The following is a 72,089-nucleotide window of genomic DNA, read 5'->3' on the forward strand; positions in this document are numbered from 1 at the left end:
AATTAGCTAAGCATAAATATATATAAATCGTTAAATGATGTAATTAAATTCAAAATAGCAATTAAAAGAATTTTATCCAGCTTAATAAAATACGGGGTGTTACAATCACCCCATCTTTTAAAAAGTTTCGTCCTCGAAACTTGAAAGTAGAAATGGAAGGTTATGAAAATAAAACTGGAATTTTTGAAATTGGTAACCCACAATATTAAAAGGTTGCAAATAGTAAGAATTAAAATTCTTTCAAAGTTTCAAATAAAATTTTCTGTCAGAACCAGATTCTCATCAAAGGAACAGAAGTGTTCTCGTTGCGCATTCAAGAACATCACATTCCAAATCCAAGATAAGGTCAAAGGCAAATCATTTGTATAAATCGAAAATCAAAATACTTTCAGAAACATTAATGAAAAGTTTTCAAATGTATAAGTCTCATTCATGGAACGAAATTGCCCTTGTCGTGCACACAAGAGCGCTAACTTTCCATGTCAAAGACAGATTTAAAATAAAAATCATTCGTCGATAAGCGCAGGGCAAGTTATTAGACGCCTTTAATAACGAGTCCTAACATCCCATCAACGTTAAAATCAAAATAAGAGAAAGGTAATGTACTCAAATTTTCTTTTGCAAAAAGCCAAAATAGAAATAAAGGTTTCACCTTTAAACTAAAAGGGGAGTTAAATTCCTGAAATATAATATTAAACTTTAACAAAGGCATCATGATTAGATCAAAGTGAATAGAAATTGGATAAAATTTACAAAAATCTCAGGTTTAGCAACTCAAAACCATGATAAAGAAGTCTATACTCAAAGAACAATTAGAGAATTAAATCAAATTTTCATTTTCAAATCTTTAAAATAGGTTAGGTTTGCAGAAGTGACATAAACTTTTAAAAATGAATCGGAACTGGTAGCTTGAAAGTTTAGAAGTTGTACAAAAAGGAAAGTAACTTAGATAGCATAGAAACAAAGTATGTTAAGAGAGCTCAAACTTAAGCAACAAGAGAGCTATAATGACTTTCATAGGGTAAAAATTGAAGTCAAAATTACAAGGATGTCAAAGATAGAGTTTCACAAGATACAAGTGTCAAACTTAAAGGAGGAGAAATATGAAGCGAGGAAATGAGGTATGAACGGTAACGCTTATGATCAAGGAGAAAGGGAAATTAGCCGACAAGGGAACGCCAGACACTCTTATCTCAAACAACAACATCACTCAAAACGGTTTCGAAAACTTCCTAACAACAAAACTCATAACCACATCACTCCCAAGGGTTTCCTCAATCGCTTATGTTACCTCATCCTAATCTATTCCCTAAAACAAGGTACTCCACTATAAGTGTGATCTCATCGCTCCAAATCCTCAAACATCCAGAAACAACTTTCACAAGCCTAATGTCAAGGCTTCCGACAAAGTTATATTCGTATCCAACTAGTGTCAACTATGGGTTCCTTAAAAAAAAATAAACCTTCAATCAAGAATCCCAATACCAAGCTCTAAACTCCAAGAGAAGGTTCCTCAAATATTCCACAAGGTTCTCATTTCAAAACAAGGTAGTAACATACCAACCCCAAAATCTGAAAAATCAATAGGATCTCAAGTTTCTCTATCCTTTTACTTATCAAGGATTCCCAAAAGCGGAACTACACTCAGCTACACTCAGCTACGATATCATCCCATCATCTCAAGTACTCAATGCGACCTCAAGGTCTATACAACTATAGGGTTAACAAATTCTTCTCAATACTAAGTCTCTCTCAACTCAAGAACTCTCAAGAGCCAACTAATACCAAATCACATCACCAATCCATTATGGTCATCAACATCCCAAGGAGTATTCTTTCAAATTTGACATCCTAAAACTTACTTACCATCAAATTCCCAAGAAACAAGGTCTTAATTGTAACAACACTTTATAACCTCAAAGTTCATAAAACCATAAATTGAAACTATGTTCTTTAAGCTAACAATTGGTGTCAACCATACCCCTTTCTAGTTATTAAAACAAGTGCTAAAACTTCCCAATAATGTAGCTTACTCTCACTCTCATACCATACCTCAAGTAGTAATCAACATCACTCACTAAAACCAACTAATAATCCCACCATTAGCTTTTCTCATATGGTCATACACAGTATCAAACTCTCATGTCCAAAGTGATTATGGAAGCCAATCACAACTCGACTTACCTAGTCAATCCTATATCCTCAAACCCACCATTCAGTTTCATCCATTTTAAGTCAAGTACTAAGCACTAGTATCCCAAACATAAACAACAATGCCATGTTCCATAACCTTAGTAACCAATGCAACTCACACTTGACACACAAAATCCACCAATCCAACGTACTTACTTTATCAAGGATCTATAGGTATAAGAATCATCAAGTATGTCTCATCACACTACCTAAGTCTTTCCAACATCAAATCCTCTCAAAACCAGGAAAGGGTCAAGCACAAACAATCCCTTCAAAGGTCATAATTTCCAACCAAGGTCAACATTCCTCAAAAGAAAGAGTATTATCAAAAAGGCGTTAAGGGAGGATAAGCAAGGAACAAAAGACAAGTTAGGAGTACAAGCGTAGCTTTTAAAGTAAAACAGAAGGGAGTTTAGAAGGAGGATAAGCACCAAGAGATTAAGAATAAGGCGAGATACAAAAAGAACGAGAAACATCTTCAAGGAAGTAGAAGCATTCTTCAAAGGTTGAACAAATCTTAAATTCTCAGCAATAGGCACTAAATCTTGATCTTCGTAAAATATAAGTGTCCTTTCAATGGAACGGAGATACTCTTGGCGATCACTCAAGAACATCAATATTCCAATTTAAAGACATAAAAATACATTTTTACACCAACAAATGATAAAACTAATTATCAGACGTCTCCAATAACAAGCTTTAACACTAATTGACGTTAAAACCAGTGAAAAACATTAAAATATTTTCAAAACCTTTAGTTCAAAATTTTGTTTATAATAAGGGTAATAACTCCATTAGCTATAGATAAGCTCACGGTCATTGATCCAAGAACACAACAATTATTAAATGACAATCAACAAACAGGTTAGTACCTAACAAAGAGCAAACACAAAGAGACTACAACATAAGGTCCTAAGTCTACCCATCTTACCCATCTCTCAAGTTTATTATTTTAAGGTCAAGTTATTTATATTGGCGTGCACAAACGTGCGTCGGGAGCAAATATGCTCTGATACCAACTGTGACACCCTCATTTATTGCGGAAAAGTAAACACGTAATTCTAGAATAAAACTGCATGGATATGTTTGTAATAGGTTCATTATAGTGAAAACCTGTAATTTTAAAACCTCGAACTGTTGTAAAGATATCCAAAAGGGAAGGTGTCAAACATGCAAGGTCAAAAATAAATCTCATGAATGAAATATCGCTAAAGTCGCGAAACAAAGTTATACAAACCAAATATGAGAAAGGGAGACATATGTCCCTAAAATGTATGTGACATAAAAAGGGTTTAAGGGTCACAATAAAATAAAACCAGTCTAGGTCCCAAGGTTACTTTGCTCGCTAGCTCGTCCATGTACCCCATATATGCATCACCTACCTGTCATTCGCATTTTATACAAATACGAAAGCCACGATCGGTGGGGAGTAACTCCGAGTTCTCCCGCCACGAAATGTCATAATTAATATAACATGTAAACATAAGAATATGAATATGAATAACACATAGCCTTAGCATATAGATGCTAGACAATCGTGCTTATCATGTGAACAACAATATAACAACACATAGTCCTAGCATGTGAATACTAGACCGACTCATACTACATTATCATGTGAATCACATAACATCCAAGAATCCAAACTCTATCAACCATAGCCGACTTGCATCTCACCTTCTATGATTCATAGAATCATCAAACAAGAAAGGGCAATATATCAAAGACAGGCATAAGTTCTTAGTCCCGTCAATAGTCACACTCAGAACTCGAGTCTATACCACGAGGTAGGGAAGGTAATCGAACCGGTATCTTGCCTCAGAGGTTCTATCAAAACATGGCCAAGACACAACACAACCCTAGCCTAAAATCTGCGCAGACCTAGACATGCGGATACACACCACTGCACCCAAAACTCATGATAAAACCACATGAGTACCCTAAGGAGTCCACCAAAGGGTTGGCTAGTACTTAAGCTGACCACTTACTCTCAAAATAAGTAACGAGGTCATGCCCCAACTTGGATATAAACCCACCAAGTCAGGAACACAGAGGCTATTAAGCAGTGAACATACACTCGTCAAAGACTATAATGACCTATCTATGATGAAGGCCGAAATACTCGCCTAGGACCTAGTCCCAGCTAGTCCCAGCTTGAATACTTTAGCCCACACCACACAAGACAAGTAGGATACCCAATTCAGCTGACAATCCAACAATATCTCCGTTATCAATAATAATCCAAATTCCAGCTAACCGTTAATTTCATAATTCATGAGAACAAGCTAAAATGGCAAAGAGGCAACAAGACTAAGCATAAGGCATCCAAAGCATCCAACAACCAACATGTGAAATGATAATTACAAATATCAAGGCATAACATAAAACCTCCAATAACAACTAATCTCACCTCAAAGACAAACCCTCGACCCGAGTCCCGCGACGGGTCATCGGTCAAATCGAGGCTGACTGGTTTAAACCTAGTTTGACCAAACGCGTTGGTCAATCGGCCCACTCGTAGTCTTGGCTGCTTTGGCCCAAATTACAAATTTTATCGCAATATTATTCTCATGCTATTTCTAATTTCTATCATGTGAAAAACGAAAGTAACACATTATCAATCACCTAAACACTTAACAAACAACAGGCACACATTAACTACTAATGTGACATTAATTCGTCGAGTAACTCGGAATAGTTACCTTACGCTAGCAAAGAGACAAGCAATAACTTGAGAAAGCTTCTAAAACCCAAAATTACTCTTCATCTTCAACCACATATGAGTCACCTAAAATAATTATGTGAAGGGACGATATTAACGAATTATCGTTATATAAAATATGAGATGGAAATTAATTTAAATCAAAACATGTAAATCATATTCATTAGCTACTGTCTTATGTTCATAAACCATTATGACCCTCCCTTTTGACAGGCATACCAAGAAAATTGTCACAACTTTTACGCCCTAGAAACAGTCCCATAAAGCACCATTTTATCCGTCCCAAAATCGAGCCCAACTCAGCTGTCACGGCTCCTAAAACCGAGGCCAAAACAGCCCACACGGCCTCCATTTCGACTGTCCCAAAACAATCGGAAAGGTCGCACAAAAACGGTACCAAAACAGAGTTCAATCAATCCTAAACCAGTCTAAAGCGAGTCAAAACAGTCCCCAAAATGTCCCAAAGTACCTGCAAGCGGACTCAAAAAAAAGTCCTAATTTATGCACAATACCACAACTAAACAAGATCCCAAATAGCATCCCAAAACAACCCCTACATGTCAAGATACACCGTCTCAACTATCAAAGATACCAATTAGCACCCAAAACAATCCATACATGTCAGCATATACCGTCTTAAATATACCACTTACTAGCTAGCATCCCAAATGATCCCTAGAGGTCAGTATACACCGTCTCAATCATCTCCACATATCAGTATACACCGTCTCAACTATACAACTGACTAATTAACATCCATAAGGATCCCTATATATAATTATACACCGTCTCAACTATAAAGCAGACTAACCGGCATTCGAAATAAACATATTTTACAAGTAATATTGAGTAACCTATCATTATTACCTTTTTCCGATTGAACTAATCATTTATGACTAACAAATCTTCTACCAGCCCGTCTATCTTAGCATCTACAACCGTCTTACAATAAAGAAAGCTGAAAGTATAAATTGGGTTTGTAGAAATACATAACGAAAATGAATTTTACTTACAACGGATTCACGAGAACGACGAAAGGAGCGCTATGGAACAAAAATAGTTGAAAACGGATGACAAACGGAGCATCAGTATCAATTTTGAAGATCAAAATTAAAACGAAGGAAAAGAAGAACAAAGAAGGGAAGAAGAAGACGTGAAGGGATGAAGAAATGAGGCGGACACTGTGACTGCTATTTATTATACGTACGTTTCTTCGCCGTTAAGAAACTTCGATCGTTATTAAAACCGTTTCGAGTTAAATTTAACCGATTTAAGTAAAAGTTTCAGTAATAAAACGGAATCAATAATAAATAAATTTAATGAGTGAAAATAAAATAAACTCAGCTAGTTAACGTAAATAATACAATATCAGCTTGAATCGGAATTATTAGGGATTTTTTTACAAAACTAACGGATATTAATAAAAATTGCTAATTTAGTGAAATAAGCTCAAAATAGCTAATTGGACGGTTTTGTTCCCAAAATCCATCTCGGGTTTACTTAAAACAACTTTCATAAGGACTCGTAAAGAAACGGAAATTATTAAATAAATAAACTCGAACTAATTTCAATAAACTCGAACTAACTTTAAATAAACTTATTAATGATTAATAAAATTAACGTATCGAATTATGATGAAATTAATTAATTAGCTAAGCATAAATATATTTAAATCGTTAAATGATGTAATTAAATTCAAAATAGCAATTAAAAGAATTTTATCCAACTTAATAAAATACGGGGTGTTACAAACTAGTTCTCCTTACTAGTTTGTTCTTGAGCTAAAATGATGTGGATGATCCTCCTTTAAAAACCTTCAACTAGAAAGTGTCCTTCAAGTTGCACCCAAGAACAACCCAAAAATACTAACAAGTATGAACTAGTAACTTGTTAATATGAACCCTTGATAATAATATTAGTAATATCACTAACTTTTCTTAGTAATATTTATAACGTATACTAGAGAATTATTGTAGAGAGATGGAAGAAGATGTTCACATGCAAATAAGTGAAGTATGTGTAAGAGAGGTAGAGTGAACAAATGAACAAATATATGGAGTGTGTAAGGGGGAAATGTGGTGGGTGGGTGTATGCTCAAGTGGACAATTTTTGTCTTATAATTTTATCTTACATCACATGAAAAATGTAGTATAAGATATATATTATGGTAGTATACAAAATAAGGTAAAATGATTATGTGAGTAATCATCCATTACACTTATTTTACACGGTCCACATGACCATATACGGGTCCATGTTGGTTTTTATATTTGTCGCACAAATCCGTGTAATTTTTATTTTAAACATCATATCATGTTTAAATACTTCCATAATTAATTCGTCCAATACAATCCGTAAATATACGTGTACCACTACACATATTATTTACGTACTAATATTAATCACATTAATCAATTAGTACAATTTCAGTAAATTAACAGTTAATTAACTAAAACTCGTTTCCCAAAACTTATTATTTAATTATCGCATAATTAAATAATAACTGCCGCTCCTTGAGTTCGCAACTCGAAATCTCTCTAATAATAATCGACTAACCTCTTCGTCTATAAATCAAGGGACTAAATAAATTGTCTCTCATACAATTAATTAGTTATCAATTGGGGTTCGTTCCTTTAGGTGTGACCGTAAGGGGTCAGTTGATCACCGCCGTCTCACGACAATAACGTCAAACTCTAATCAGCCAACCGTTATCGATTTACGTTAATCAACTGACGAGGATCAAATAATTAAATATCTGATGATATACTATTAATGAGATTTATTATGTTAACGCACTATTGTGGAGGACACTAACTCCAACAAGTACAACTATAAACCCAAAACTAGATTGATTACGCAATGACTCTCTCTATCAATATTATGTGATGCTAGTCGTCATATTATAATCATCTTATGTATCAAACACAATGATGAAAACCTCCACTGGTTTATAATATTAACGAAGTAGTTCTAGCAAAATTTATGTCAATCAAATAAACATTTAAAGAAGAAGATCCCATTAGACGTCCCACAACTAACTTGTTGATTTTTCAATAATTTGGGGTAGTTTCCTTTCTTGTGTCCAACATTTAAGACAATGGAAACTTTATCGGTCGAGATTGATAGGTTTAGTATCGTTATTCTCAATAACTTTACTTTTATCATAACCTTGTATCAATTCCATTCTAATTTTACCTCTTTGAACCTCACCCTTTTCTTAACGGTTTAAGAGAATGCTCCCACTTATTTCAATGAATCTTTGCTTAGAGAAGCAAAAATTTAATTCTATGAAGACTACTCTTCAATTTGTCGTTTTAGTGTTAAAACTTTCATTGAAGTGGTTGCGTTATTTTGGTCAATTACGAATTCTGACAAATCTAATTACCAAAATAATTTATCGCTTCAAGGTACTTAATTCAATTAAGTATATGAAAAACAATCCATTGCAAGTAGATGTGTTAGTCAAGAATCAAAAACTTGTTTGATAATTAATAACTTTAATCTATACTCTTTACTAGAGATCCTTAGCAATGGTTCATTTGAGGTTTTAAAAGCAAATTCATATTTGTCTTTAGTTACGATGTTTTAATGGAGATTTGAATCAAAAACCGAAATGATATCGTATATGAATTGTGGTAAAGAAATAGAACAATATGACAACGGAATAGTGGAAAACTTAACATTCTTTGTTATAATAATACTTGTAAACAAGTATAGCATTTACATAGTTACCTCTACCCAACTATGATAAATGATTCCAACATCCAAATTCATATTACCTTGGGCACGGTGTGGCTGATGAAACCCTTATTAATATAACTCGGTGGATTAACTCTTTAATCGATTCTACTTTTAGAACTCTTAGTCGATAAAATTACATTAACATTTATCTTTAGCCCAAAACACATTCGACAAGGGCACGGTGTGGCCGATGAAACCCTTATCAAAAACCTTTTGTTGAGTTCAATCCAAATTTCGAATAAATGTGTCCATGATCCAAACCCACATTAACTTGGGCACGGTGTGGCCGATGAAACCCTCATCAACATGAATTCGGTGGATAGACATTTATCACCCACTTCCCCTACGTAACAAGGTTTGTACCCCGGTGTGCCCGAGTGCACTCCCTCACGAAATAGGTTTTCATGGTTTCTACTTTTTGGTAAGGCTAAGTCTCAATTGTTTATTTTTAGCGAGAGGTCATGTCAATTTATTATCTATCACGTTTTAAGTGAACTAAAGCGGTGAACTACGATAATTCTAATTAAAACGGTCGATAAACTCGATTAAAATGACAATGCATGTTTTAGTTATGGCGATTTAGCGATGCATGCAACATATAAATAAAATGCAAAGCATAAATTAAATCCTAGTATGGCCTTCCTAAAATAGAAAATCTAATTAACTATTACATATTCGGAAACCAACTCCATTGGTCCCTTGAACTTTGGTTGAGGCACGCATCTCGAGGTAACACCGTCTTTATGTATCGCCTTCTGGAGTGACACGTCTTCAAGGAACTCCGGAATAAATAAATTACATAACAAATTACATAATTTCCTATTATACATTTGTAATTAAAATAAAATAAATCTATTAAATTACAAAACGGTGATACGAGATCACAATAAATTACAACCGAATCGATATTCCCATACATTTCGGGTAATATCAATTAAAACTAAGGCCATACTAAGTAAAATTACATAATTCAAAAAAAATTACATAAAATAAAATTATGACAATCATAAATAAAATGGAGCATTATAATATGTATGAACATGCCCAATTTTATGCTAAATCGCCTTTAAGGAGCCAATATCGTATATTAAACGGTTTTTACGGATTTGCGTGATTCAACCTTTTAGAATCACAATAAATTGCATAAAATCATATTTATGCATAAGTTAATTACCCTAACCAACTTAGGACTCAAAATTAGTCTCCACTATTTGACTATAATTAACTCATATTTCTTAAAATTGTTCATTAATGGACCCAAAATTACATTAAAAATGCTATAAACTTCAAATAAATCACAAAAATTTTAAATAAATTCAAAATTTGAAATTTAAACTCATGAACATTCTGAAAAAATACCATGACACTCATAATGTTCAAAAACTTAGGTTAAAAGTTTCGAAAATTTATCGGGAAAAACATTGTTGCGGTTTATCGGAATTATCAAATATAATCATAAAAACATGAGAAAAATTATATTTATCAACTTTTCAATTTAAGATCTGAAATAGATAATAAAATGCAATATGTGACGTTTTTCCTTAGTCATGAAGTATGTTTTAGCAATTATTCACTAATTAAGTCACTATTTATGCCATTTTTCATCAAAAATCATAAATCATGAATGAACTCTTCATTATAGCCTATTATTTTACATACATCTTTTAAAATTGCATGTGACAATATACTAAATTTCTATGACCAGATTCGAAATATTTCTCATATTAACCTATTTTTCATCTAAATGCGATTTTTATCATGAAAAATTCATATTTCGAGCATAAAAACTCCAAAAATTCTGAAAATTTCCAGATCATCTAAATATAATATATGTGAAAACATATCCAAAAACCACTGAAACATTCGAAGTTTAGCTAATTTTCGTCCAAAAATGACATTTTTATCATAAAAATCACATTTTAATGCCAATATTATATAAAATGAACAATAAAAATCCATAAATTAACTAAAATATCCTAAATACATTTTAGGATCAGAAACTTTAACATGCAAATAAATTTCGTGATATATCATAATAAACACAAATTTATAAGTTTTATATGTTAATCGTATAACTCGGAAAAACTATAACCGATTTGCATGCAAACAACCAAAGGCTCATGATACCGCTTGTTAGAAATATATATCTCATTACTTGACATATTCATATATGTGACAAATTAATTTAGTCATAAAATTAATTTATAAATCTTATGCATGCAAACTTAAATTAAAAGAGAAGAAATCATTGTCCTTACTACATGATTTCGGTTTTATGGGCACCAACAAGATCTCCTTCTTGTTAGTTCTTGAGCTTTCCATATATAAGGATGATCCTCCAAAAATCCCAAAGTAGAGATTCTCCTCTTGATTGCACCCAAGACTATCCCTTATCCCCACTAAATAATATTAGCTAGATATTAGTTTAGTAGTTTACCTTAAAATTGATTACTAACACTCATATATTACATTAATAATTTTAGTAATCTTTTAGAACAATTTGAATCAAAAACTAATCTTTTTGATGAATAAGAGGATGAATATATGAGAGAGAGAGCTTTCCATGTGAATGAATGATAATAAAAGGAAAAACTCTCAATAATCATAATGGATGAGAGGGTGGACGGTTTGGGTAGTAGTATAGGGCATCTTACTTTTTCTTTTTGTCTTCACCAGAAAAATAGATGTGTAAGATGTGTAAGAGTAGTTGTAGGTAGACATCATTATGTCATTTTATCAAATAAAATAAAACAACCATAACCCACTAACTCACCCTCCATTTTCGGTCCATTTACATAAAATGGACTACCATTTTATTTTGTCAATTTGTCATTTGTCACACAATATGTCACATGTAGTATGATACATGTTATTAATTAATTTAATGCATATTTATCACATAAATATCGTTTCATGAATTAATTAAAATTACATACAATAAATTGACTAGTGATACTTGATCACATAAATAAAATGGGTCATATAATTATAATTCACAACATCTTGTAATTATAATTAACCATTCATTCTTATCTCTATTGTTTCTCAAACAATAAATAATTTTAGTAACAATGCATTTTATTACTAAAATAAATCTTATTTAATCCCATTATAATAAGATAATAATATTTTCTCTCACAATTGAATTGTTCAATTTTAAGGAATTGATCAACTTGTATCGTCATACAATTAATCAACTTTATAGATAAGGGCATCATCCTTTAGGTGTGACCTTAAGGGATTAACTGACCACCATCGTCCCACGACAGTAACGTCAAACTCTAGCAAGCCAATCGTTACCGATTAATGTTGATCAGTTGACTATATAATGGAATCATCCCTTACGTATTCTTTATATGAGATTTAATAATGATATTTAAATCATGTGATCGCACTATTGTTGAGGACACATTTCCCAACAAGAACGGGCCGGGTGAACCATTTTTTGGGGACGGGATTTTAAAAAGGGGCCCGGGTGTCCTAAAACGGGACGGGAAAGGGTTTAGGATTGGATTAGACGGACCCACGGTAGCGGTCCGCCTAATCCAACCCTCAACCCTTTCCCTTGCTATTGTCATTCGAACAGGAAAACCTAAAGACACCCTAGAAGGGGCCGAGTGAACCCTTTGTTGGGGACGGAATTTTAAAAAGGGGCCCGGGTGTTCTAAAACGAGACGGGAAAGGGTTTAGGGTTGGATTAGGCAGACCGCTACCACGGGTCCGCCTAATACAACCCTAAACCCTTTCCCTTGCAATTGTCATTCGAACAGGAAAACCTAAAGACACCCTAGAAGGGGCCGAGTGAAATTTTTTTTGGGGACGGGATTTTAAAAAGGGGCCTGGGTGTCCTAAAACGGGACGGGAAAGGTTTACCGCGGGTCCGCCTAATCCAACCCTAAACCTTTTCCCTTGCTATTGTCATTCGAATAGGAAAACCTAAAGACACCATAGAAGGGGCCGAGTGAACCCTTTTTTGGGGACGGGATTTTAAAAAGGGGCCCGGGTGTCCTAAAACGGGACGGGAAAGGGTTTAGGGTTGGATTAGGCGGACCCGCGTACCGCGGGTCCGTCTAATCCAACCCTAAACCCTTTCCCTTGCTATTGTCATTCGAACAGGAAAACCTAAAGACACCCTAGAAGGGGCAAAGTGAACCCTTTTTTTGGGGACGGGATTTTTAAAAGGGGCCCGGGTGTCCTAAAATAAGACGGGAAAGGGTTTAGGGTTGGATTAGGCGGACCGCTACCGTGGTTCCGCCTAATCCAACCCAAAACCCTTTCCCTTGCTATTGTCATTCGAACAAGAAAACCTAAAGACACCCTAAAAGGGGCCGAGTGAACCCTTTTTTGGGGACGTGATTTTAATAACAGGCCCGGGTGTCCTAAAACGGGACGGGAAAGGGTTTAGGGTTAGATTTGGCGGACCACTACCGCGGGTCCGCCTAATCCAACCCTAAACCCTTTCCCTTGCTATTGTCATTCGAACAGGAAAACCGAAAGACACCCTAGAAGGGGCCGAGCCCGAAACCCTTTCCCTTGCTATTGTCATTCGAACAAGAAAACCTAAAGACACCCTAGAAGGGGCCGAGTGAATCCTTTTTTGGGGATGGGATTTTAAAAAGGTACCCGGGTGTCCTAAAACAGGACGGGAAAGGGATTAGGGTTGGATTAACCGGACCGCTACCGCGGGTCTTCCTAATCCAACCCTAATCCCTTTCCCTTGCTATTGTCATTCGAACAGAAAAACCTAAAGACACCCTAGAAGGGGCCGAGTGAACCCTTTTTTGGGGACGGGATTTTAAAAAGGGGCCCGGGTGTTCTAAAACGGGACGGGAAAGGGTTTAGGGTTGGATTAAGCGGATCCGCGGTAGCGGGTCCGCCTAATCCAAACCTAAACCCTTTCCCTTTCAATTGTCATTCGAACAAGAAAACCTAAAGATACCCTAGATGGGGCCGAGTGAACCCTTTTTTGGGGACGGGATTTTAAAAAGGGGCCCGGGTGTCCTAAAATGGGACGGGAAAGGGTTACCGCGGGTCCGCCTAATCCAACCCTAAACCCTTTCCCTTACTATTGTCATTCGAACAGGAAAACCTAAAGACACCCTAGAAGGGGCCGAGTGAACCCTTTTTTGGGGACGGGATTTTAAAAAGGGGCACGGGTGTCCTAAAACGGGACGGGAAAGGGTTTAGGGTTGGATTAGGTGGACCCGCGTACCGCGGGTCCGTCTAATCCAACCCTAAACTCTTTCCCTTGCTATTGTCATTCGAACTGGAAAACCTAAAGATACCCTAGAAGGGGCCGAGTGAACCCTTTTTTGGGGACGGGATTTTAAAAAGGGGCTCGGGTGTCCTAAAACGGGACGGGAAAGGTTTACCGCGGGTCCGCCTAATCCAACCCTAAACCTTTTCCCTTGCTGTTGTCATTCGAACAGGAAAAGCTAAAGACACCCTGGAAGGGGCCGAGTGAAACCTTTTTTGGGGACGGGATTTTAAAAAGAGGCCCGGGTGTTATAAAACGGGACGGGAAAAGGTTTAGGGTTGGATTAGGCAGACCCGCGTACCGCGGGTCCGTCTAATCCAACCCTAAACCCTTTCCCTTGCTATTGTCAGTCGAACAGGAAAACCTAAAGACACCCTAGAAGGGGCAAGTGAACCCTTTTTAGGGGACGGGATTTTAAAAAGAGGCCCGAGTGTCCTAAAACGGGACGGGAAAGGGTTTAGTGTTGGATTAGGCGGACCGCTACCGCGGTTCCGCCTAATCCAACCCTAAACCCTTTCCCTTGCTATTGTCATTCGAACAGGAAAACCTAAAGACACCCTAGAAGAGGCCGAGTGAACCCTTTTTTTGGGGACGTGATTTTAAAAAGGGGCCCGGGTGTCCAAGAACGGGACGGGAAAGGGTTTAGGGTTAGATTAGGCGGACCGCTACTGCGGGTCCGCCTAATCCAACCCTAAACCCTTTCCCTTGCTATTGTCATTCGAACTGGAAAACTGAAAGACACCCTAGAAGGGGCCGAGCCCTAAACCCTTTCCCTTGCTATTGTCATTCGAACAGGAAAACCTAAAGACACCCCAGAAAAGGCCGAGTGAACCCTTTTTTGGGGACGGGATTTTAAAAAAGGACCCGGCTGTCCTAAAACGGGACAAGAAAGGGTTTAGGGTTGGATTAGGCGGACCGCTACCGCGGGTCCGCCTAATCCAACCCTAAACCCTTTCCTTTGCTATTGTCATTCGAACAGGAAAACCTAAAGACACCCTAGAAGGGGCCGAGTGATCCCTTTTTTGGGGACGTGATTTAAAAAAGAGGCCCGGGTGTCCTAAAACGGGACGGGAAAGAGTTTAGGGTACCGCGGGTCCGCCTAATCCAACCCTAAACCCTTTCCCTTGCTATTTTCATTCGAACAGGAAAACTGAAAGACACCCTAGAAGGGGCCGAGCCCTAAACCCTTTCCCTTTCTACTGTCATTCAAACAGGAAAACCTAAAGACACCCTAGAAGGGGCCGAGTGAACCCTTTTTTGGGGACGGGATTTTAAAAAAGGACCCGGCTGTCCTAAAACGGGACAGGAAAGGGTTTAGGGTTGGATTAGGCGGACCGCTAATCCAACCCTAAACCCTTTCCCTTGCTATTGTCATTCGAACAGGAAAACCTAAAGACGCCCTAGAACGGGCCGAGTGAACCCTTTTTTGGGGACGGAATTTTAAAAAGGGGCCCGGGTGTCTTAAAACGGGACGGGAAAGGGTTTAGAGTTGGATTAGGCGGACCCAAGTAGAAGTCCGCCTAATCCAATCCTTAACCCTTTCCCTTGCTATTGTCATTCGAACAGGAAAACCTAAAGAAACCCTAGAAGGGGCCGAATGAATACTTTTTTGGGGACGGGATTTTAAAAAGGGGCCCGGGTGTCCTAAAATGGGACGGGAAAGGGTTTAGGGTTGGATTAGGCGGACCCGCGGTAGCGGATCCGCCTAATCCAAACCTAAACCCTTTCCCTTGCAATTGTCATTCGAACAGGAAAACATAAAGACACTCTAGAAGGGCCGAGTGAACCCTTTTTTGGGGACGGGATTTTAAAAAGTGGCCCGGGTGTTCTAAAATGGGACGGGAAAGGGTTACCGCGGGTCCGCCTAATCCAACCCTAAACCTTTTCCATTGCTATTGTCATTCGAACAGGAAAAGCTAAAGACACCCTGGAAGGGGCCGAGTGAAACCTTTTTTGGGGACGGGATTTTAAAAAGGGGCCCGGGTGTTATAAAACGGGACGGGAAAAGGCTTAGGGTTGGATTAGGCGGACCCGCGTACCGCGGGTCCGTCTAATCCAACCCTAAACCCTTTCCCTTGCTATTGTCAGTCGAACAGGAAAACCTAAAGACACCCTAGAAGGGGCAAGTGAACCCTTTTTTGGGGACGGGATTTTAAAAAGAGGCCCGAGTGTCCTAAAACGGGACGGGAAAGGGTTTAGTGTTGGATTAGCCGGACCGCTACCGCGGTTCCGCCTAATCCAACCCTAAACCCTTTCCCTTGCTATTGTCATTCGAACAAGAAAACCTAAAGACACCCTAGAAGAGGCCGAGTGAACCCTTTTTTGGGGACGTGATTTTAAAAAGGGGCCCGGGTGTCCAAAAACGGGACGGGAAAGGGTTTAGGGTTGGATTAGGCGGACCGCTACCGCGGGTCCGCCTAATCCAACCCTAAACCCTTTCCCTTGCTATTGTCATTCGAACAGGAAAAGTGAAAGACACCCTAGAAGGGGCCGAGCCCTAAACCTTTTCCCTTGCTATTGTCATTCGAATAGGAAAACCTAAAGACACCCCAGAAGGGGCCGAGTGAACCCTTTATTTGGGACGGGATTTTAAAAAAGGACCCGGCTGTCCTAAAACGGGACAGGAAAGGGTTTAAGGTTGGATTAGGGGGACCGCTACCGCGGGTCCGCCTAATCCAACCCTAAACCCTTTCCTTTGCTATTGTCATTCGAACAGGAAAACCTAAAGACACCCTAGAAGGGGCCGACTGAACCCTTTTTTGGGGACGTGATTTTAAAAAGAGGCCCGGGTGTCCTAAAACGGGACGGGAAAGGGTTTAGGGTACCGCGAGTCCGCCTAATCCAACCCTAAACCCTTTCCCTTGCTATTTTCATTCGAACAGGAAAACTGAAAGACACCCTAGAAGGGGCCGAGCCCTAAACCCTTTTCCTTGCTATTGTCATTCGAACAGGAAAATCTAAAGACACCCTAGAAGGGGCCGAGTGAACCCTTTTTTGGGGACGGGATTTTAAAAAAGGACCCGGTTGTCCTAAACGGACGGGGAAAGGGTTTAGGGTTGGATTAGGCGGACCGCACCGCGGGTCCGCCTAATCCAACCCTAAACTCTTTCCCTTGCTATTGTCATTCGAACGGGAGGAAACCTAAAGACACCCTAGAACGGGCCGAGTGAACCCTTTTTTGGAGACGGAATTTTAAAAAGGGGCCCGGGTGTCTTAAAACGGGACGGGAAAGGGTTTAGAGTTGGATTAGGCGGACCCAAGTAGAAGTCTGCCTAATCCAATCCTTAACCCTTTCCCTTGCTATTGTCATTCGAACAGGAAAACCTAAAGAAACCCTAGAAGGGGCCGAGTGAACCCTTTTTTGGGGACCGGATTTTAAAAAGGGGCCCGGGTGTCCTAAATTGGGACGGGAAAGGGTTTAGGGTTATATTAGGCGGACCCGCGTTAGCGGGTCCGCCTAATCCAAACCTAAACCCTTTCCCTTGCAATTGTCATTCGAACAGGAAAACATAAAGACACCCTAGAAGGGGCCGAGTGAACCCTTTTTTGGGGACGGGATTTTAAAAAGTGGCCCGGGTGTCCTAAAACGGGACGGGAAAGGGTTTAGGATTGGATTAGACGGACCCACGGTAGCGGTCCGCCTAATCCAACCCTCAACCCTTTCCCTTGCTATTGTCATTCGAACAGGAAAACCTAAAGACACCCTAGAAGGGGCCGAGTGAACCCTTTGTTGGGGACGGAATTTTAAAAAGGGGCCCGGGTGTTCTAAAACGAGACGGGAAAGGGTTTAGGGTTGGATTAGGCAGACCGCTACCACGGGTCCGCCTAATACAACCCTAAACCCTTTCCCTTGCAATTGTCATTCGAACAGGAAAACCTAAAGACACCCTAGATGGGGCCGAGTGAAATTTTTTTTGGGGACGGGATTTTAAAAAGGGGCCTGGGTGTCCTAAAACGGACGGGAAAGGTTTACGCGGGTCCGCCTAATCCAACCCTAAACCTTTTCCCTTGCTATTGTCATTCGAATAGGAAAACCTAAAGACACCCTAGAAGGGGCCGAGTGAACCCTTTTTTGGGGACGGGGTTTTAAAAAGGGGCCCGGGTGTCCTAAAACGGGACGGGAAAGGGTTTAGGGTTGGATTAGGCGGACCCGCGCATCGCGGGTCCGTCTAATCCAACCCTAAACCCTTTCCCTTGCTATTGTCATTCGAACAGGAAAACCTAAAGACACCCTAGAAGGGGCAAAGTGAACCCTTTTTTTGGGGACGGGATTTTTAAAAGGGGCCCGGGTGTCCTAAAATAAGACGGGAAAGGGTTTAGGGTTGGATTAGGCGGACCGCTACCGTGGTTCCGCCTAATCCAACCCAAAACCCTTTCCCTTGCTATTGTCATTCGAACAAGAAAACCTAAAGACACCCTAAAAGGGGCCGAGTGAACCCTTTTTTGGGGACGGGATTTTAAAAAGTGGCCCGGGTGTTCTAAATTGGGACGGGAAAGGGTTACCGCGGGTCCGCCTAATCCAACCCTAAACCTTTTCCATTGCTATTGTCATTCGAACAGGAAAAGCTAAAGACACCCTGGAAGGGGCCGAGTGAAACCTTTTTTGGGGACGGGATTTTAAAAAGGGGCCCGGGTGTTATAAAACGGGACGGGAAAAGGTTTAGGGTTGGATTAGGCGGGCCCGCGTACCGCGGGTCCGTCTAATCCAACCCTAAACCCTTTCCCTTGCTATTGTCAGTCGAACAGGAAAACCTAAAGACACCCTAGAAGGGGCAAGTGAACCCTTTTTTGCGGACGGGATTTTAAAAAGAGGCCCGAGTGTCCTAAAACGGGACGGGAAAGGGTTTAGTGTTGGATTAGGCGGACCGCTACCGCGGTTCCGCCTAATCCAACCCTAAACCCTTTCCCTTGCTATTGTCATTCGAACAAGAAAACCTAAAGACACCCTAGAAGAGGCCGAGTGAACCCTTTTTTGGGGACGTGATTTTAAAAAGGGGCCCGGGTGTCCAAAAACGGGACGGGAAAGGATTTAGGGTTGGATTAGGCGGACCGCTACCGCGGGTCCGCCTAATCCAACCCTAAACCCTTTCCCTTGCTATTGTCATTCGAACAGGAAAACTGAAAGACACCCTAGAAGGGGCCGAGCCCTAAACCCTTTCCCTTGCTATTGTCATTCGAATAGGAAAACCTAAAGACACCCCAGAAGGGGCCGAGTGAACCCTTTTTTTGGGACGGGATTTTAAAAAAGGACCCGGCTGTCCTAAAACGGGACAGGAAAGGGTTTAGGGTTGGATTAGGCGGACCGCTACCGCGGGTCCGCCTAATCCAACCCTAAACCCTTTCCTTTGCTATTGTCATTCGAACAGGAAAACCTAAAGACACCCTAGAAGGGGCCGACTGAACCCTTTTTTGGGGACGTGATTTTAAAAAGAGGCCCGGGTGTCCTAAAACGGGACGGGAAAGGGTTTAGGGTACCGCGAGTCTGCCTAATCCAACCCTAAACCCTTTCCCTTGCTATTTTCATTCGAACAGGAAAACTGAAAGACACCCTAGAAGGGGCCGAGCCCTAAACCCTTTCCCTTGCTATTGTCATTCGAACAGGAAAATCTAAAGACACCCTAGAAGGGGCCGAGTGAACCCTTTTTTGGGGACGGGATTTTAAAAAAGGACCCGGTTGTCCTAAAACGGGACAGGAAAGGGTTTAGGGTTGGATTAGGCGGACCGCTACCGCGGGTCCGCCTAATCCAACCCTAAACTCTTTCCCTTGCTATTGTCATTCGAACAGGAAAACCTAAAGACACCCTAGAACGGGCCGAGTGAACCCTTTTTTGGGGACGGAATTTTAAAAAGGGGCCCGGGTGTCTTAAAACGGGACGGGAAAGGGTTTAGAGTTGGATTAGGCGGACCCAAGTAGAAGTCTGCCTAATCCAATCCTTAACCCTTTCCCTTGCTATTGTCATTCGAACAGGAAAACCTAAAGAAACCCTAGAAGGGGCCGAGTGAACCCTTTTTTGGGGACCGGATTTTAAAAAGGGGCCCGGGTGTCCTAAATTGGGACGGGAAAGGGTTTAGGGTTATATTAGGCGGACCCGCGTTAGCGGGTCCGCCTAATCCAAACCTAAACCCTTTCCCTTGCAATTGTCATTCGAACAGGAAAACATAAAGACACCCTAGAAGGGGCCGAGTGAACCCTTTTTTGGGGACGGGATTTTAAAAAGTGGCCCGGGTGTTCTAAAATGGGACGGGAAAGGGTTACCGCGGGTCCGCCTTATCTAACCCTAAACCCTTTCCCTTGCTATTGTCATTCGAACAGGAAAACATAAAGACACCCTAGAAGGGGCCGAGTGAACCCTTTTTTGGGGACGAGATTTAAAAAAGGGGCCCGGGTGTCCTAAAACAGGACAGGAAAGGGTTTAGGGTTGGATTAGGCGGACCCGCGTACCGCGGGTCCGTCTAATCCAACCCTAAACTCTTTCCCTTGCTATTGTCATTCGAACAGGAAAACCTAAAGACACCCTAGAAGGGGCTTAGTGAACCCTTTTTTTGAGACGGGATTTTAAAAAGGGGCCCGGGTGTCCTAAAACGGGACGGGAAAGGGTTTAGGGTTGGATTAGGCGGACCGCTACCGCGGTTCCGCCTAATCCAACCCTAAACCCTTTCCCTTGCTATTGTCATTCGAACGGGAAAACCTAAAGACACCCTAGAAAATTTGAGTGAACCCTTTTTTGGGGACGGGATTTTAAAAAGGGGCCCGGGTGTCCTAAAACGGGATGGGAAAGGGTTTATGGTTGGATTAGGCGGACCGCTACCACGGGTCCGCCTAATCCAACCCTAAACCCTTTCCCTTGCTATTGTCATTCGAACAGGAAAACCGAAAGACACCCTAGAAGGGGCCGAGTGAACCCTTTTTTGGGGACGGGATTTTAAAAAGGGGTCCGGGTGTCCTAAAACGGGACGGGAAAGAGTTTAGGGTTGGATTAGGCGGACCGCTACCGCGGGTCCGCCTAATCCAACCCTAAACCCTTTCCCTTGCTATTGTCATTCGAACAGGAAAACCGAAAGACACCCTAGAAGGGGCCGAGTGAACCCTTTTTTGGGGACGGGATTTTAAAAAGGGGTCCGGGTGTCCTAAAACGTTACGGGAAAGGGTTTAGGGTTGGATTAGGCGGACCCTACCGCAGGTCTGCCTAATCCAACCCTAAACCCTTTCCCTTGCTATTGTCATTCGAACAGAAAAACCTAAAGACACCCTAGAAGGGGCCGAGTGAACCCTTTTATGGGGACTGGATTTTAAAAAGGGGCCCGGGTGTCCTAAAATGGGACGGGAAAGGGTTTAGGGTTGGATTTGGCGGACCGCTACCGCGGGTACGTCTAATCCAACCCTAAACCCTTTCCCTTGCTAGTGTCATTCGAACAAGAAGAAAACCACAAGACATGGTTGGTTAATGCATATGGATTGCTTTTTGATGCATCTACAAGGCTATTTGATGCATTCATAAGGGTATTGCACCTTAAACCATCACCATTAATATTGGAACAAACGACATGTACTAAAAATCTTTAAAAGGGACAAGAAAAGGTAAACCCTCACCATTGTTGTTACCAGAAAGCATATCTGGTGTTACTTGCTGAGTAACTTTTGGTTGGATACGTGGACTCTGTCGACGTGGAGGAGGAGGAGGAATTTGTTCTGGCTTTGCAGCTGTAGTACTTGGGTTGGGAGGATTATCTGTCAAAGTAAGTAGGTTAAGAAGGGAGCTTATTTCATGCATATACAGGGGTATTTTAATGCACTTAGATTGTTTTTTGATGCATCTCCAAGGCTGTTCCATAGATCTAGAAACTTCATGTAATTATGAAACAATGAAAGCTCGATGATTAAGAAAATAAGGAAAAGAAACTTCATTAATAAAACATATCATCCATACATGACAAAGATTTACAACATCCAAAATGAAAAAACTCGACTACATAATTATACAAAGGTGGCATAATACATGGAATTATACAAGAGTACCACAAAAGACTGAAAATAGGGCAACTTTAACACCTGAACCGTTAAAGGCCTAAATACACAGACATAAAAATGCCAAAAACTGGTACAAACTTGAGTCGTTGAGTTATATATTGAGGAAAAAACCGAAAAAAGGTAAAGTTTCCCGAGTTGTTAACTCAGTTGAAATGGCAATTGCTATGTCACGTGCAGGAGATGGCGTGGCTAAAGCATGAAGCAACTCATTCACATGTGCGCGTTCAGCATCATCAAGAGCGTTAAGATGTTATCTTTGAAAAGTATTTTTCTCTTGTTGATGATGCAGGAGCAATTTAGCTGCCAAATCTTCAGTCATAAAGCATTTGCATCTTTTATAAATTATTTTAGGACCCCTACGAATAATTCTTACACCATTGATATCATTGGTCCGTAGAGAAATGCCATATGCATGTTCAATGCGAGGTGCACTTGGGTGTATGAGGAAAAGCTGAGACCAATTCCTACAGACCAACGCCATATTTAACTTATCTTCGTAACAATCTAGTTGGTTAAATATGTTAGTCACTAGATCTTGATTATTGAAAACATCATCAAGTTGGGCTTGATAACAGCTGTCGGTAAGCTGAACTTTGACTAAGGGAGCAAATGACAAACTTATAGCCTCTTTTTTTTTCTCTTACGTAATTCACGGCAAAAAGTGCTTTATCTTCTTCAACAATATTGACTACCCACCCCTTGCACCAATTGACCATACTTGTCTATGTATAAGTAATTGACCAGTAAGAGAATGACCTACAAGCATCACAAATTCAACTCTCGAATGAAAAAACTAGAAATAGAAACTGGTAAGGAAAAGAGTACAAGCAGTCCGTCATTTGAAATATCACATTAAGCATGCAGAAAAACACTAAGATAAATTCAGGAAATATCACATTAAGTAAACAGTACATGTATTGCATCCAAGTTTAGAGAGAGCATTAAAATGTAGTCTATCATTATTTTGGGGCAAGGAAGGGATGAAACATAAAAAAAGACAAAGCTCTGCAGATTTTCTTACAACATACTTTGGTCAACAGCATCATTTATACTTGAATTTGTTGGGTTTGGTGGGAAATAATCTTTCACTGATCTACCTCCTTTTATTTGTGTATTTTTTACTGGTGTGTTTTTCTTCCTTGCAACAGTCTTTCGCCTCATATCTGTGAATGTTGATACCCGTCGTTGTGAGTACCAAAGATAAAATTTATAATCTCCTATTAAGACTAACCTAGGCTAGTGGTAACAGGGTCGATCCGCAAGGAGGCAGTTGTAAACTTTAGTTGAGTTATGTTCAGTCTGAGGTAACTAATATGGGGGTTGATTTGAATTGATCTATAGCTAATGGCAATAAAAGGAAAATAAACTAAAAATACGAATTAAACAGATAAAAGAAGGGTACTAGGATGGTCGGGTCATTATAGCTTCGGCGGCAGCAAACTAAGTCGGTCCGAATCAAACACAGGTAAGGCGGGAAATAAGAGGTCCTCTCGGTCCACTCCTAACAAATAGCATCTCTCGATCTCGCTATAGGTCCCTAATGTCACTAATACTAACTTTCGTCCTGAAAAGCGACTAACGGTCTAAACTATACCTATCTTTCGATCTTAGCACAGTTTAGTCGAATTAATTGACGGTCAAATGACCTTCCCTACTTTCGGTCTAATGGGTCGGTCACAAAATAGGTATCTAACTGGTCGCATGCATTCGACTTGTTAAATACGAGATTAAAACCAATTAAAACGAAGGATAACCTTACAAGGTCAGTCGATCGACCAAGTATGTCAGTCGATCGACTGACACGCGGGTTCAGTCCGTGTTCAATCTAATGCCGCCTAGCCATAAATCGCCTACATCCTAGCACTAGCTATTTAGCTACTCATGGTGAAGGTAAAAACAACAATAAAACTCATGACAATTACGGAATTCATACTTAAAATAAATAACAACGATGATGAAGCGATAATTGGCTTTAGGGACACTAACTATCAATTCTATACTAACAATGGAAGTAAAACAATAAAACTGAAATTAGGGCAGAATGAATACCGAGATTAAAGAGGAAAGATTAAGAGCAAAGGCAGAAATCAAATGTTAAAGTCGATAACCCAAAACCCTAACTCGAAATAGGCTAGAACTAAAAGTACTGTATTGTGATAGAAACTTAGATGAAAACTTGATATCTCTGAAAGGTTTTATGTTACGTTATATAGCAACCAACGCAACAATTATTTCCTAAACCTAAACTTCACGGGCTTCAAGATTGACGATCTCTAAATTCACGTCTGGAATAGAAAGCTAGTCGATCGACTGATGGAGCTGGTCGATCGACTGGATGTCAGCAAACAGTAGCTTCTGGATCCCGAGCATTGGTCGATCGACTGATGGAGCTAGTCGATTGACTGGCTGAGCTGCTAATAGACTTCTCTAAACTTGTGGACTCGTCTTTTGGGCCTTGGATCGCGCACCAAGCTCGTTCCTTAAGCAATTCCTTGACGTCATTTGCAATGCAGATTACTCGGGGGCGGATTTGGCTTGATTTCCCGTCGAATTCTTCACATTTCTGCAATAAAGTACAAAATACGGAAGTAGACGGAAATATGGAGAAAAGCAGCAAATATTACACAAATGAGCTCTGAAATGCGTGTAAAAAGAGATGTAAAACATCATATAAATGACACGCATCAAATCTCCCCAAACCAAACCTTGCTTGTCCCCAAGCAAGAACTAGACTCGATCTAATGACCTAATGGAACGAGTTAAATCTCAGGGCGAATTGACAACTGTAAAGCCTAAACCAATTTAATGCACAACCAACAATCAATTAGTAATGTGAATCATGCAAACGAGTTATAAAATGGTTAAAACTGCTGAACCGTTGACTGTAAAGACTTATCAAACTGGACTCTCACGGGTCACTCAAATCACTCAATAAGCGCAGGTGATATATTTGTAAGATAGAAAGAATAAATTTGTAGCGACTCTCACCTAACTGCGACCTATGAAAACATGCCAGCAATAAATTATGAAGATGACCTCTATGACCGTACATATGCATTCCAACCAAACAGATGACCATTGACACATGTCGAGGTATAATTATGGAAATGTGAGGTATGGGTAAGAAGAGGCAAAACATTTTATGGTAAAGTGGAGGTACAGGTGATCAAGCTAGTACCAAAACGGAACCATATGGCAACATCCAACTTCTTTCTCATAAACAAACGAAACGGTGCTATAGCAAGCACAAATCTCACAAACTCCAAAATAGAAGTAATCAACTAACTCCCCATAAGATATAAATGAAATATGGGAGCAAAAATCGCCAAAAGATTAGGTATAAGGTATGCGAATTGATTTCTTCCTCGAATCTCAGTCGATCGACCATGTGTGGCAGTCGATCGACTGCTTTGAACAGTACAAAACTCTTTTTTTTTTTTCTTTTTCGAATCATTTTTCTTTTTCATTTTTTCTTTTTTTTTCTATTTCATTTTCAATCTTTCTTTCCCTTCTTTTCATTTTCCCAACAATATCTCAAACATGAGCAAATGCTACCAAAAACGAGTAACAATCCCAAAAACTAGGCTACTAGCTTGACAAAGGCAGGCTATGTGTAGTATGTAGTAGATAGGACAAAAAGGATATTTTTGGCAGTGTGGAGTTTATGGGCAAAATGAATAAAAGGAAACCTCTACCACATGTGTCAACAAACCACAAACCGAATGCATACAGGTATTAAAAAGATCAAATTCATAATTATGCAAATTAAGGAAACATGTTTCATAAGGAGTACTACTCACATTCCTAGATGAACTGGTCATGAATGTCACCAGTTATAGGCTCTAATTCTCAGAAATATGATGTAGGTTGCCAATTATTAAAGTCAAGTCTCAAGTCCAGCAAATAATTAACAAAAACTCGTAGTTATGCACTTACGATTCTACTAATAACATGTTAATCAAGCAAGGCTCAGGCGAAACAGATGCAAATGCAAAATCATCATAGAAATACTACCGTTCCGACTCGACCTATATGCTAAAATAAACGTGCATTTTATGGAAATTTTTGAAATTTTTCAATGTTTTTTTTTTTTTTTGAATTTTTGAATATATATAAGGGAAATGAAATAAACAAATTGCAAGCTGAAATGTAAACGTGAATGCAAGCAAATGAAATGCAACGCAAAACCCTTCCCCAAACCAAATCGCACAATGTCCCCATTGTGCAAAATCATGTAATGAAATAAAAATGGAAAACGGGAATTTGCGAGAATATAATATAAAACATAATGACAAAAAGCAAAGACTTGGGAACTCACAAGACTTTGAGCGCAGCAAAGGAAACCTCCCCAAACCAGCGTGAGCTAGGGGGTTTCAGTAGCTAGCAGTGCTACCAATAAGAGTGCCTGAAAGACAGAAAGTACCACGCATAAGACCGAAGAAAGCAATTTTGAAACGTAAGAATTGTGCATAAATGAGACAATAGAAGAAATAGATAATTCGACGGAAAATAGAGTGGAGTAGAAGACTCCCTTAGGCCCGCATATCGACCAAACACAGCAGGGGAGAGGTCGTAAACGAATATAGCAGCAGCAGTGGTCGATCGACGACTAAGGTCAGTCGATCGACCAGGTGGTCGTGAACAGTAGCTCATGTAGACCTGCAGTTCAGTCGATCGACCAATGGTGCCAGTCGATCGACTGAAAACACTGCTGCAGTGTCTTATTTCTTCGTAATTGCTCAATGATTTGAGCTAACAAGCTCTAAATACCTGCAAAAGCACAATAATACGTGCCAAAAATTGCGCAAAACCCAGAACGAAGTCTAAAGTACTTAAAAATCCTAAGTAAAAACAATAAAAGCGAAGTTTTCGCGCACACAAAAGCAAATAAAAAAAAATGTCTTAACCAAATTAAAATGAAGTTTATAACGCATTTGATCAACTTAATAGTTGATCAAGAAGGACCAAGGTATGGCCCACTTCATCGGCTTTTGGCTACTAGAGGTAGCCTCAATGGTGCTCATGTTATCAGTTGCACCCTTCTCAGTATTGACAGTCGGAGAATTCAGCTGATCAGCTTCGTCATCTCCCCAATTAAGGACTTCCTTTGGATCATCGGAATCCAAATCAGACCATCTCACCTTGACTGGCTCATCTTCCACTTCCTCATCAGTCCCATAGCTTAGGCATCCAAGACCTCCTCTTTGAATGATAGGCTTCGTCGCAGCTGGAGCATCCAGCTGCTCTTCCTTCCCCAAACCAGCTCCTGCATTATCTAAAACAACAAGTTCTTCCTCCTTCTTGCTCCCAATCCGGGGCGGAGGGGTTAACACAGCAGTAGTAATAGGGATAGGCGATTCAGGAAGCACAAAGTACGATTTCTTTTCAGAAACCGTATTACAAGTGACAGGCCACATGGCATCCTTTTTCTTAGCCGGCTGGGCAAAAACGATAGAGTGCTTTCCCACTTTGAAAGTTAAGGTACCTAGACCGACATCGATGATCGCACCAAAGAAGTGCGAGAAATGGCCTACCCAAAATGATGGGAATATGGTCATCCTCAGGCATGTCAAGGACAACAAAGTCAACAGGGAAGAAAAACTTCCCTATCTGGACGGGTATGTCCTCTAGGACTCCTATGGGCTCGACCGCAGATCGGTCAGCCATCTGGACTGTCATTTCAGTAATAGCAAACCTGGTCAGTTTAAGCTTCCTAGCTAGACTCAAGGGCATGACACTTATGCTAGCTCCTAAATCACATAAAGCCTTTTCGATAGAAAAGGTACCTATCTTTGCCGCAAGGGTCGGAAAAACGCCCGGTCTTCTAACTTATGGGGCGCAGTGTGAGACAAGTAGGAGCAAGACTCTTTAGTTAACGCAACAGTATGAACATGTTCAAGTGATTTTTTCTTTGACAACAACTGTTTCATAAACTTAGTATATGCTGGCACTTGGTTAACTAACTCAAGAAAGGGTACCTGAACATTTAAGCTACGAATAACTTTCTCAAATTTGCTAAAAGATACCTGTTCCTTGGTTGGCACGAGTCTCTCCGGATATGGGGCTGTAAGGAGCACCTTAGCCCTCTCCTCTAATTCGCGCGCGCCGGCGTCCTTGGACTTTGGCTGGAAGTCCGTCACCTTTTCTTTATTGAAGCTAGACCCCTCCTCAGACCGTCTCAAATGAGACCCATTAACCATCATCGGATCGAACTTCGGAGCCGGGACTGACCCATCAGCACTCGGGTCTGCCTCCAAAATTTTCGGGACGGTGGTTCCCCGAACCAAGTGGTCTCGTAGATTATTTGGCATTAAAGGACGAAATTCTTCAACATCAGCAGTGATATGGGTCGATCGACCACCCTCCTCGATCGATCGATCAGGTTGCATGATTAAGCTCCAGAACCGTGTGTTTCAGTCGATCGACTAGGTACGTCAGTCGATCGACTGAGATACCTGGCAGACGGCTGTTTTTTTTTATTTATTCGTTACAGCTTTGTTTGGACTCGGATCTGCCTCATTCTTCTCAACAGCTTTCTCGACCATAGCAGGACCCTCAAGGGTGGACCCGCTCCTCAAGGTGATGGCATGTAGGGTCTCCTTTTGCTCGGGTTGAGTGGGTAAGTGTCCGGGAGCTCGAGTGTTACTTTTACTAGCCAACTGAGCTATTTGGCTCTCTAGTAACTTCATCCCGGCCTCTCTTGCTTGGGACTCCTTCAAAGAACAGATTCTTCACTCGGAAAATTCAGAATTTTGCGTTTGTTCTTCTTTGCGGCACATAAGGAGGCTTTTGGTATTCTTTGTTTCTTTTGATGCGGAGGTACATATGGCGCGTCATGCTGGCGGAGGTTGAGTTGGATTCAAAACATTCTCGGCTTCTCCAACTCAAGTTTGGATGTTGTGGCTCGTTGTAGGTGTTGTTTCGCCTATAGTGTTGAAAGGCAAGACAAGATTCAAAGGGACTAGGCAGTTCTTCGAGACATGGCCCTCAACTCCACATCTTTCACAAAGGAAGGGACCGTCGACACGGCGTTGATTTGGTATATCCCACCCTTAGAGGCTCCTCCTAGCTCATACTTGTCAAATCTCGCGGTGAGAGCCTCAAGTGCAAAGAACAGAGGAAGATTCAGCAGCTCTCCTCTAGTTCCCTCTCGAATTCCCATACTCGGCCTTGTGGGTAGCTAGATCGTCAATGATCTTCCACCCCTTGGTTGCTCCCAAATTTTCAAAGAAATCTTCCATTAGCCGCAAAGATCCAAAATGGCCCTCCGATCGTCGTACAACCCATTGTAAAAATGATTGCACAAACTCCACTTTTCAAATCCATGGTGCGGTATGGTTCGCACTAACTTCTTGAATCGGACCCATGCCTCATGGAAATTCTCATCCGGCCCTTGTTTAAAACCCGTGATTTGGGCTCTAATAGCGATCGTCCTCGGCGAAAAGTACTTCTTGTAGAACGCCAATGCCAATGTATTCCAATCAGTGATCTCCAGAGCGGCTCGGTCCAGATCTCTATACCACTCCCTTGCAGCATCACGAAGGGAGAAGATGAACATGGTCTCTTTGATTTGATCCGGGTCACGCCACCTGGTGGGGAATGGAGCAGCAGAGTCAATAAAGGTCTCCATATGTCTAGCCGCATCTTCATTTGCAGCTCCCCCAAACTGATTTCTCTCGACCATAGTGATGTAAGCGAGGCTTTGGTTCGAATTTCCGGCATCTCCCGTAACTCGAACCCTTTGTATAAATTGTCGGCTGTCGGCTCGGAAAAACTAGCTATACTCGCTTCCTCGGCCATGACTGAAATTTATGGAGAAGTAACTGTCTCAAGGTGAAGATGTAGAAACGGGTGAAGATGGTGGATTTCCCTCAATGCTCGTTCTCGTAAAAGCTAGAATGAGAACTAGGCTCTTCCAGCTGTCGTTCTTGAAATAATCTCCTCTTTACGTGCAAAGATCTTTCAATCTCTGGATCAAATGGCAATAATGGACCACCCCGAGACTCGCGCATAAGAGGAAACTACAACAAAATATAAGAACAGTTTAAGGAACGGATGTTCCTTAAACTAAGAAAGACTGAAAATTAAAACAACTAAAATTAGGACTATTGCCTCCCCGGCAACGGCGCCAAAATTTGATACCCGTCGTTGTGAGTACCAAAGATAAAATTTATAATCTCCTATTAAGACTAACCTAGGCTAGTGGTAACAGGGTCGATCCGCAAGGAGGCAGTTGTAAACTTTAGTTGAGTTATGTTCAGTCTGAGGTAACTAATATGGGGGTTGATTTGAATTGATCTATAGCTAATGGCAATAAAAGGAAAATAAACTAAAAATACGAATTAAACAGATAAAAGAAGGGTACTAGGATGGTCGGGTCATTATAGCTTCGGCGGCAGCAAACTAAGTCGGTCCGAATCAAACACAGGTAAGGCGGGAAATAAGAGGTCCTCTCGGTCCACTCCTAACAAATAACATCTCTCGATCTCGCTATAGGTCCCTAATGTCACTAATACTAACTTTCGTCCTGAAAAGCGACTAATGGTCTAAACTATACCTATCTTTCGATCTTAGCACAGTTTAGTCGAATTAATTGACGGTCAAATGACCTTCCCTACTTTCGGTCTAATGGGTCGGTCACAAAATAGGTATCTAACTGGTCGCATGCATTCGACTTGTTAAATACGAGATTAAAACCAATTAAAACGAAGGATAACCTTACAAGGTCAGTCGATCGACCAAGTATATCAGTCGATCGACTGACACGCGGGTTCAGTCCGTGTTCAATCTAATGCCGCCTAGCCATAAATCGCCTACATCCTAGCACTAGCTATTTAGCTACTCATGGTGAAGGTAAAAACAACAATAAAACTCATGACAATTACGGAATTCATACTTAAAATAAATAACAACGATGATGAAGCGATAATTGGCTTTAGGGACACTAACTATCAATTCTATACTAACAATGGAAGTAAAACAATAAAACTGAAATTAGGGCAGAATGAATACCGAGATTAAAGAGGAAAGATTAAGAGCAAAGGCAGAAATCCAATGTTAAAGTCGATAACCCAAAACCCTAACTCGAAATAGGCTAGAACTAAAAGTACTGTATTGTGATAGAAACTTAGATGAAAACTTGATATCTCTGAAAGGTTTTATGTTACGTTATATAGCAACCAACGCAACAATTATTTCCTAAACCTAAACTTCACGGGCTTCAAGATTGACGATCTCTAAATTCACGTCTGGAATAGAAAGCTAGTCGATCGACTGATGGAGCTGGTCGATCGACTGGATGTCAGCAAACAGTAGCTTCTGGATCCCAAGCATTGGTCGATCGACTGATGGAGCTAGTCGATCGACTGGCTGAGCTGCTAATAGACTTCTCTAAACTTGTGGACTCGTCTTTTGGGCCTTGGATCGCGCACCAAGCTCGTTCCTTAAGCAATTCCTTGACGTCATTTGCAATGCAGATTACTCGGGGGCGGATTTGGCTTGATTTCCCGTCGAATTCTTCACATTTCTGCAATAAAGTACAAAATACGGAAGTAGACGGAAATAGGGAGAAAAGCAGCAAATATTACACAAATGAGCTCTGAAATGCGTGTAAAAAGAGATGTAAAACATCATATAAATGACACGCATCAAATGTATTGATTGATGTTAACACGGGTGAAAATAGAAATTTCAGCCAATGCACAACCGAGAGCATTTAGATTTTGAAAAATATGCAGATTTTCCGAGTCAAGGGCCCTCTACTAATTAAGCATTGGCACCTTATCGACAAAGAACCAACTGCTAATTTTAAAGTGACGCCTTGTTTGATGCGGAAAGAACCTTATTTGATGCACATTGAACCCTATTTTATGAACCCTCGACCTTATTTCATGCACGTACAGAGGACGGTTATCCTAAAACCTAAGCTTACTTGGCTAAAAAATACTGAAAACAACAAGCAAGTACCAGCTCGACTATTCTTTCAGATCCGAATAATATTGATCATTTAAAACCAAAAGACCCTCACAAATCCCGAAATTCAATTATTAAAAAGTACTTGAACATGAAATCAGAATAAAAACTCACAAATCCGCAAATTCAGTTATTAAAAATTACTTGAACATGCAATCAGAACAAAAATGCTGAACTCGCTAAACTATAAGCAACGTATAAACTCTAATTTTCTATGCAACTAGATTTTGTGCCCGTGCGTTGCACGGGTAACTAATAATGTTTTGTTTTTAATAAGCTTATGAAAAATGTTAGTTCTTACATGTGAAAAATATATGTTTGTCATCGTTTATTCGTTAGTAACTTATGAGTTTAATATTTAATCTAATTACTTTGTAAGAAATTTAATTTCAATTAGTGTTTAAGTTTTGTTAGTCTTTTCTAGAGTTTATGTTATAGCCCATTTTGACAATTAGTAGAATTAGATTTTAGATAGTAGATAACATTAGCAATGAATAACATGTTTCTAATGATCTTATTGTCGGTTATTTGTTAGAGTCCTACCCAAATTCAAACAACTTAATTTACATCTTATTTCGTAATCATCAAATAATAAAAATATTTTTATTAATAACCAATTTTTTTTTGTTTCTAATGATCTTATTGTCGGTTATCTTATCATTTATTATTCATTAATTTTTATCTATTGATAGTTTAGGCTTACGTAACAAATTTTCTATCTTATCAACTTCACACTTTAATGTTTATTTTTTTTTTTTTTTTAAATTTTAAATTTTCTAGCGTTTTTAAAAAGTTGGAATCTCCCATGATTCCTGAAAAAAGCCTTGAATTATTTAGAAGATTGTAGTATCCTTGAATTTCTGAGCTGCCATAAACATATATTTGGGGGCCGACTCTATTGATACATACAATAGAATACCCACAATGTAATATAATATGTTAGGATCATATATTTTGATTCATTGTAATATTTTTCTGTAACACACATTTAAGACGTACATGTTAGTTTATGGGCAGTTGCGAAAATAAGGGACGGTTGTGTTCGTAGTGCCTCTCTTCAAATTATTTGCTAATTTTTTTTAAGAGGATTTTAACTAAGTTAAACCAATAATCAAGACAAATGAAGTATATGATCAAAATTCCTATAACCCAATCCAACTCATATCTCGGAATCGTTACCCCTCGGTTGTCCCAATCTCCCCGTACAGCTTTGAAAGCTTTGAAAACTAACTGGTGCTTGCTAAAAAAACTTGTAAAATTGGATGCATCAAGTTGTTTGTTCGTGCCCTAATATTCAACTTTAATCCTGAGATGTAGCGGTTAGCTTCAACGACGACTTGCAAATATGAATATTGCCATTCAGATGGCCTCGGACCTTGAGCATTGTGTACCGATCCTGCATTAGTAAATTACTAATTGGGTGTAAGAGCTAATTTTGATGAATCAGATGGTCAATCTCTTTGACAATGAAAGAGCTACCGACAACAAATACTTCGAGCACTTATCTATTTGACAATAGAATCCATACTCCCATTGTACACGCTAAATATACACACTAACACACAATAAATCTGATAAAAAAGCATGCAGCCTCTGAATGTATGTATGTCGACCAAACTAAAACAACAAAAATAAACTCATTAACCAACACATGAGACCTAAAATAATGGAGAGGAATAAAAGATTTTAGATGCAAATATTAAAAGAATTATACATAGTGGATAAATATAAGTACGTAACATAAAAACATGGATGGAGTTGTTGGGTCTTTACTCTGAGATATATCACTCATGGGCGCATGGCAACAAAGATCACATAGTGAATGGTACTTCTTCAATCTCAATCATTTATTTATTTTTGTTTGTTTTTGATTAAAATATTCTTCACAAAGAATAAAAAAAGCAAACAAATAATTAAAATAAATAGAGTAATTCTTATTTAAGACGAATATATTTGCGATCCAAACCCTAAACGAACCTCTGCGCTCTAGTATTTAGAAAATCTCACTAAACGGCGGTGCTTTTACATGTCAAACCTCAAAGCATCCAAAAGTTTACTGATTAAAAAATTATTCCTTACATATGTACACCCAAAAGTTTACTTATAAAAAAATTATTGCCTTAAATATGTGTATTACCTTAGTCCATATTTTGATTTCCATAGTTCTATGTTTGGTCAAAATAATTGTCTGTCCGATTGAAACGCTTCATAATGATATACGAAACGAAGATGTTCAACCCGTTTCTACGTTGAGATGGTTCTTTAATTAATGAGGTTGAAATCAAATCCTGAAACGATGAAAGATGTTATCATTAGTTATCACTTATCATACCAAGGCGGCCAAAAGTAACGGTAATGATAGTAAACAAAGTTATAATAAATCTTAATGCTACAAAGTTAATTGCAATATAAGAAAAAGCTTATGGTAAAATAATATTATGGAAACTATTAGTAACTATTACGTAATATAAGAGTTTACGGATTCCTTGAATCAAAGACACAGGTTTGTTGGTCTATTTATATGGAGGGAAGGGGAGGGGAAAGTATGTGAACTGAACTCTCTGTTTTACCTCTCGTAAAACTCTCTTTATTCCACCTTTTGTAAAACTCTTTCTTAATTTCCAATTAATTAATTGGCTAATTAAATAAATAGCTGCTCAACTTCAATATTTTACTATTTTACTATTTTAATTATCAGTTTTGATACAATTATATTATAATGATATTATTTTGCATCTATCTTTTTTAATGTTTTAGATTTAATTTTGCATTATCTTCTATTAAAAAACGATTTTAATATAGTTTAGTCTTTTGTAAAAACTGGAGACTACCACGTGTTTTGAAAAAAGCTTCTTTTATATATATACTAGATTTAATGCCCGTGCGATGCACGGGCCGCTTGGTAGAGTTTTTTTTTGTCAACCCTCTGAATACTTTATTTAAGCCATGTTCTCTTCGCCTGAAAAGAGCTGAACTAAACTTAACTTAACTTAAAGGAGCTTAACTAAACTGAACCGAACTGAATTGAGCTGAACTGAACTGTACTGAAGTAAGACTGTAAGTGTCAAGGCCTGATTTTTTTCGGTTGAAAAGATTTGAATAAAACTGAATTGAACTTAAATAAGCTGAATTGAACTAAATTGAATGAAACTGAACTGAAGTAAGGCCCTGGTCTTTTTGGTTGAAAAGAGTTGAACTGAACTGAATGGAGGTGGAAACTAAACTAAATTGAATGGGGGTGAATTGGACTGAATTGAAGTAAGAGTTAATTTGTGAAGATATTTAATGCCTGTACAACAGGCATGTTCGGCGCTTGGGCTTGTTTATAGTGTTTTATCGTATATAATGTAGTCATTGCTTGTAAAGTGTTATTCAACTATAAAACATGGAGTTTAATCTATTAAAGAGGAAGTAATAATCAATTTTGTATAAGAATATTAGTGTATAGTATTAAGTCGTTTAATTCTTTCACCAATAAATATTATAGGTCTTTGTAGCTTTGGTTTCGATATAAACGTGTAAAAGTCAAATAATAAAGCCATATGAATTTTAGTACTTTTTTGGGTTATAAGGAGGGTTTAAGCCTCCAAAAGATAAGTACATGCCATATGTATTACGGAGTATTCATATATGCACACTACTATCTTGCTTAGTTGCTCTTTACAGCCTTGCAGGCTCAACTTCCGGTTGATCAATTGAAAATGTAATTCTATATTTTGTAAGATCAACTGTATGTTTTTAACAATAATGATAATGTTCTGAAATTCGAACAGATTAGATAGGAATTATGTTAGCTAAAGGACTTCATTAGTAATTCACTTGGTACAGGAATCGCCTTAATTAATTATTTGTCCAATCGAAAACGATAGTAACAGAGTATTAGGATTAAGATTGGTTTTTGGTCTCCTATTTCCAAAATTCATTGCTCTGTAAATTCATCCATGCAAGGCTGTGGGCTTCTTTTTTAATTAATTTTTAATAGGGTAAGACTTTATGTTGTAAAATTGATGCAAATACTCGTAGGGAATAATTCAAACTGTGAAGCCCATAACCAAATAAGCAACACAAAGCTCTCAACATTCAAGTTCATGTGGTTGAATTTCAAGTGGTATTTGTTTTTGAAATATCACTTACAATTATACTCCCTTACATCAGTTGATTATGTTATTAATCTTTGGTGATAAGTATTTTTTTAAAACGTAAATAACTATGATGTATTCCGTAACTAAATGCGAGAGAGTAATAATCTACCATTATTAAATGCCCATAATATATCCAAGAAAATGGAAACAAACTCAATAAACTCAAAAGTGAAAGTAATTTCTGGTCTATGTGCATGCAATCGCAGTAGTTCGTAGGCTCATTCGTGGTAGCCTTGTTCCTCCTTTCAAATTCATTGTCATTTATTATTATGGCTAATTTTAATCTTCCTGATTAACTGGGTTTATTTGGGGTTGAAATTTCTTTGAACCAGATTACTTAAAAAGAGTTTTGTGTACCATTCCTGAACCGACTCAATTAAACAAATAAATTGGTTTAGTGCTTATGTTTGACAACCTTTTAATTAAAGGAAAAATGTCAATTTGGTAAATAAAATAGTTATACAGTTATGATAAATATTTTCAATGAAATTGTTAGTTTGATAAAAGACTCATTACTCAATATTATTTTAGTGAATTTTATTATTTCAAACACGAAAATAAAATAGTACTACCCGATAATAATCAAATTCCTCATCTCGGGTACGCCCTGTCAATTTCTTGCCATAGAGTATAAAAAGGAGTAAATCAGTATTTATATATAATTTTGACTCATTATGTATACATGCATGCTTATTGTATTTGTTGAATTTGTATGATTCAAAATTAAAGAAAAGCTATTATGGTTGAGTAAAGAAAACTTGTCAAAAATATACATCTCTACCATACCTTTAAGAATAAATTATCTGAGCTTTCATCCATAAATTCAACCATCTCACGCGCTTAATTTACGTCGTACCTGAAATTTTAACCCAAATTATTAGTACAAAAGATGATAATTTTATAATACTCCGTATCAATGATTAACAAAACTTCTTGTTACTTGTTTTAGAGCATAAAAAGAAATAAACATATACACAAATACACAATCAACATATATAATATGAAAAAAAAGGAGCCATCTAAGCTTGGATTCAATCAAGCCTCATGAATGAAGAAGAAATATTTGACTTTTGCGTACGGTGCATATATATAGTCTTTTCTATTCTTCTACAAAGTTTGAGATCGACTTGAACTCTTATAGATATTTAGACAAATTAGAATTCCGTAAGGATCATCAGTGTCCATTATCAAGTCTATTTGCTCATAAACCCGATCTCATTGTTTTATTTGAGTTTTTTTTTTAATTTTATTTCTATAAGGAAAATTGTATATATTATCTTTTTCTTCTAGGTAGTTCGCAAAAGCTTGAGACTATGTAAATTGTATATATTATCTTTTTCTTCTAGGTAGTTCGCAAAAGCTGGAGACTATGTAATCGCTCGAAAAAAGCTTCCTTTAATAATATAGATAGATATTGATTGTGTTCAATACATAAAAACTCTGAATTTCTATCCCGAATCTAAGAATTCATTATAGAATAACAATAAAAAGACCTTAATTAGGGAAATTGCTGCAAATTAGGGTTAATAGTTGAATATGAATTGATGAATGTCGGGGGAATTGATGAATGTCGAAGGAAAAAATACATGCATGATAAAATTACAGTACAATCGCCATTATCCGAAGCATAGTACCTGAATTTGTAGTAATGAGATTGATAAATCTCGCGAAGATGAATGGATTTGTAATACTCCGTATTTATGAGTCTTGGGGTACTCTATCGAGTAGGCCTTACTCTGTCGAGTAAGGGTAAGTTGCGAAATAAAATAGTTTCTGATCTGTTGGGTACTCGATCGAGTAGCTGGGGTACTCGATCGAGTAAGGGGGTACTCGATCGAGTACCTTGGGTACTCGATCGAGTGTCCGGTTTTACGGGGAGTTTTCTCGGGTTTTGTTAATTATGCGATTAAGGTATTTAAACATAATCGTCATTGTTTTAAATCACTTTTACAAAACCTAAAACCCTGTTTAAGAGAGAAAGCGACGATTCACCTTCCTAATCGCATTCTTAGCAATTCCGGAGTTCGACGGTCAGTTCTTGTCGTAATTCGTATCGTTGAGTTCCTTGCGTCGAGGGTAAGCTTTTAACATAATTTTTATAATGCTTTGCTAAGATTGGTTAAACCCTAATTTAGAGATTGGGGGTTTTGTGTGTAGTATGTGATGTGTAGTCTCTATGTATTATGTGATAGGAGGAGGATTCGTAGAAGAGGCGTTTTGATACAGCTGTAGATACCGTCTGCTTGTTGTGCTTTCAGTGCAGGATTTCCTACTCGTATTAGTCCCATATTGGGATATTGGTGATGTCTTTGTATTTGGTTGTTTGATATAATGATTGTCTTTGTGTTTGTGGTTGTGATTGTTGTTGATTGGTTCTCGAGATGCGTTCTCGGCTGAGTGGGGTCACTTGCGGGAGTGGCTTCACGCCCTAGTTTCGCCCTTCGTGGAACCCGCCACGGAAGGGGATGTGCACATTAATGGGACAGGGTTATCGCTCGGTATGATGAGCGGGGCTTAGGTGGGAACGGTGCGGTCCCCCCATCGGGTGGTGGGTCCAGTGGGATCGGTGATTGAGATGATTGGAGTTGGGTTGGTTGTGTATGTGTGACGATTCTGTCCGCTTATCTTATTGTGACATGTATGTTAATTGTGTGATTAGTACTGACCCCGTTTAAATGTTTTAAAAACTGTGGTGATCCATTCGGGGGTGGTGAGCAGTTGCTTGGCAGGTATATCTTGGATACGCGTGGGATCTAGCTGGGGATGGAGTCATCACATATCAGAGTCTTTAGTCTTCCATTTGTGTTTGTTAGGACAGTTCCTTTCAGTTGGTTTATAGTTTGAGAACAGTTGTATTTTGCTTACAGTTGGTTTTGTAATGTAATCACTTAAACTTATTTAATAAAGTATGTTTCTTCATTGTCTTATGATTATCATGCCTCGGGTAACCGAGATGGTGGCATCCTTATACCTGAGTGGTCCTGGTAAGGCACTTGGAGTATGGGGGTGTTACAAATGGTATCAGAGCGATGATCCTGAAACCTGTAACCAATGAATCTAATGAACCTAGGGAGTCTAATTAAAATGAACCCGGGGTAGAAGTTGTAGGAGCTAATGCAAAGACTTGGGAGACGTCCTAAAGTCGCGAACTCGCCCTACAATTTTGAACCGGTCACATGGGATATGAGTCGGGATCGCTATGTGCCTACTTTGTGTGTTGTGTATCTATATAGTAAGGTGTTGTATGAATCAATGGATGTATACATGTGGAGGATGTGAGATGTGTAGTGAAGGATAATGATGATATGATTATAATTGTCATTGATTGAATACATGAATTGCAAGACGGTTGGTTTATAATGTTGTTTTGAATTGGTTGAAAAGATGAGTTAAGGAATTGCATGAGAATATGGAATTCATGTGGAGGACATGTTTATGTGATGGAAGTGGATTTTCTACTTTTGCTATGTTAGTAACATGTGAATAGGGGATTTCATGTCGTATATTATGTTATTGTGTACGTGAAGTTATAAAATAAGAGCATGTGGGTAAATCGTGATTGACAAGTTAAATAATCTATGTGCATAATGAATGTTGTTGCTTGGCTTTGAACATAGTAACATATGATTAGCAATACTGGCTTTATGAGTTTTGAACTGGTTTTGTTTGCTTGGTTGTTGTTTAAGTTGTTTGGAAGTAAAATCAAGTAGTTGTGTTTTTCGATTATAAAGAGGTTGTCTTTAAACTGTTATAACTTGAGATGCATAAATGATTTTGATGTGATTCCAATTGGAGGTGATAGCTTGTTCTTTTACGATTCTAACGATAGGACACACGCCCAAAACGACCAAGAAATGAGTGAGTTATGACTGTTTTACGAAAACTGTACAGTGCTGAGAATTGGGGTACTCGATCGAGTATCCTTGGTACTCGATCGAGTAAGGGGTCACTCGATCGAGTACGTTAGTTACTCGATCGAGTAGCCCTGGTGATTTGTTTTACGTGCTTCTGATCTTGACCTACTCGATCGAGTAAGTCCCTTACTCGATCGAGTGGCCTGTACTCGATCTAGTGACCCCGGTTTTGGGTCATATGCTTATCTTTTGAATTCGTTGCATATTATGTTTAATTCAAAGTTGTTATTTTGCTTCTTTATGCATTGTTTTACATGTATGTTGGTCTTGACGCGTAAGTTACCCAATCTTGTGGTGTAGTGAGTGGCACCTGTGGTGAGTATGAGTTCGGTGAGAGGACATGAGTTATACGTGGTTGTAACAGATAGTGGAAAAAGAAAAGGAAGATTGGTATGGCTCAATTGAGACATAGAGCATGTTTTCTGAGATGAAATGAGATGAGTGATATGAGTGTGTGTTGAGTAACGTAAAAGTAAGTGAATGTGGGCAATGGATGATGTGAGTCTAAGGAACGTGAGAATGAAAGGATTGAGAGTAAGGATATGGATAGTGACAACTTGAGATGTGTAAAGAATTACGGAGGGAGGTAGTTAAGAGCCGTGTGGGTTAAGAATATACATAATGAAAGTTCGTTTTAAAGGGGTTGAGAAGAGTGGTATATAGTGAACTTTGTGGAGACATGTCGCGGGGTGGAGATTTGGCTTTTTAAGAGATGAAACTACTGTGTGATTTCCTTGGGCAATTAGCGGTATGAAAGGAATTTTGATTTCTAGAGATGTAAGAAGGGAGATGCAATTGTTGAACAGTAAACGTTGATTCTATGGATGGATTAGAGGCAAGGGTGATTGATGACATAATAAGAGAATATTTGTGGTAAGAAGGAGTGAGATGATATCGATATAAAATAATTAGATGTGAGTTTTGGAGCAGTGAGAAAGTAACCGGAACACTAAAGAGTTAGGTAGAAGTGATAAGGAGTTGAATGGTTAATTGATTTTGTAGAGTGTAAAAGAAAAGAATGAGGGGAATAAAACTAGGAAAATGTTGACCGGAGTTATGTGACATAAAAGTAAGGAATCGTCGAGATGTATGATACTATAAAGAGTAAGTAAGTTAACGATTGTACGGAAATTTCAGGACAACATGATTAATCATGAGTTTTGAGGAATTAAAGGAGTAAGAAGTTGGTGGAGAATTTGCACGATAATAGATAATTGGTGGAGAGTTAGATGAAAATACGAGTAAGATAGTATTGGGAATGATGTTGATGTAATTTTGTTGGCGAATTTGATGATACTTATTTGGAATGTTAACCAAAGATAGGAAAAAAATCGTGCTGTTTAGAGATGAGTGTAAGAGGTTTGATGCCCCGAAAGCGGTAGTGTTATGGTTTGTGACTAGTGGTTAAGGGTGATGGTATATTAGAAAGGTAACAATTCCAACCAGATTGATTTTGTAGAAGCCGGATTGATAAGTATGGTTATGAAATAGTATAAGATGTGGTTATATGAGGCGGTTGTTAGTAGTGGAGTATTAATGGTGTGGCTACATTTGGCAGAGGGTGATGGATAAGCGAATGGGAAAATATGTTATGAGGTGTATACGAGTTAAGCTCGGGTGACAGGTAACCTTTGTTGAGTGGTAACTTACGTGATCAGGATTGACTAGTTGGATGTAATTATGGGTCTAAGATGTATATAAATGTTGGTGTGAGGTTGTGACCTCACGAGAAGCGGCATGGTGTGATAGTTATAATGTTGTTACCTGAATGTTCTGTAATACATGTTGGACACGATAATTTAATTGAATGATATTCAAAAAGGTAATAATTTTATTGATCTGGCATGACTGGTTATACTTGTATGTATTCATGATATATGTTGATTCCGTGATGTGATAAGGGGATGATATTCATGAGGTTATTATCTGTTTAATTCATATAATATGTTGCTTTGTGATTTAGTAAAGTGGGTTTGAGTAAGTTTTCTTGTTCGAGAAGTTATGTTGAGTCAGTGCTTATGGGATTGTGTAAGTTGTGATGACTATCGATGTGGTTGTGGTGCCTCGGGTGGTGATCCGGGCACGGTATTTAGTGTTGTGATGCGGGTATTTTCGCACTGCGGTGTGGTTGTTGGTGGTGGTGTTGTGATGCCGTCACCGGTTGTGGTGGAGTAGGCGGGATGATTATGATTCGAGTTTCGAAAGTGCATACCAGTTATTCATAGTTTGTTGTTTTGTTTAATGTTGCTCCCTGCGAGTTTCAGTTTCTGCAGATAGACAGTTGTCTTGTTTATTGATGTTTTCTTTACCAGGTTAAGTTGGGAATGAGGGTATAGTATGATATGAAATAGAGTCGTATATGTTTTCGTTGTTGTCATGGTATAGTGATGTTCTATTGATGGGACACGGTTGTGAGAGGTTGTTACAGTAATTTTGATCTTGTTCTAGATAAGGCTTTAGTAGACATGGTAATGACAAGTGGTCCGTAGAACATGTGTGGTAATGATCCGAAAGTCTGCGGGTGGTTCATAATCTTCATTGGGACGAGTGTAGGGTGTTGGGGAATTAGTGTCATATTAGGTTATGTATGAGTTTTGCGGTAATGAAGGAAAGAACTGGAGGATCTAGTGTGAGTGTACGTAACGAGTGTGGATCGTGAGTTATGCGTTTGGGAGATAGGTGCTTTATATAGAGAGGTATGTCATGTTGCGGTAATGTGGAAAAGTTGAAGTTTTGGGTTAAGATAAAGATTTTGAGGTATAGGTTAGGTGGTGTGACGAATGAGTTGAGGTATGAGGAATGTTTAAGTAAGAGAGCCTTGGATATATGCATGGCGAGTGTTTAGATTATAAGTGGTTATCTTTGACATGCGGTGGTGATGAGGATAATGACACGATATAGCTAGGATTTAGTATTAGTGAGTTACGAGGACGTAACATTTGTCTTAAGAGGAGTAGGATGCGATAAAAGAGAGTTTCATGGTGGTGCATGTTGTAATATAATTGGAAGTAGAGTGTTAGCGTAGCGTAAAGGAGGGATTTGTTTGGTGGATGATACTTATAAAAGGCCATGGCCGTGCTTGTAGTAGTGTGATGCTTCAGAGTGTGAGAATATTTTATATAGTGTTGACAGTTGGAGGATGGTGTTATGAGTCTGAGTAAACTTCGAGGACGAAGTTCCTTTTAAGGGTGATAGAATGTAACATTCCGTTTGATGTTATGAGTATTTTGGTAGTGTATGGAGTTAGTGTTGAGAGAGATATAATGGAGTGGATACGATATCGTGAGCCATGTTGTGGAGGTAGGAATAGTTAGTGGAGTTGGTGTTACGAGTTCATGTTTGGGTTGGAGTTTTGTTTTGAGTTCTTAGTCACGTTGTTGTGTCTTGATCGAGTTAGTATGTTTGTTTTTATGTATGGGTTGAACTTCGGGGACGAAGTTCTTTTTAAGGAGGGAAGACTGTAATACTCCGTATTTATGAGTCTTGGGGTACTCTATCGAGTAGGCCTTACTCTGTCGAGTAAGGGTAAGTTGCGAAATAAAATAGTTTCTGATCTGTTGGGTACTCGATCGAGTAGCTGGGGTACTCGATCGAGTAAGGGGGTACTCGATCGAGTACCTTGGGTACTCGATCGAGTGTCCGGTTTTACGGGGAGTTTTCTCGGGTTTTGTTAATTATGCGATTAAGGTATTTAAACATAATCGTCATTGTTTTAAATCACTTTTACAAAACCTAAAACCCTGTTTAAGAGAGAAAGCAGCCAGTTCACCTTCCTAATCGCATTCTTAGCAATTCCCGGAGTTCAGACGGTCAGTTCTTGTCGTAATTCGTATCGTTGAGTTCCTTGCGTCGAGGGTAAGCTTTTAACATAATTTTTATAATGCTTTGCTAAGATTGGTTAAACCCTAATTTAGAGATTGGGGGTTTTGTGTGTAGTATGTGATGTGTAGTCTCTATGTATTATGTGATAGGAGGAGGATTCGTAGAAGAGGCGTTTTGATACAGCTGTAGATACCGTCTGCTTGTTGTGCTTTCCGTGCAGGATTTCCTAAAAGATTAGTCCCATATTGGGATATTGGTGATGTGCTGTATTTGGTTGTTTGATATAATGATTGTACTGTGTTTGTGGTTGTGATTGTTGTTGATTGGTTCTCGAGATGCGTTCTCGACTGAGTGGGGTCACTTGCGGGAGTGGCTTCACGCCCTAGTTTCGCCCTTCGTGGAACCCGCCACGGAAGGGGATGTGCACATTAATGGGACAGGGTTATCGCTCGGTATGATGAGCGGGGCTTAGGTGGGAACGGCTGCGGTCCCCCATCGGCGTGGTGGCTGGTCCAAAGTGGGATCGGTGATTGAGATGATTGGAGTTGGGTTGGTTGTGTATGTGTGTGATTACGCTGTCTCGCTTATCTTATTGTGACATGTATGTTAATTGTGTGATTAGTACCGACCCCGTTTAAATGTTTTAAAAACTGTGGTGATCCATTCGGGGTGGTGAGCATTGCTTAAGGGTATATCTTGGATACGCGTGGGATCTAGCTGGGGATGGAGTCATCACATATCAGAGTCTTTAGTCTTCCGCTATGTTTGTTAGGACAGTTCCTTTCAGTTGGTTTATAGTTTGAGAACAGTTGTATTTTGCTTACAGTTGGTTTTGTAATGTAATCACTTAAACTTATTTAATAAAGTATGTTTCTTCATTGTCTTATGATTATCATGCCTCGGGTAACCGAGATGGTGGCATCCTTATACCTGAGAGGTCCTGGTAAGGCACTTGGAGTATGGGGGTGTTACAGGATTGAACAGTAATATAAGAAGCATATGATCGGATACGATGAAGGTAGGACAGAGATGAGCAGCAATGATGATCGGAGAAGACGATCGGAAATGGCGACGATCGGAAACGGGGATGATGAGGGTCGAAGAGAGAGAAGAAGATGAGTGAGAAAGTGAAAATTGGGAAATGATTGAAGTTGAAGAGTTTGGGGAGTTGAGCGCGTAAAATTGTAATATTATTAGTATTATTAATTAGTAATGTTAATATTAGTAGTATTATTAGTGGTTCTCATGGTTCTCATCATCCTAGTGGTTCTCATATGATCCCGAATCTATATTATATATATATATCCTATATCTATCTATATGAAGAAGAAATCATGTAACGAAGGGGATTCTTCTTTGTACAAATGGTACTTCGAACTTGGAACGAGCATGAAGAAATTAACGATACTTCTTTATCTTTTGAGTTGTTCTGCCGGATCGGTCGCTCAAGATCTTTGGTCTCTACCCGGACCCGATGGAAAAAAGGGGATCACTTCTTATGGACTCGTTGAGAATGATTCTAATCTAGTTCATGGTCTATTAAAAGTAGAAGGCGCTCTGGTGGGATCCTCACGGACAGAAAAAGATTGCAGTCAGTTTGATAATGATCGAGTGACATTGTTTCTTCGGCCCGAACTAAGGAATCCCTTAGATATGATGCAAAATGGATCTTGTTCTATCCTTGATCATAGATTTCTCTATGAAAAAGACAAATCGGAATTGGAAAAAGGGGAGGGAGCCCTCGATCCGCAACAGATAGAGGAGGATTTATTCAATCCCATAGTTTGGGCTCCTAAACTGGACCCCCGGAGCTTTCTATTTTATCATCGAAAGGCCCAATTCATTGGGATTTCCTTATTGGGCCGGGTCATTGCGGGGCAAGCGTATCATTTATGATGAAGAGGATGAGCTTCAAGAGAATGATTTGGAGTTCTTGCAGAGTGGAACCATGCGAGCACTGGACACGAGATAGATCTTCCAAAGAGCAGGGCTTTTTTTCGAATAAGCCAATTCATTTGGGACCCTGCAGATCCACTCTTTTTCCTATCCAAAGATCAGCCCTTTGTATCTGTGTTTTCACATCGAGAATTCTTTGCAGATGAAGAGATGCCAAAGGGGCTTCTTAATTCCCAAAAGTCTACTCCTACATCTATATATAAACGCTGGTTTATCAAGAATACGCAAGAAAAGCACTTTGAATTGTTGATTAATCGCCAGAGATGGCTTAGAACCAATAGTTCATTATCAAATAGATCTTTCCGTTCTAATACTCTATCCGAGAGTTATCAGTATTTATCAAATCTGTTCCTATCTAATGGAACACTATTGGATCAAATGACAAAGACATTGTTGAGAAAAAGATGGCTTTTCCCGGATGAAATGAAAATTGGATTCATGTAAGAGGAGAAATCTTTATCATTCCTTAGCCGGAAAGATATGTGGCCATGAAAGGGGGATTAAGTGGAACAGAATTGACTGGGTGGTAGAGGCGTGGAAACACTTGTTTTTCCATATTTCGTACCTTAGCTCCATGGAATAATATGCTACACTTTGAAACATGGAAGAATTGAAATCTTAGATCAAAACACTATGTATGGGTGGTATGAACTGCCTAAACAAGAATTCGTGAACAACGAACAACCAGAGCCTATTACCCACTACATCAATAAATTTCCATTAATGAAAGATGTAAATCCATTGGAAAATAAAAAAGACGCATGTCCGTTGAAATGGTTGTTGCTATCTGCTCCAATAACGAATCGTTGGTTTGACTGAATAACTAAATAAAATCGAAATAAAATACCCTATATGGATAATACACATTCTAGTTGACCGAGCCTAATTTTAATTGTTTTGTGCCGTAGCAAAGATATCCACGGGGCAGTTCGTCCTATTCATTCAGATATTCACGACCAAGAAGTACTGGATTCTCTTTTGGATAGGCCCTGAAAGTAGAAGGAAGGCTGGAATGTCTATTATGGAATTCATCCGACCCGATAGTGCTTATTTTGAAAACGTACAGTGCCAAAGTCACTGAATGGGTAAGTCGCCAATCCCTAAAACGGACTATGTAATTTATCTGCTGACTTACGTTACGGGCAGGCATTTTTTCAGAGGTTTCTATTCTATCAATCTTCCCTTGTCCAATTTCTGTTGAAGCATATACTCGGGGGGTGGGTGCGGGCGGATTATTTTATATATATATATATATATATATATATATATATATATATATATATATATATATATATATATATATATATATATGCAAATAATAATGGCATGTGTGTATATTTATGAATTAGTGTTTTTGAAGGAAAAAAAAAAAAAAGATTATGTCCACATGGGAAATATGAAAGCAACATTGATCCGAATTTTATCACGCCAATAGTAAGTGTATTCTTAATAAATACTCGTATCATTTAATTAATGTTTGTCACTTCATGTGGAAGGTTATCAACGGAAAAGTTTCTACCATTCCGATACGGGTTAGTGTGATTTTAAAACTATTTCAGACGTAAATTGAGTTCAATTTTGTATACTTCCATGTATTATATCTATTTTGATTATATATATTTTGAATTGTACTTTCCACTAATACTCAACAAAGCCCCAGAATATTCGCCAGAGGACATCTATCAAATGAGAAATATGTGGGCCAGTTATGTTTTTTTTATTAGCAGAGTCTTAATAGTTTCTTCATGCTGTTAGAAATCTATATCTCATTACTTTACATATTCGTATATGTTTCAATTAATTTAGTCATAAAATTAATTACAAATCTTATGCATGCAAACTAAAACAAAAGTGATAAGAAAATCAATTTCTCACCAAATAAATTTCGGTCAAATGGGCACCAACAAGTTCTCCTTCTTCTTAGTTCTTGAGCTTTCCAATATTGGATGAACATTCATGACTTCAAAATAGAAGCCCTCCAATTAGTTGCACCCAAGACTATCACTTAATCCCACAAACTAACATGTACTAGATGTTTGTAATGTAGTTTACCTTAAAATCTATTACTAATACTCATATACTACTTCTAGTATTATTAGTGTTTGATTTAAACAAATTTGATTCACAAAAATAATTTTTTATGAAGAACAAGCGAGAAAAGGGAGGTTTTTTCATAAAAATGTAAGAATGAATTAATTAGAGAAAAAATCCTCTCTAATTGTGCATGCTAAAACCGGTTGGGTGGGCATCTAATGGGCTCTTTTTATTTTTCCTTTTTATCTACACAAGACAAAAATGTGTAAGTCTTTAGCATAGTCAAGTCACTATCAATTGTCATAGACAAATGAACAAGACAAATGAATAAGACAAAACTACTAAAAAGAGCCACCCAATTTCGGTTACAATAGTGTAATATGGAGTCCATTTTATTTTTGTCAATTGTACAATTGTATGTAATGTGACATGTGACATGTCTTATGTCATGTTTTAATTTAAAATGCATATTTAACAAATTAAATATCATTTACAAATGAAATAAATCATATTTAACAAATTGACTAGTAATATAAAATTACTTTCTCATAAAATGGTCATTTAATTACTGGTTAGTATAATTCACAACCTCTTGTAATTATAACTAACTCATCATTCTCATCTCGCGTGTTTCGCAAACACCGATTAATTTTAGTAATATAACTTCTTAAATTACTAAATAAAATCTCATTTAATCACATTATAATAAGATGTCATTTTCTCTCTTATGATAATAATTTGTTCAATTTTAAGGAATCAATTAATCTGTATCGGCATACAATTAATTAACCTTTTCAATTAAGGGAATCGTCCTTTAGGTGTGACCTCAAGGGATCAAATGGTCACCACCGTCGCACGACTGTAATGTCAAACTCTAGCCAGCCAATCATTACTGATATGTGTGGACCAGTTGACTATATATGTAATGTATCATCCCTTCCGTATTCTTGTAATGAGATTTAATAATGATATTTAAATCATGTGATCGCACTATTGTTGAGGACACATTTCCCAACAATCTCCCACTTGTCCTCGACAAGTGTGCGTCACCAATTCTTTTGTCCTATTACTATCTCCCACTCAATGCAAGGTGTCTTTCGGGACGTACTTGCAAGTGATCATATGGAGAGTGGTTTCCTCGATCTGGATAATAACTGATTGACCGGATTTATCAATCATAGATACCTTCCGAGCGTGGCCACGCATTTCCAGTTCATTACTTCTCGAGTGGCCCTGAGATATTGTTTTAACACTGACAAGGGGGTGGACAATTCCTATCGCGCTTATTCCCTTCGACTAGCCACAACCATCATAACCCAAAATATGCCCATTTGACCCCATTTACGAAGGCCGTAGTAACACAAATCAAAGTTAATCTGAAACTGTGCCATCTTAGGCGAACAGTCTTTAGTCAAAAGAATCGACTCATTAGAATACTATAGTAGCTCTCGCCACGACCAGGCTATATAAATTTGCCAGAACTCTATAAGCGGTCACTGCCCGACAAAGTGTTCCTAACAGTCTGCCTATGTGATCGACTAGTCATCTCACATGACTCTATAGCACTTTAACTTGCCATCAATCGCATCACACTCTAGTCACTTCGAGACGTCACTTCATACAAGTGACTATGGGCTAATACTATGTTAATCCGGGTTCACTTTAACGGGGTTCAATGTTGTCTCTACAACCCGTTTGGATGTAACAAAGTATAATAAAAGAGTTTTAAAGTAAAACTCGAACGACAAATATGATTATCACATATGAATAGTCAATGCCTGATTACTATTTCACATTCTATAATCTAATTTGATCTTGTATGTAGTTGTTCATTTAAATTCAATTGAATTGACATGACTCATCATGTTTAGCCTATGAGAAGGCTTTGGTTAGTAGGTTTTATCAACTTCTTGTACCTTACTCAACCTTACTACATACTCGTTTTCCTTTGTAATGTATATATTTGCATCACAAAACTGTCTGAGTACGTGTCGAGATCCAATCAAGACATAGGCCCTCTTGCCTAAGAATAGCTCCCACTGTTTTCACAGTGTGCGGGACTCATCCTCTTGCACATCTCATGATTGCAAGTGTACTCAATTTCCGTTATAAATATCTCTCATTGTTCTTTATTGCCTAGAACGATTCTAGATAATCTATTTCTTAAATAACATAGCAACAATGGTATTTTAACCATCCTAATGTGTTTCGATTATGGTTTTGTCGGAAACCATGCGCAATCTCAATTGTCAATTGTCACTTGTGTAACACCCTTACACAAAATTGCATCATAAACACTTTGCTTTACTTCCTTAATGCTTCTGCAAGCACTTAAGGGTAATCTTTATGGCTTACTTGGTAAAGATTACTTAAATTCGATTTTGAAAACAATTCATCATACTCAAAGTATATGAAGTGTTATACATCATTACTCATTTAATTGATCCGGCAGCGGAAGCAAATAGAATCAATCAAATATGTTCATTTTTATTGAACTTAGTCATGAATCTTATGAACATAAGACTTCTTATTGACGCTAATATCATGTGGATTTATCTTCGTAAATCCGGATATTAAAGATGTATTATAATACTCCAAAAGTCTTAAATCATTCGCAATGATCAATATGTCATCCACATATAAGACTAATTAAAATTTTCGTAACTCCCACTAAACTTCATGTATAAACACAACTTCTCGACTTATCGAGAAATGTTTTATCACATGATCAAAATGTTGATTCTAACTCATTGATGTCCTACTAAGACCCTTTCTTAAGTTTTACATTATCTTAGGATTGCAAGAATCTTCAAAACTTAAGACATGTATTGAATACATTCCTTCTAATTGAAGAAGTGGATTTTTAAATTCACTTGCTGTATGTGTATCCTCATAATGAAACACAATCCCTAAGAAGATCCAAATAGACTTAAGCATTTCAATTAGTGCAAAACCCTTTGCAACCAATCAAACTTTGAAATTTCTCTTTATTAGTGCAAAACCCTTTGCAACCAATCAAGCCTTTTTGTTTCGGATTTTCATGGCTCTAAGCCTTGTATTGAGTTGTGACTTTAAACACTCTCATGTAAGTCATATGTTCATTACTTTCTAGAAGTAATCATCTTTGAATCAAACGATTTATTTTGTAAGTTATAAGCTCTTTACTTTCTTAAAAGTAGCATGAATTCATCATCTTTAACAAGTGACGAATTTAACCTCCTAGGTTTTAAAGAAACAATGTCTTACACAAAACGTCTCATGTAGCCAAGAAAGACCAGTTTCTTGCGACATAACATTCTTTGTGGCTCTGAAAAATTTCTCCCACTCTGTCTTCTAGAAATAAACTTGTATTTTAGAAAGACAGCTTCACGAGCCGCAAACCCGTCGTACTCGTGATAATTGAAAGGGAAAAATGAGCATTTGTTTCTTGTGAAAACTTACAAATATGGTACTTTACCATTTTATATCTCATATGATTCGTTTTAGATTTAGTGGAAAAATAATTTAGACAAAATGATAAAAATCCCCAAAAGGATCAAGTAACCCAAAGTAACTTGATTGAAGTTCAAACCATATCGAATAGCGTTTGAATTCTTATCCAATCACACATTATTCCATAATGCGTGCTAAGAGAGATTAACTTGTGATACTATATCACATTTCCTTTGGCTTATTTCAAAGTCTTCACTTTGATAATCCCATCACGACTAAATCGTGCTTCTTTGAACTTTTGAACTTCTTCAAAGATCTCTCTATTTACCTTATTAAGTGAACACATTAGTGTCAACCTAAATCGTTGGTAAAAGAAAATGATCAACCTATTTTGGATCAATTATTTACAACCTCGATCTCCTTTTCAATCAAAAGTCATGAGATATCTTGCTTTGAATACAAGATACGCATAAACCATAAGATCTAATGGTTTCTAGAGTACTCGATAACTCTTTGCGTTAATCATTCCAGAATCTATGGTTTGATCTTGGGTTACCAATTTGAGTCTTGCATCATCTTCATTATATATCATTCTAGTTTGGTTTAGAATATAATCACCTTGATAATGGGCTAGCCATACATCAAATTATGGTGTATAGGGTCACAAAAATGAAACCTCTTTTTTTTTTTATCTTAACAAGTTCATGTTCTTATTTAGAGTTTATTCACTTAATAGTCACAATTAAGTACAACTCTAAACCCAAAAACTAGATATAGTACACAATCACTCTATCTCTCAACATTATTGTTGCTAGTTGATGCGTGTCTTTTATATGATGTTTTACATCCCATTTTTGCACGCATTTCAGAGCTCATACATGTAGTTTATGCTACATTTCTCCCTATTTCCGTCTACTTCCGTATTTTGTACATTATTGCAGAAATGTGAAGAATCCAGCTTAAATCGAGCTAAATCCGTCCCCGAGTATCCTGCATTGCATGTGACATGAAGTATTTGCTTATGGAACGAGCTTGGTGAGCATTCCAAGGCCCAAAAGACAAATCCACGAGTTTATAGAAGTCATATAGCAGCTCAGTCAGTCGATCGACCACCTCCTTCGGTCGATCGACCAACTATCGGGTTACAGAAGCTGCTGTTCATTGCTATCCCGGTCGATCGACCACTACTCCTAGTCGATCGACCACACTGCTATTCCAGACGAGAATTAAAAGACCGAGGAACTTGAAGCCCATTAAGTTTAGGTTTTGGAATAATGGTTACGTATACTTTCTATATAACGTAACTGAGAATACCTAGTTTAGCACCAAGTCATTATTCAGTTTTTAATTCAGTTTAAAATCTAGGTTCTATCGAAATTTTCGCATTCAGTTTTATATCATCATAGTTAGGGTTCGGGATTGTTGTGGAGCATCGGATTTTCGGTTCTTAATAATTAATCTTTCCTCTGCAATTCGGTATTCCTCCTGTTTACTTTCAGTTCATCTTATTTCGTTATTAGATTAGAATTGCTAGATAGATTTCCGAAACCATCTTTATTGTTGCATGTTAATTGTTTATTCTACCGCTTTAATTATGAATTCAACATTTTTATGCCTTAATATTATTGTTGTTAACACTTCTAGCATGAGTAGCTAAATAGTTTGTGCTAGGATGTAGGCGAATTTTAGCGTAGGCGGCAAAGTATTGAACACGGCATGTATCGCGTGTCAGTCGATCGACTGACATACTTGGTCGATCGACTGACCTCGTGAGGTTACCCTTCGTTTTAATTGATTTTAATGTTGTATTTAATGAATCGAATGCATGCGACCAGTTAGATACCTATTTTGTGACTGACCCATTAGATCGAAAGATAGGGAAAGTTATTTGACCATCAATTAAATCGACTAAACTGTGCTGAGATCGAAAGATAGGTATAGTTTAGACCGTTAGTCACTTTTCAGGACGAGAGTTAGTATTAGTGATATTAGGGACCTATAGCGAGATCGAAAGATGCTATCTGTTAAGAGTGGACCGAGAGGACCTCTTATTTCCCGCCTCACTTGTGTTCAATTTAGACCTGTTTAATATGCTGCCGCTGAAGCTTTAATAAACCGACCATCCTAGTACCCCCTTCTCTATCTGTTTAATCCATCTTTTTAGTTTACTATTTTACTCTTAGCATTAGACTAAATCAAATCAACCCCATACTTGTTACCTTAGACCGAATTTAGACAACTAGAATTTACATCTGCCTCTCTGTGGTTCGACCCGACTGCCACTAGCTATAGTTGTAGTTGGAAATTATAAATCTTATTTTTGACACCTCACGACGGGTATCAAATTTTGGCGCCATTGCCGGGGAGGTAATAGTTCTAATTCTAGTTGTTTTAATTTTAGTCTTTCTTAGTTTAAGGAACATCCGTTCCTTAAACTTTTCTTATTTTTTGTTGTAGTTTCTTCTTATGCGCAGGTCACAAGGTGGTCCACTACTACCATTCGATCTTGAGATTGAAAGATCCTTGCACGTAAAGAGGAGATTATTTCAAGAACAACAGTTAGAGGAAGAGCCTAGTTCTCGTTCTAGCTTCTACGAGAACCAACTTTTTGAGGAAGACGCACCTACCTCTCCTGTTTCTCATTCATCAGCTGAAACAGTCACCTCTCCAGATTTCATAGAGATGGCTGAAGAAGCAACCATAGCAAGCTACTCAGAACCGACAGCTGAGAACCTTTACAAGGGGTTCGCATTACCTGGGGAAGCTAGAAAATTTGAGCCGAAACCTTCTTATCTCAACCTGGTCGAGAAGAACCAGTTCGGAGGAGCTGCAAACGAGGATGCAGCGAAACATATGGAGATCTTTATGGACTACTGCTGCTCCATATCCCCACCAGCCGGCGTGACCCCAGATCAAGTCAAAGAAACTATGTTTATCTTCTCACTCCGGGATGCTGCAAGGGAGTGGTATAGGGACTTGGATCGTGCTGCTCACGGGATCACAGACTGGAACTCCTTGGCGCTAGCATTTTACAAAAAATACTTTTCTGCTTCAAAGACAAATGCTATCCGGGCTCAAATCACAAGCTTCAAGCAAGGGCCAGATGAGAGCTTTCACGAGGCATGGGTCCGCTTTAAGAAACTGGTGCGCACCATACCGCACCATGGTTTCGAAAAGTGGACTTTGTGCAATCAGTTCTATAACGGACTGTATGATGACCAGAGGGCCATTTTGGATGCTGCAGCCAATGGCCGGTTTACTGAGAATATAGGAGCGACAAAGGGGTGGAAGATCATCGATGATTTGGCCACTCATAAGGCCGAATATGGGAATTCGAGAGGCAACCAGAGGAGAGCTGCTGAATCTTCCTCTGTTGCTGCGCTTGAGGCTCTTACTGCGAGATTTGACAAGTATGAACTAGGAGGAGCTTCTAAAGGAGGGATGTACCATGTCAATGCTGTTTCAGACGGTCCCTTCGTCTACGAGAGGTGTGGAGCTGAGGGACCATTTCGAAGAACTGCCCTAGTCCTTTTGAGTCTTGTGCTGCCTTTCAACACTATAGGCAAACAAACACCTACTATGAGCCAACCCATCCGAACTTGAGTTGGAGGAGCCAAAATGTCCTGAATCCAACTCAACCTCCGCCGCAGCAGCAACCTTATGTACCTCCTCATCAAAAGCAACAACAATATCAGAAACCTCCCTATGTGCCGCAGCAGCAACAATCGCAGAATTCTGAATTTTCCGAGCTTAAGAACTTGTTGCTGAAGGAATCCCAAGCAAGAGAGGCCGGGATGAAGCTACTAGAGAGCCAAATTGCTCAAATGGCTAGCAAAAGTAACACTCGAGCTCCCGGACACTTGCCGACCCAAACTGACCAAAAGGAGACCTTAAATGCCATCACTTTGAGGAGCGGGTCCACCCTTGAAGGTCCTGCCATGGTCGAGGACGCTGTTGAAAAAGATGAGCCGGAAACAAGTCAAAAGAAAGCTTCAACGAATAAATCAAAGAAACAAGCGTCTGCCAGGTATATCAGTCGATCGACTGATACACCCGGTCGATCGACTGACATACGGGTTACAGGAGCTTCTGGAACTGTGCACAACGGTCGATCGACTGAGGATGGTGGTCGATCGACCCAGATTACTGCTGATGGTGAAGAATTTCGTCCTTCAATGCCAAATAATTTGAGAGACCATTTGTTTCGGGGTACCACGGTCCCGAAAATTTTGGGGCGGACCTGAGTGTCGATGGGTCGATCCCGCTCGAAGTTCGATCCGATGACGGTTAATGGTTCTCATTTGAGACGGTCTGAGGAAGGGTCAAGCTTCAACAAAGAGAAGGTGACGGACTTCCAGCCAAAGTCCAAGGATGTCGGCACCCGCGATTTAGAGGAGAGGGCCAAGATACTTCTTACAGCCCCATATCCAGAGAGACTCGTGCCGACGAAGGAACAGGTATCTTTCAGTAAGTTTGAAAAAGTTATTCGTAGTCTGAATGTACAAGTTCCTTTTCTCGAGTTGGTCAATCAAGTGCCTGCATACACTAAGTTTATGAAACAACTCCTGTCAAAGAAAAAGTCACTTGAGACAGTGCACACTGTAGCACTCACTGAGGAGTCATGCTCCTATCTGTCTCACACTGCGCCCCTTAAGTTATAGGACCCGGGCAGTTTTTCTGTTCCTTGTAGCATAGGTACCTTCTCAATTGAGAAGGCATTATGTGACTTAGGGGCTAGTATTAGCGTCATGCCCTTGAGTCTAGCTAGGAAGCTTAAACTGACCAGGTTTGCAATAACTGATATGACAGTTCAGATGGCTGACCGGTCTGCAGTCGAGCCCATAGGAATCCTAGAGGACATACCTGTCCAAATAGGGAAGTTTTTCTTCCCCGTTGACTTTGTTGTCCTTGACATGCCTGAGGATGCCCATATACCCATTATTTTGGGTATGCCATTTCTGCACACTGCTGGTGCAGTCATAGATGTCGGTCTAGGAACTTTGACTTTCAAAGTTGGGAAGCACTCCATTATTTTTGCCCAACCTGCTAAGAAAAAGGCCCCCATGTGGCCTGTAACTTGTAATACAGTTTCTGAAAAGAAATCGTACTTTGTACTTCCCGATATGCCTATTTCTATTCCTGTTGTAACCCCTCCGCCCCAGACTGGGAGCAAATTGGAGGAAGATTTGTCTATTTCTAATAATGCAGGAGCTGGTTTGGGGAAGGACAAGCTGCAAGTTATTCCAGCTGTGAAGGAGCAGATTGTCTCAAGAGGTGGTCTTGGTTGCCTAAGCTATGGGACTGACGAGGAAGTTGATGATGAGCCGGTCAAAGTAAAAGAGTGTGACTTGGACTATGATGAACTAGAGGGAGTCCTTGATTGGGGAGATGACGAAGTTGCCCCGTTGAGCTCTCCGACTGTTGAAGTTGAGAAGGGTGCCATTGAGAAGACAAGCACCGTTGAGGCTACCTCTAGCAGCCAGAAGCCAACGATGTGGGCCATACCTTGGCCTTTCTTGATCAACTACTAGTTGATCAAAAGCTTTACAAACATTTTATTGCTTTCGAACTATTTTTTTTTATTGCTTTTGTGTGGCGAAACTTCGCATTTATTTTGTTTTGTTTAGGATTTTTATGCACTTTAGACTTTGCCATGGGTTTTGCGCAATTTTGGGCGCGTATTATTGTGCACTTGCAGGTATTTAGAGCTTTTTTAGCTCAAATCATTGTGCTAATACGAAGAAATAAGAAGTTGCAAAGCGATGTTTTTCCCGATCGATCGTGGCCTTCATGGTCGATCGATCGATTTGCGGAGTTTGAGGAGCTTTGTTCACGCCCACCTGGTCGATCGACTGATCTTCTTGGTCGATCGACCACTGCTGCTGCTGTATTTTTTCACGACCTCTCCCCTGCTGTGTTTGGTCGATATGCGGACTTAAGAGAGTTTTCTACTCCACTTTATTTTCCGTCAAATTATTTATTTCTTCTATTGTCTCATTTGTGCACAATTTTTTACCGCTTCAAAATTGTTTTCTCAGTCTTATGCGTGGTATTTTCTGTCTTTCAGGCAATCTTATTAGTAGCACTGCTGGCTACTGAAACCTCCTAGCTCACGCTGGTTTGGGGAGGTTTCCTTTGCTGCGCTTAAAGTCTTGTGAGTTCCTTGTCTTTACTTCATGTCATTATGTTTTGTTTCTTTTCTCGCAAATTCCCATTTTCCTTTTCTTTCATTACATGATTTTGCGCAATGGGGACATTGTGTGATTTGGTTTGGGGAAGGGTTTTGCGTCGCATATCATTTTCTTGCATTCACGTTTACTCTCGTTTTGCATTGTTTATTTCATTTCACATATATATCAAAAATTCAAAAAAATTGAAAACTTTCAAAAATTTCAAAAAATTTCCATAAAATGCACGTCTATTTTAGCATATAGGTCGAGTCGGAACGGTAGTATTTCAATGATGACATTGCATTTGCATCTGTTTTGCCTAAGCCTTGCTTGATTAACATGTTATTAGTAGAATCATATATGCATATCTACGAGTTTTCGTTAAATTATTTGCTGAACTTTAAACTTGACTTTGAAAATTGGCAAGCTACATCATAATTCTGAGTTTTAGAGCCTATAACTGGTGACATTCATGACCGGTTTATCTAGGAATGTGAGTAGTACTCCTTATGAGACATGTTTCCTTAATCTGCATAAATATGAACTTGATCTACTTAATACCTGTATGCATTCAGTTTATGGTTTGTTGACACATGTGGTAGAGGTTTCCCTTTTCTCATTATGCCCATAAGCTCCACACTGCCAAAAATATCCTTTTTGTCCTATTTACTACATCCTACACATAGCCTGCCTTTGTCAAGCTAGTAGCCTAGTTTTTGGGATTGTTACTTGTTTTTTGGTAGCATATGCTCATGTTTGAGATATTATTGGAAAAATGAAAAGGAGGAAAGAAAGAAATAGGAAAGAGAAAAAAAAAAAGATGAAAAAATGATTCGAGAAAAGAAAGAAAAAGAGGTTATGTACTGTTCATAGCAGTCGATCGACTGCTATATATGGTCGATCGACTGAAAATCCGAATAAGAAATCCATTCGCATAATTTAATCCTTATCTTTTGGCGATTTTTGCTCCCATGATTCATTTATTTCTTATGGGGAGTTTATTGATTTGTTAGTTTGGAGATTTGTGAGTTTTGTGCTTGCTATAACACTGTTTCAATTGATTATGAGCAAGAGTTGGATGTTGCCATATGGTTCCGTTTTGGTACTAGCTTGATCACCTGTACCTCCACTTTTCCATAAAATGTTTTGCCTCTTCTTACCCATACCTCACATATCCCATATATACCTCGGCATGTGTCATGGTCATTTGTTGGTTGGAATGCATATGTACGGTTATAGAGATCATTTTCATATTTTATTGCTGACATGTCTTCATAAGTCGTAGTTAGGTGAGTGTCACTACAAATGAATTCTTTCTATCTTATACATTATTCACCTGTGCTTATGAGTGATTTGAGCGACCCGCGAGAGTCCAATTTGATAAGTCTCTATAGTCAACGGTTCAGCAGTTTTTAACGACTCCATAACTCGTTTGCATGATTCACATTACTAATTGATTGTTGGCTGTGCATTAAATTGGTCTAGGCCCTACATGTTGCATTTCGCTCTGAGATTGAACTCGTTCCATTAGGTCATTAGATCGAGTCTAGTTCTTGCTTGGGGACAAGCAAGGGTTTGGTTTGGGGAAGTTTGATGCGTGTCTTTTATATGATGTTTTACATCCCATTTTTGCACGCATTTCAGAGCTCATACATGTAGTTTATGCTACATTTCTCCCTATTTCCGTCTACTTCCGTATTTTGTACATTATTGCAGAAATGTGAAGAATCTAGCGGAAATCGAGCTAAATCCGTCCCCGAGTATCCTGCATTGCATGTGACATGAAGTATTTGCTTAAGGAACGAGCTTGGTGCGCATTCCAAGGCCCAAAAGACAAATCCATGAGTTTAGAGAAGTCATATAGCAGCTCAGTCAGTCGATCGACCACCTCCTTCGGTCGGTCGACCAACTATCGGGTTACAGAAGCTGCTGTTCATTGCTATCCCAGTCGATCGACCACTACTCCTAGTCGATCGACCACACTACTATTCCAGACGAGAATTAAAAGACCGAGGAACTTGAAGCCCATTAAGTTTAGGTTTTGGAATAATTGTTACGTATACTTTCTATATAACGTAACTGAGAATACCTAGTTTAGCACCAAGTCATTATTCAGTTTTTAATTCAGTTTAAAATCTAGGTTCTATCGAAATTTTCGCATTCAGTTTTGTATCATCATAGTTAGGGTTCGGGATTGTTGTGGAGCATCGGATTTTCGGTTCTTAATAATTAATCTTTCCTCTGCAATTCGGTATTCCTCCTGTTTACTTTCAGTTCATCTTATTTCGTTATTAGATTAGAATTGCTAGATAGATTTCCGAAACCATCTTTATTGTTGCATGTTAATTGTTTATTCTACCGCTTTAATTATGAATTCAACGTTTTTATGCCTTAATATTATTGTTGTTAACACTTCTAGCATAAGTAGCTAAATAGTTTGTGCTAGGATGTAGGCGAATTTTAGCGTAGGCGGCAAAGTATTGAACCCGGCCTGTATCGCGTGTCAGTCGATCGACTGACATACTTGGTCGATCGACTGACCTCGTGAGGTTACCCTTTGTTTTAATTGATTTTAATGTTGTATTTAATGAATCGAATGCATGCGACCAGTTAGATACCTATTTTGTGACTGACCCATTAGATCGAAAGATAGGGAAAGTTATTTGACCATCAATTAAATCGACTAAACTGTGCTGAGATCGAAAGATAGGTATAGTTTAGACCGTTAGTCACTTTTCAGGACGAGAGTTAGTATTAGTGATATTAAGGACCTATAGCGAGATCGAAAGATGCTATCTGTTAAGAGTGGACCGAGAGGACCTCTTATTTCCCGCCTCACTTGTGTTCGATTTAGACCTGTTTAATATGCTGCCGCCGAAGCTTTAATAAACCGACCATCCTAGTACCCCCTTCTCTATCTGTTTAATCCATCTTTTTAGTTTACTATTTTACTCTTAGCATTAGACTAAATCAAATCAACCCCATACTTGTTACCTTAGACCGAATTTAGACAACTAGAATTTACATCTGCCTCTCTGTGGTTCGACCCGACTGCCACTAGCTATAGTTGTAGTTGGAAATTATAAATCTTATTTTTGACACCTCACGACGGGTATCACTAGTCGTCATATTCTAATCATTCTATGTATCGCATACTGATACTGTCGTTTCGTACCAAAAATAAATACCTAAGTACAACTAACAGAAGTCAGCGGTAAGTAGGGTCGATCTCCACAGGGAGGCGGTGTACTATCTATTTGTCCGTTTATCTGTCTAAATGTCACAATGCTGGGGTTTGATTGATTTAACTAAACTAGAGATTAATGCAAAGGAAATGAATAAGAGAATTAATAGTAAGAGAAGGGAAGTATGCTAGGAGTCGGTCTACCGTGGCAGCTATCAGATCTTATACTATCGGGAATACTAAGGCGATTAGACTATTGATAAGAAGAGCTATGGTCGTCACCTTTCGGTCCTTAAACCGCCCTAGAGCGTAAACAGCTTAACTTTCGCCCTCACTGCAATACCCTATTGTAATTAAGCAAGCCTTCCCTTCCAATCTTTCGATCTAGGTCGGGCTTAACTAAATTTATGGTCTCCTGCATGCATTCATTCGACCGGATAACAATTAAATTGCCTAATACAATTCCTATCGCAAGACTAATCTATATAAGTCAATTAAAACATCGCTACCACGGCTTCCCTAATCCTAACATACTAGGGGGAATTTAGCTACTCATAATAAAATAAGCAATGACGATAATTAAAGAAGAAATAAACATTAAAAGAGAATAAGGGAAGGAATTACTGAATTAAGTGATCCGGAAAATGAGCAAGAAGAAAAGTAACAGTGTATAAAGAAGGGAAGAGGAGTAACGTGCTCACTGGATGGTTACAAATGACATCCTAACTCCTATTTATAAGAAAATAGGAGTATAATTAAACCTAATGACGGAATTAGAGCAAAAAGCCCAACCCATCAGCGAAATCCACTCGATCGAGTAAAGAAACCACTCGATCGAGCAAACTCAACAGAAAAACATTTCGATCGACCAAGTAAAGTGCTCGATCGAGTAAGTGCATATAAGGAACTGGTCGATCGACTACAAATTCTACTCGATCGACTGTTTATTCAACCTAAAACCACTCGATCGAGTGGTAAACTACTCGATCAGGTGGATCTTGACTTCAGCAGCTTATAATTCTCGCTAGTTTGATTTTGACTTGTCCTTTTAGCTCCCGAAACACCTTCACGCATCCCAAGACAGCTATAATTCCCGCTCCAAATCCACTCTTTCTCCAAATGCATGCAAAACGGGCGGTAAATGGCTTGATTCTACTACTTTATGGTCTATTCCTGCAAATAAGACAAAATACACCAAAGTAGCATATTCGGGGCATTTCGTAGCATAAAACCATGATAAAAGCATAGAAATACGTGCATAAAATAGGCTAAAAAGACTATATGAAAAGCACGTATCAAATCTCCCCAAACCAAACCTTTACTCGTCCCCGAGTAAACTAAAATGCAACTAAAGGAACGGGAAAGATAACTCAGAGCTAGCTACAAATGCCCACTTAAGCCAATTTAATGCAAGCAAACTAACACTTATAGCTAAACAGTCAAATGCAAACGAGTTATAGGATGTTTATAATAAAGCTGAACCGTCGACCTTGCCTGACCTTTAATAATGGACTCTCACGGGTCACTCTTTCTCTCATGAAGCAAAGGGTGAACATATATATGTATAAGAGAGAAAGAAAAATAGTCGCTCACCTAAACTACGACCCACATAAACATGCATGCAACTAATATGATACACAATTCTAGCTACCGCACATACATTCCAACCAAACAAGGTCCTGTCACAGCCGAGGGCTTACAAAAATATGGTAAAGTGAGGCAATGGGTAAGAAAAGGCAAAACATTTATGGGAATGTGGAGGTATAGGTGATCAAGCTAGTACCTAAACAAAACCATATATCAACATCCGATTCTTAAGCAATTATGGATTAAGCACATGCCCTTCAATTGGCACAAAATCTCACCAAACCAAACTGAACTTACTCCTCAAATGATGTAAGATAGAACATAGGAGCAGAAACCGTCAACCAAACAACATCTTTTTTTTCGAATTTTTTCTTTTTTTTCGGTTTCTTCTTTCTTCACATTTTTTTATTTTCAACTTCTTTTTTTTTTTTTTTTTTTTTTTTTTGACGTCTTTTTTTTTTCATCAACCTCCTTTTCTTCATAAATTACCAACTCCAATTCAACAGAATACAAGCCAAATTTGATACAATAGACAAAATACCGCAGAAACAATCTAAACTAGCTTGACAAGGCAAGCTAAATTTGGATGTAGCTAAAGGGTCAACAAGCAAATTTGGCTAATGTGGAGTTTATGGGTAAAAATGAAAGAAAGGGAAATGTAAGCACCTCCCTGCATGTGACACCAACCACTAACCCGAATGTATGACGGCAAAAAGCAATTGAATTTCATATATGTGCAAATTGATGAACATGTTATGCAAGGAGTAACTACTCACAATCCTACATGAAACCGGTCATAAATGACACCAGTTTATACGGCTCTAATCCTTAGAATATATAAGTAGGTTGCCAAAATGTCAGGTCAAGTCTATTCGTTCAGCTAAATTAAACATTAACTTGTAGATTATGCAAAAGACAAAGCTAATAAGGCAATCAGTTTAATGCAAGGCTTAAGCAAAAAGACAAACATAGTGCAATTTCATCATTGAAATCTACCGTTCCGACTCAACCTATATGCTAAAATAAACGTGAAATTTTTTGAATTTTCAACAATTTTCTGATTTTTATGGAATTTTTTTTGAATTTTTATGAAATAAATAACCATGCAAACAGAAAATTAAACGTGATAACTGAAATGCAATAAAAACAATATGCAGACACAGATATGGATGCATAACCTCCCCAAACCAAACCGTACAATGCCCCCATTGTACCAAAACATGGAAAGGAAATGCAAACTGAAAGGAGAAAGAGAGTAAATGCGGAAAACTTACAAGATAGCGCGAATAAGGGGACCTCCCCAAACCGACCATGAACATGGGAGGTTGCTAAAGGTCCGGAAAACCGTCTCAGAAAGCTAATCCAAGTCAATAACACTTGATCAAGAGGGATAGTAGCTGATCGAGTAACATGGGCGTCTAAAACTGCTCGATCGAGGAAGGTACCAGTCGATCGAGTAGTTCTCATCTTGCAGGTGGTCGATCGAGTGGATTAATCACTCGATCGAGTGAATCCATCAGCTACAGTGCTCGATCGAGTAGAAAAACTACTCGATCGAGTAATCCTCAATGTAATTCCTGCAAACGCAATGAAAACAGCCCGCAAACCAACAAAAGCAAGCTTAACTGAGACCGTCTATGGTATAAAAACCATTTATTACGACTGAAAGTAAAAAAAAAGTAAAATAAAATCGCCGGGTTGCCTTCCGGGTAGCGCTAGCTTCAGTCAGGTCCCAGCTCGACCTTCTTTTCTTCTAGCCTCTATAATTAGTCGCAATCAAAACAGCTCAAAGCGCGCAACAACCTGTCAAATAGCTGCGCATGTGCTACCCAAAAGCATAAGTAGCACAAAAGTGGATTACAGAAATAGGAAATAAAAATATGTAAACATTTAAGTCTAACAAATTTCCTATGAGCGCTCCTAAATTTATCCACAAAATATAGGAGCGCGGGAGCGATTGTCAATAAAGTAGGGCTCCATTTCAGATTGGCAAAATTGAGACGACAAGGATGGTGAATAATTGCTAATTTATTCATCCACAGGGGAGGGGGTAGAACATTAAAAGGAAAAGCATGAATCAGACGAGGCAGTATACAAATAATAATAAAATTACCATTTACTACCTCAGGTTGGTTGCTCTCAACGACGGAATCATAGATAAAAGAATTCATTACCTCTTCCGTGCCAGGAGTAATTACCGACTCAACTGTCCTTTCGTCAACCTCAGTGGAATTCGTCCCGTAAATCTCGGCCTCAAGCGCATCTAACTCGGCCTTGAATAAGGGGGATTCACCGTAACCGTTATCATCATCAAAATCGTCATCTAAATCGAACCCATATGACGAATCTAAGCTCCCAATGGCCTGACTACTCGATCGAGTAGAATTAATACTCGATCGATCATTTTCCTCCTGTGTTTCACTCGATCGAGTAGAAATTCCACTCGATCGAGCACCTTCTCCAGGAAAATCACTCGATCGACCAATAATTGTCACTCGATCGACTGATTCCTCTTGTACAGCGCTGAAATCTTCGCGTGGGACAGTGAAATATGATAGGAACTCGTTATCCGAGTCATAGAGGTCATCCTCAGCATTGGGCAACACGGTTTTCTCAGGGGAGAAACCGCTCTCAGCAAGGTATACCTCTTCTTCTTGCATCTCAGCTGCTAACTGAGAAACTACAGACTCGAGCTCACGGAATCGAGCGTCCATATTTTTACTTCTCTCTTGCATTTGTGATACAAGCGTCACCACTGAATATGTCCACTCCGCGATCTCTTCTAGCTCCATCTCGGTGCTATATCCGAGCAACTACTGGACTCGAGCTCAAGGAATTGAGCGTGGAATTGTCTATTAAAATCTTGTTGAGCTTGCACTTGAGATGCAAGTGTCTCCAAATAAGATTTCAGCTCCGCAATTTCTTCTTCTTGTATATCCGGGAGGGTCTTGTTGCGGTGGCCATTGATAGGGTGGATGTGGCGGCACAACTAGAGCTGCATTGTGCTCGCGGGACCACATCTCCCTTGATCGAGATCACCTTGTTCCATATAATGGGACATCGGTGATGGGTCAAAGGTACTCAAGCCTTCCCCTTGACTGTCTTTCACCTAGAACTGTCTAGGTAGTACCTGTAAGGCCTATCAAAACAGCACTAAACAAAAGATTAAAACGGCCTCAAGGGAAAAAATCCCCTGAGGCTACAAACAGATAAAATTAAACAAATAAATAAATAGATTGCCTCCCCGGCAATGGCGCCAAAATTTGATACCGTCGTTTCGTACCAAAAATAAATACCTAAGTACAACTAACAGAAGTCAGCGGTAAGTAGGGTCGATCTCCACAGGGAGGCGGTGTACTATCTATTTGTCCGTTTATCTGTCTAAATGTCACAATGCTGGGGTTTGATTGATTTAACTAAACTAGAGATTAATGCAAAGGAAATGAATAAGAGAATTAATAGTAAGAGAAGGGAAGTATGCTAGGAGTCGGTCTACCGTGGCAGCTATCAGATCTTATACTATCGGGAATACTAAGGCGATTAGACTATTGATAAGAAGAGCTATGGTCGTCACCTTTCGGTCCTTAAACCGCCCTAGAGCGTAAACAGCTTAACTTTCGCCCTCACTGCAATACCCTATTGTAATTAAGCAAGCCTTCCCTTCCAATCTTTCGATCTAGGTCGGGGTTAACTAAATTTATGGTCTCTTGCATGCATTCATTCGATTAGGATAATAATTAAATTGCCTAATACAATTCCTATCGCAAGACTAATCTATATAAGTCAATTAAAACATCGCTACCACGGCTTCCCTAATCCTAACATACTAGGGGGAATTTAGCTACTCATAATAAAATAAGCAATGACGATAATTAAAGAAGAAATAAACATTAAAAGAGAATAAGGGAAGGAATTACTGAATTAAGTGATCCGGAAAATGAGCAAGAAGAAAAGTAACAGTGTATAAAGAAGGGAAGAGGAGTAACGTGCTCACTGGATGGTTACAAATGACATCCTAACTCCTATTTATAAGAAAATAGGAGTATAATTAAACCTAATGACGGAATTAGAGCAAAAAGCCCAACCCATCATGAAATCCACTCGATCGAGTAAAGAAACCACTCGATCGAGCAAACTCGGCTGAAAAAACAGCTCGATCGACCAAGTAAAGTGCTCGATCGAGTAAGTGCATATAAGGAACTGGTCGATCGACTACAAATTCTACTCGATCGACTGTTTATTCAACCTAAAACCACTCGATCGAGTGGTAAACTACTCGATCAGGTGGATCTTGACTTCAGCAGCTTATAATTCTCGCTAGTTTGATTTTGACTTGTCCTTTTAGCTCCCGAAACACCTTCACGCATCCCAAGACAGCTATAATTCCCGCTCCAAATCCACTCTTTCTCCAAATGCATGCAAAACGGGCGGTAAATGGCTTGATTCTACTACTTTATGGTCTATTCCTGCAAATAAGACAAAATACACCAAAGTAGCATATTCGGGGCATTTCGTAGCATAAAACCACGATAAAAGCATAGAAATCGTGCATAAAATAGGCTAAAAAGACTATATGAAAAGCACGTATCACATACAATGATGAAAACCACCATCGGTTTCTAATATTGACGAAATGGTACTAGCAAATTTTTATGTCAATCAAATAAACATTTAAAGAAGAAGGTCCCATTAGATGTTCCACAACTAACTTGTTGATTCTTCAATAATTTGGGTAGTTTCCTTTCTCGTGTCCAAAATTTCAGACAATGGAAACTTTGTTGGTCGGGATTGATAGGTTTAGTATCGCTATTCTGAACAACTTTACTTTTAACATTACCTTGTATCAATTCCATTATAATCTTTACTTCTTGAACCTCGTCCTCATCTTAACGGTTTAAGAGAATGCTCCCACTCATTTCAATGAGTCTTTGCTTTGAGAAGCAAAATTGAATTTCATGAAGATTACTCTTCATTTGTTCGCTTTAGTCTTAAAACTTTCATTGAAGTGGTTGCGTTATTTTGGTCAATTTTGATTTCCAACAAATCTAGTTACCAAAATTAAAAACAATTAATTGTAAGTAGATGTGTTAGTCAAGAATCAAAAACCTGTTTGATAATGAATAACTTTTATCTATACTCTTTACAAGAGATCCTTAGCAATGGTTCATTTGAGGTTTTAGAAGCAAATTCATATTTGTCTTTAGTTACGATGTTTTAATGAAGATTTGAATCAAAAACGAAATGATATCGTATATGAATTGTGGTAAAGAAATAGAACAATATGATAACAGAATAGTGAAAACAAAACATTCATCGTTATAATAATACTTGTAGATAACAAGCAAAGCATTTACATAGTGACCTCTACCCAACTATGATAAATGATTCCGAGATCCAAATTCATATTAACTTGGGCACGGGATAGCCGATGAAACCCTTATCAATATAACTCGGTGGACTAACTCTTTAATCGATTCTACTTTTAGAATTCTCGGTCGATAAAATTTCTCTAATATTTATCTATAGCCCAAGACACATGCGACTACGGTCACGAATACTTCCGTTGAGCTCAATCCAAATTTCGAATATATGTGTCCATGATCCAAATCCACATCAACTTGGGCACGGGATAGCCGATTAAACCCTCATCAACACGAATTCGGTGGATAGACATTTATCACCCACTTCCACTACGTAACAAGGTTTGTACCCCGGGATGGCCGAGTGCACTCCCTCGCGAAATAGGTTTTCATGGTTTCTACTTTTTGGTAAGGCTATGTCTCAATTGATTATTTTAGCGAGAGGTCATGTCAATTTATTATCTATCACGTTTTAAGTGAACTAAAGCGGTGAACTACGATAATTCTAATTGACACGGTCGATAAACTCGATTAAAAGATGATGCATGTTTTAGTTATGGCGATTTAGCGATGCATGCGACATATAAATAAAATGCAAAGCATAAATTAAATCCTAGTACGGCCTTCCTAAAATAGAAAATCTAATTAACTATTACATATTCGGAAACCAACTCCATTGGTCCCTTGAACTTCGGTTCTTGGCACGCATCTCGAGGTAACACTGTCTTTATGTATCGCCTTCTTGAGTGACACTGTCTTCAAGGAACTCCGAAATAATTAAATTACATAACAAATTACAAAATTTGCTATTATACATTTGTAATTAAAATAAAAATAAATCTATTAAATTACAAAACGGTGATACGAGATCACAATAAATTACAACCGAATCGATATTCCCATACATTTCGGTTAATATCAATTAAAAACTAAGGCCATACTAAGTAAAAATTACATAATTCAAAAATTACATAAAATAAAATTATGACAATCATAAATTAAAATGCAGCATTATAATATGTATGAACATGCCCAATTTTATGCTAAATCGCCTTTAAGGAGCCAATATCGTATATTAATTGGTTTTTACGGATTTGCGTGATTCAACCTTTTAAAATCACAATAATTACATAAATTCATATTTATGCACAAGTTAATTACCCTAACCAACTTAGGACTCAAAATTACTCTCCACTAACCATTTGACTATAATTAACTTATATTTCTTAAAATTGTTCATTAAAAGGACTCAAAATTACAATAAAAATGCTATAAACTTCAATTAAATCACAAAAATTTCAAATAAATTCAAAATTTGAAATTTAAACTCATGAACGTTCTGGAAAAATACCATGACACTCATAATGCTCAAAAAATTAGGTTAAAAATTTCAAAAGTTATCGGGAAAAACAATGTTGCGGTTTATAGGATTTATCAATAAAAACATAAAAACATGAGAAAAATTATATTCATCAACTTTTCAATTTTAGATCTAAAAAAGATAATAAAATGCAACATGTGACGTTTTTCCTTAGTCATGAAGTATGTTTTAGCAATTATTCACTAATTAAGTCACTAATTATGCTATTTTTCATCAAAAATCCATAAATCATGCATGAGGACTTCATTATATCCTATTCTTTTAAACACATCTTGTAAAATTGCATGTGACAACATACTAAATTTCTATGACAAGATTCGAAATTTATCTCATATTAACCTATTTATCATTTAAATTCGGTTTTTAACATGAAAAATCCATATTTCGAGCATAAAAACTCATAAAATTATGAAAATTTCCCGATCATATAAAAATAATATATGTGAAAACATATACAAAAACCACTGGAAAATTAGAAGTTTAACTAATTTTCGTCCAAAAATGACATTTTTATCATAAAAATCACATTTTAATGCCAATATAATATAAAATGAACAATAAAATCCATAAATTAAACCAAAAAATCCTAAATACATTTTAGGATCAGAAACTTTAACATGCATAATTAATTTCGTGATATATCATAATAACTCGGAAAAACAATAACCGATTTGCATGCAAACAACCTTGTGCTGTTGATACCGCTTGTTAGAAATCTATATCTCATTACTTTACATATTCATATATGTTTCAATTAATTTAGTCATAAAATTAATTACAAATCTTATGCATGCAAACTAAAACAAAAGAGATAAGAAAATCAATTTCTCACCAAATAAATTTCGGTCAAATGAGCACCAACAAGATCTCCTTCTTGTTAGTTCTTGAGCTTTCCAATATTGGATGAACATTCATGACTTCAAAATAGAAGCCCTCCAATTAGTTGCACCCAAGACTATCCCTTAATCCCACAAACTAACATGTACTAGATGTTTGTAATGTAGTTTACCTTAAAATCTATTACTAATACTCATATACTACTTCTAGTATTATTAGTGTTTGATTTAAACAAATTTGATTCACAAAAATGAATTTTTATGAAGAACAAGAGAGAGAAGGGAGGTTTTTTCATAAAAAAATGTAAGAATGAATTAATTAGAGAAAAAATCCTCTCTAATTGTGCATGCTAAAACCGGTTGGGTGGGCATCTAATGGGCTCTTTTTATTTTTCCTTTTTATCTTCACAAGACAAAAATGTGTAAGTCTTTAGCATAGTCAAGTCATTATCAATTGTCATAGACAAATGAACAAGACAAATGAATAAGACAAAACTACTAAAAAGAGCCACCCAATTTGGGTTTCAATAGTGTAATATGGAGTCCATTTTATTTTTGTCAATTGTACAATTGTATGTCATGTGACATGTGACATGTTTTATGTCATGTTTTAATTTAAAATGCATATTTAATAAATTAAATATCATTTACAAATTATATAAATCATATTTAACAAATTGACTAGTAATATAAAATTACTTTCTCATAAAATGGTCATTTAATTACTGGTTAGTATAATTCACAACCTCTTGTAATTATAACTAACTCATCATTCTCATCTCGCGTGTTTCGCAAACACCGATTAATTTTAGTAATATAACTTCTTAAATTACTAAATAAAATCTCATTTAATCACATTATAATAAGATGTCATTTTCTCTCTGATGATAATAATTTGTTCAATTTTAAGGAATCAATTAATCTGTATCGGCATACAATTAATTAACCTTTTCAATTAAGGGAATCGTCCTTTAGGTGTGACCTCAAGGGATCAACTGGTCACCACCGTCGCACGACAGTAATGTCAAACTCTAGCCAGTCAATCATTACTGATATGTGTGGACCAGTTGACTATATATGTAATGTATCATCCCTTCCGTATTCTTGTAATGAGATTTAATAATGATATTTAAATCATGTGATCGCACTATTGTTGAGGACACATTTCCCAACACATGCTTTATGTATGTGTGTGTATATATATATATAGAGAGAGCCATTGTGTATTGGCTTCTTTTGTTTTTTAGAGGAAGTTGTGTTTTGGCTTTTGATCATCTTGTTTGTACTGTTTTGAAACTGGGTTTAATTGATCACGGGGTGTATTATTTTGATGCAGGATTGAATTTTTGAGTGCACAGCTGCTGGAATGCTATTTTCAGCAGTAGCTAAAAAATAGCATTCTAGCAGCTGCTACAAACCCTGCTGTAAAAAATAGCAGTTTAGCAGCTGCTAGAACAAGATAAAATCATTTTTTAAAAAAAAAATAAAATAAAAAACGATAATGGTTAAAAACAACCCGTTGCAAACAATTATTTGACAACGATTTTATTTAGATAGATAACCGTTGACATCTTTTCCCTCCCATTCAAATCGCCAAAAATATAAGATAACGAACGATAACCGTTTTCGAGTTCAAAATGTTAAAAACGGTTTATTTAAGAAGAACTGTTACCAAAGTTTCATCAAATGATAAATATAACAACGGTTTAACATGCAATAAAACCGTTGTTAAATTTTAACATTTAATTAAATAAGATAACGAAATGAACTGTTAACATATATAATATTTAGCAATGGTTTTGGAACCACTAAACCGTTGTCAATAGTAAACTAGGACATCGAGTTTGAAACCGTTATTAATATTTAATAACGGTTTCTTAAAAGTATACCCGTTGCCAAAAACATATTTAACAACAGTTTTATAACAATTCTTGCGTTGTGATAACGGTATTATAGATCCGTTATTGTTGTTATATAATAGTCGCGTGTTTGTATACAACCGTGGTATATATTTAACAACATTCATTGCAATAACGGTTCCATATTTCTATTTAATAACGGTAATTGCATTATTTGGCCGTTATTGAAGGTCTTATTTGGCGTTGTAACACTACGGATTTTGTTAAGTTGTATACTCGACCGAGTAGAGCCTACTCGGCCGAGTAGTGTTAATTGTGGAGTCTGTTTTGGTTCTGCCGAGTAATACTCGGCCGAGTATGGAGAATACTCGACCGAGTAGATGATACTCGGCCGAGTATAGCTTTACTCGACCGAGTATCCGGTCTGGCGAATGTTATTTTATCGGTTTAATTAGGGAATGTTAGGGTTATTTTATATTCGACGTCAGTTTCTAAAAC

General features: G+C 38.2%; 1 non-coding gene across 1 annotated transcript; it reads left to right on the forward strand.

Moving 5' to 3' along the window:
- Positions 1-29,261: 29,261 nt before the first annotated feature.
- LOC141598022 (small nucleolar RNA R71) lies at positions 29,262-29,368 on the forward strand. The gene has a single exon (XR_012523225.1). It is a non-coding gene; the product is annotated as a small nucleolar RNA R71 (small nucleolar RNA).
- Positions 29,369-72,089: the final 42,721 nt, after the last annotated feature.

This window comes from Silene latifolia, chromosome 8 (genome assembly GCF_048544455.1).
Source record: "Silene latifolia isolate original U9 population chromosome 8, ASM4854445v1, whole genome shotgun sequence".
Lineage (NCBI taxonomy): Eukaryota > Viridiplantae > Streptophyta > Magnoliopsida > Caryophyllales > Caryophyllaceae > Silene > Silene latifolia.